The 72089-nt window shown below is 38.6% G+C and overlaps 1 long non-coding RNA gene across 1 annotated transcript; it reads left to right on the forward strand.

Annotated features, from left to right (window-relative positions):
- Positions 1–16648: 16648 nt before the first annotated feature.
- Positions 16649–26102, forward strand: LOC126500668 (uncharacterized). Its single transcript, XR_007591396.1, has 4 exons — positions 16649–16745; positions 20804–21343; positions 22498–22530; positions 23815–26102. It is a non-coding gene; the product is annotated as an uncharacterized lncRNA (long non-coding RNA).
- The last annotated feature ends 45987 nt before the right edge of the window (positions 26103–72089 follow it).

Genomic DNA, 72089 nt, shown 5'->3' on the forward strand with positions numbered 1-72089 from the left:
TACTCTTACACAGCAAACTAATCCCCAGGCTAAAATGTGTTATAAGTATATGCCAGCATCTCCCAGTTCTACCAATCCCTATATGGCATTTCTTACTTGTTAACCACTGTTCCAGGACAGTAACAGCTTATGTGGGGACCAGTGGTTTGAAGGTTGTTTCTGTAATCAAGTGTGTGTGTGTGTGTGTGTGTGTGTGCGCGCGCGCGCGCGCGCGCTAAAAGCCTGAACCCTACTATGACAACATTAAGGGGTAGGGAGACCTTTGAGATACAGAGCTTCTTTGAAAGATGTTGCAGTTATTGTCCTTGGAATAAGTTAAGGTAGCTCTCATTGACCTCAGAGGTAGTTATTATGAGAGCAAGTTGTACAGTAGAACAAGCCCAGTCCTCACTGGTCCCTGCCTGCCCGAATCTCCATTCAAACTCTTGACACACAAAATTAACTCTTGGGTAACAGTCATGCTTTCATTGTCTTTTAAATTTTCAGTCCTTAAAACAAAAAGGCAAATAATATTTCTTTTCTTTATAAAGACTCAGTCATGGATATTTCATCAGAATCATGAGAAATAGGCTAATGTAGGCAGGTATCTTGAGATTCAACTAGACGACTTCTAGTTGATGATGACTTCTTCATGTCAAAAACCTAAGCACCTTTCATTCTCCATCTCTATCCACCAGAGAAACCTTGTCTTCCAATTGTTATTCAAAGCTTCATGGCTGATAGCTGCTTAGGCCTGGGTTTCCTGTTTTGCCTACAGTATACCCATTGCTCACGAGTTCCCAATCTGCTTTGACAAGGATTTTAGGGTGGCTCATAAATAAATGATCATAAATTGGACTTTTTATAATAAAATTATAACTGGGACTTATTAGATACCTATCTCACTATCTAACCTGATGCATTGTTAATTTGTTGTGGAGACTCAATTTAGCAACACCAGAAGGAAATTAAGACATTTATGATCAAAATCAGAAGATTCCATGCCATATTCTACATTTTCAAGAGACAACACATGCACACACACACACAACCACCACCACCACCACCACCACCACCACACCCTAATTGTAACGGCTGTCAAACCTTAGTAGGTGCCTCAGACCTTAGCACAACTGAAATCATAATGGAAGTACCATTCAGGCCTTGAAATCCAGCGCATAGGCAGTAACACCTACCAAAACTTGAACTATGACCTAACCCATCAATGTCCATAGTTCTGGGAAAGTTGCTAAATGTACTAACCTTGCTTTTTTGGATGCAGTATGACTTCTGGATAGGTATTACTAACTAAGGTGTGTCAACACAGAATATGGTTTTACTTTGTGCTCAAAAACTCACCCTGAGAAAGGTTTAGGACTGCACTCACATCCTGAACACCCAGTGTAATCATTAGCCAGCTAAAAAAAGCTTTCTATTGTTTCAACCCATGTCTGGGTGTTTTTATCTGGTAGAACAACAACAACAAAAGCATACCTAAAGAAACAAAACAATGTTTTAAAATTTTTATTTATTTGTGTGTGTGTGTGAATATGGGCATGTTTGCTATACAGCTATAGAAGCATGCATAGGTCATCAGATGATGTTGGAACTTGTGCTGGGAAACTGAGGGCAGGAAGTACACTGAGCCATCTCTTCAGTCCCATGACTGCTATTTTGGACATTATCTGTCAGCTAATTTATTTTTAACTTTTCTTTAAGCACAAGCCTCACAGTTGCTAAAAATTAAATTTATTCAGAACCACAAATGACCCTTTGGTTAGACAGAGAGGCAAATTAGACTTGTAGATGTCAGGGGGAGGACAGCTGACAGGTCACTTTATAGGAAGCTCGTGGTTGCCTGCTCTCACAACTGCCTACAGCACATTCCTGTGGTTTTGCTAATGACTTTCCCTGCTAACCCACTCTGATGGGAGGCAGCTCAAAGCTTTTCCAGACAGTCCCAGAACATTCAGGTGAGCCTGAGGTTGGAGACTCCAGAGCTTTCATAAGGAAACTGTGACTCTTTGCTTTTTTTTTTTTTTCTTTTTTAATTGACTGTCTCTTTGTCCCCTGATGTGATGCAGGGGCTGTGCTGCAGAGAGTAGGAATACAGCTTCAGGAGATATACCAATACAAAAAAAAAATTAAAATGATTGAAGGTAGCTATAGGGTTTGTGAGGTAAATACTTCTCTTTTTCTCCTACTTTGAAGTATGGTTTGTGGCAAAAAAAAAAAAAATAAGCTTACCAAATATCTTTCTGACTCCCCACAGGAAGTCCTGGACTAGAGGGGGCAGTGCGCGAATTCTGTGGCAGTGTTCTTTGAAAATGTCTTGCAAATTGTTGTTTGACTATGAGCTCATGTTGCTTACTTCTTCTGTGAAACCAAAGACAGCTTAGAAAACATCTTTGCAAACTGTGTTGCTTCTCCATGCATCCTTTAACAGCCTCTCTCAGGAGAGATCTTTGATTTGCTACCTATTGAACCTCCGATGGTGAGCCAAAAGTTTGGGTTTCATCCAGAATAACTGAGAAAGCCCAGAACCAAACTGACTGAAAATAGCACTGACAGAGAAGAAGAAATACATTTCTTTGTCATTTTTTTTCCTTTTCTCTAATTTTTTGTCCCAACTGGATGAATTCAAAGACTGCTTACAAGGAAAAATGGTACATTCTTCAGGATGTTTACAGTGGGAGGTAAGAGGAAGAGGTATTCATTGGTACACACATTTGAAGTTCCATGGTGCTCCTGGGAAGAAAGGGGTCTGTCTTTCTAGGAATTAGCCTTATGGGCAGAGCACTAAGATAGACAAAAGATCAATCGAAAATATATAACTACTTTAATGCAGCACTGTCCTGTTTAAACAGTGCTTGACATGCTATTGATAGCACTTTTCACAACCAGGAGGGATGCCAAGATGTTAGTAGGTAGTAATTGTAACAATACAAAAAATATATTCCCACAACATAATTGGGATGGTGGGAGAAGGGAGAAAGAATGAACACCTTGGCTTACTCTAGCGCCCAGCTTCTTATGTGAGTTGCAACACCATATGGGGTTACATAATGGATGAAAAGTTTGAGTATAGTCAAAACATTTCTGAATACACAATAGATAAAAATAAAAATGAAATGGAAGATGAGCCTGATTTTTCTGGTAGCACTCACCCATGTAAAATCATGCTACTGTGACTTGGCTGCATCCTTGGATCTGAGCATATAACATGCCACTTTACACTGTGTTATAAAATCATATCATGCAATGGTTATTGCTACTGGAACATTTCTGTTCAGATTTGACACTATTACAAGTTACAAACTTCTGAGATCTCTTTTACTTTACACAGTTTTGTGCTCTTATGGAATAAAATTTAACTGTGAAGCCAAAGACAGCTTACTTAGTGTGTCTTTAGATTGGATTATGCTATAATGTTTGATTTAAAATTTTGTTATTTGGGGCTGGCTCAGCTGATAAGACCACTTGTCCTTGTAGAGGATCCAGATTCAAATCCCAAACCCCACATGATTCCTCCCAACTGCATGTAATTCAGGATCTAGGGGATCTGACACACCTTTCTGACTTCCACAGGCATTATATGTACATTTTGCACATAAACTTATACACATAAATAAATAAACCAAACAAATGCCTGTTTGAGTTGGTGATTTACCTTTCTAAAAGGAAAGAAAGGAGGGAAGGAAGGAAGGAAAGAAGGAAGGGAGGGAGGGAGGGAGGGAGGGAGGAAGGAAGGAAGGAAGGAAGGAAGGAAGGAAGGAAGGAAGGAAGGAAGGAAGGAAGGAAAGAAGGAAGGAAGAAAAAGAAGGTGTTGAGAGTTTCTGGTTTATAAGGAGGACAGAATTTCCAAGAACTTCTTAACTGACCTAAAAACATACTTCTGTCATTTTATACTAGACTTTTGTCAAAAACTGTATTCTCAGTGTTAACAATCATGAAATAGAAATTTTAGTGAACCCTGAGGAATGTTGAGAATGTTCTATAATATCCAGTATTAGTCAAGACATACAAAATAAATAAGTACGTTTTTCTTAATAAAGCACACATTTTCTTTCTTTTCTAACAAATGGTAAAGTTGAACGTATGCCAAGTAATCATTTTAATTGAAAAATCAAAGTATATTATACAGAGTATAATTTGAACATCAAGTTTGGCTCTGATGATACTAGACTTGTGCTTAAAATTTGTTACATAGTTGGAGTCCTTCTGGTCTCTTCAGTACTTCCACAGTGAGACTCAAGAGTCCAAAACATGGGTAAGTCTGACTTTATGCTCCCTTTTAAATAACATTTATTTTTACATCTATATTTGTGTTTGTGTGTGTATTTGTGTGCATCTGTGTGTGTGTATCCATGCATGCACATTCTACGCACCATGGCATTTGTGTGGAGGTCAGAGAACAATTCGTGAAGTTCTCACCTTTCATCATATATGTGTCAAGAACTGAACTCAGTGTCTCTCACTTGATGGTAAGCACATTTACCATCTGAGTCATCTCACTGGCCTCTTTTTTGGAACAATAACCTAAATCATACAGTAGTGCCAAAAGATCAGGACTCAAGCGGCCTTGGAAAATCACTCTCCTACTGAATGAGTTCTTTTTTCAGGTGTACCATACGCACTACTAAGGAAATGCCACCATTAAGGGTTTGCTCTTGAATCTTGACATCTCTATTTGTCTTTCCTGTAGATTTTGAGCACTGATACATTGGATTTTACTGCTTTAAGGATCACAGGTTAACGATTAGAAAATATCCAACGTGGAATAGGTCCGTAGAATCTAAATACTTGATGGGGGATTTCCCTGTATGTACTGCGATTACCATTAATGAATAAAGGAACTGCTTTGGACATATAGCAGGGCAGAACTTGGGTAGGCAGGGAAAACTAAACTGAATGCTGGGAGAAAGGAAGTGCAGTCAGAGAGAAACCATGGAGCAACAGCCAGAGACAGATGACAGACCTTGCCTGTAAGTCACAACAATGTGGCACTATACAGATTAATGGAAATGGGTTAAATTAAGATGTAAGAGTAAACAAATAAGAAGCTAGAGCTAATGGGCCAAGCAGTGATTTAAATAATATGGTTTCTGTGTAATTATTTTGGGGCTGAGTGGCTGAGCAGTCAGAAACCAATAGGCAGCCTCCTTACTACAAACTGACACGCACGTGGCCAACTAAAATTCATTTAAAACCTGAGAGAGTTTGGAAAGGAATTCTAGACACAAAAATTCAGAGTTTAACACAGCTTCCTGCTGTTTGCTGATGGCATGGTGCAGCTCCTTTAGGAGAGGTTTTCCTGATTCAGCAGTAGCAGAAAAGCCACAGTTTTGAAATACTGACTTTCTGGGTCATGCTGTCAATGCAACCCCTGGCTCTTTCAGGAGACCGAGCATCTGAATGGAGTTTGTGGGCAATGTGCTACAGCTTGCTTGTTGACAATATGGACTGGCTGTGTGCCTAGAGATGTGGCATTGTGCATGTCTCTCGGGGTAGCCAGAAGCTCCACCATGCTGGACTGTGCAGAGCAAGCAAAAAGTATTGTATAACCCCTAGCAATGACACAGATCAAGTTTTATCGAGCGTTCTTGGACAATAAAGAATTCCAGGTACACATAGGACAGATTGAGACATAAAAGACCTCTAAATGGGTCACAGTGTGTTTAAAAATGTACATAGACTTCGGATAGAGAAGAAAAAGAATATAGAGTGTTATAAAAGAAGTAAATGTTTATAAAAATGAAAATGTCCTTAAAGAGACAGAGTACAGAGAGAGTCATAGATTAAAAGAATAAAGATAATAAAATAAATAGTAAAAAGTGATAAATTTAAAACAAATAAGCCATGTGAAGATGGAAAATACACAGAGAGTATGGATTGTGTATATTAATGTTTTTTTTTTTAATTTTTTTGACTGTGAAGGAGCTAAATACAGAGAGACATTTCATTGTATGGGCTGCTAAGCTAACCCAATATATATGTTTTAAAGAATGTTTCTTAAATTAAAAATTTGAGTCTAAGGATATGTTGCTTTAGAAAAGCGGCACTTCTTTTGTTTCTACAGAGGATGAGAACCTGTGGATTTTTTTCAAACTAACATGGTTGCAATATACCTTGAAAGGTCACTGTGAACACCCCCCAAAATTTATTTTGCTCAGCTGCTGACTGAGATGAACCTAACACACGGGATACACCATGAAAGACCTGATCAGCAATGCTCCCAAGTTTTCCAGAGAACTATACCCATGTTCCCAAATATTGTTTATAAACATTTTAAATGCCATATTTTGTAGTCTTTGGAAAGTTTGAAGAATAACTCTCTATCTGGAATACATCTCTATACATCTAGAAAATCTAGCTAAATGACTACAAGCTTGACTACTATAGATGACTATTTATTAACCTATATTTCTTAATTATACATTACATTTTTTAAATGAGCTGGACAAACACAATACCTTAATCAAGACCAGAAATACATATACACAGTATAATCACTGTGATTACCCTGCCTATGTCTCCTGTGTGCTGGGATTAAAGGTTTGTGCCACCACTACCCAACAATGATATACATTTATAAAATGAGAGAAAAGTTTTCAGTTAAAAACTAGGGGCTGGGGAGATGACTCTTTTGCTACTGTGTTTGAGGAACTGAATTTGATTTCTGGCCTCTATGGAACACCCAGACATAGCCCTGTAAGCCTGTAATTTCCATTGTTGGTAAGACAGCAACAGGAAAATTCCTGGAGTTTCTTGGCCATCTAATATATATATATATATATATATATATATATATATATATATATATTTCTTGCCTAAATTTTCCAGGAGAGAACTCCACAGACAAATACAAAGTCATTGACCAATTAAAATGTCAATGATTGTAGGGGGTTTGCGTGTTACAGGTTATGAGCCAACTCACCTTAGGATATTTTAGCCCCACAAATAACCCTTGATTGGTACTTCCGTGTGTAACATAACGTTCATGTGTAAGTACTTTTGGAATCTATTAACATATTCTGAGCTTCCACCAATTCTAAGGCTAACAATGTCATCAAATAGTAGCTGAGACCAATAGCTAAGAATTCCATATATTGTTATAACCTGCCTATCTGATGTTCCCACAAATACATTAAATGTTCCTTGACTTATGGTTTTCTTTGTTCTGCTACAATGCTTCATAAAATATGTGGTATTTTAGGTAACCTAAATCTCTGTTCCTATGCTACAGTCAGTCATATATGCTGGCTTCACAATAAACTATTTCTATTCCCTTTGAAGTGAGAAATGACTTTTATTTGTTTGCTCTGTCTTGGCTTTTTTCTTCCTCAATGATGTACTCACTGGTTAAAAAAAAAAAAAGTATTTGAACATTGCCAGTACATAGATCTTGTTTAAAAAAAAAATAGTTTGCTAGAAATCATGTTAGATCCCTGCCCATCAAATAAAATGGCTACCTACTACAGTATCAGACAACTTTCAGTCAAAACTGCTGGTACTGATTTCTACTGCAGGTCTTCTGTGTGCACCGGTGAATCAAGAGTGTTCATGTTTGCCTTCATTTTGCCAGGAATGTTTGCCAGAATTCAGGAGCCACTACTTTTCCCTCAAATTAGTGCCTAATTAGAGATGATATTAGGCTGCTTCTTAAAATGCAAAAGAAAAAAAATGTGTCATAGTTGTAAGGTTTTTGTTTGCCATTCAGAGGCTTTCTGGTCTGAAAGGATGATAAAATCATGAGGGCATTCCCTGAAGACAGTGACTGGTGCTCTCTTTGTAGCCTATTGTGCTGTTGGTAAATCCTCGGTTTTGCTTCTATGCACGTAAGTCAGAATAGGAAAGATTTGCTTCAGGTTTGATCAATATTTCTCCTGGAAGAGAGAAGGGAACTCCAGGGAGTTGTTAATCCAAACTGCTAGGTATATGTGGTTTCTAAAACAACCGCCAGAAGTTGTGGGACTTGATGATATATAGACTTCATCTGCTCTGAAACCAAAGCTGATAATAAAGTTTACAGATTATAAAACTCAGGCTTAAATATTTATGTTGCTCCATAGGTGAACTGGGTCTGTGTTTTCTGCCCTGCATGAACTCACACTATACAGAAGGCCATGCATTTTTTCAGAAAGAGAAAAACTTTAGAGTTCTAAAAAGCTGTTCAGTGAATTTGAAGCCACAACTACTGGAAATGGAAAAGCTACTACAGTTCTCCCTGCAAATTCCACAGCCTGTTGTACTCGCCTTCTAGAATTTTCTAAAAGTTCAGACACATCCACACATACTGGTTCTTCAGGTAGGTATGATTAGTGACTGATTCTCCATTTTTTTTAACTGTTTCCTTTCTAGTCTGTAGGGCCCAGGGGCCTACCCCTCCTCCCGGAGTTCATCTAGAGGACAGTTTCTGGCCAAACATCTTGTTGCAATTTCTGGCTAAACATCCTGTTTGTTTCTGTGCTCCCTATGCTCCCACTGGTAGTTAGTTTAGGGATTTTGTTCACTCTGGGGCCTGGTAAGTGCAGCAGCTAGGTATATAAGGTTTTTCCTAAGCCTGAATAAACGGCATTCTTCATTCTCTCCTCAAAGATGACCCATGTCTCTTGTCTCTTGTGTGTTCCTTTAATCTCCAGGCCCTTGCATGGCTTGCAAATGGTACAATAGCACAAACTGTACTATAAAGAGTAACAAGGGCATTACACTAGTCCTTATTTTGTTATCTTCCAGGATCCATGTAGTCTCTCATTTATATCATAGAGACCTATTCTTATTATTATTCTTGGGTCCCTGCCCTAGCCACGCCCATTCCCATAACCTCTGACCCGCCCATCGCCATCTTGGGACTCTCTCTCTTTCTGCTTCCTTGGCGTGCGCACACGTTTTCTCTGTCTCTCTCTTCTCTTATCTCTCCTCTCTCCTTTTATCTCTTTTCTCTGTCTTTCTTTCTCCCCCTTCCTTAATAAATACTTATGGCTATTTCCTGTGTTTACGTGTCTGTTACCTACAACCACCGTGGGCCAAGAAAGCGTGCCCTCCTGTAGCCGCCCTCATGGCGGGCTCCCTCCGCCAGCCCGCCTGGGGACTGTTTGTAGCCTCTCTCTCATCGTTTTTTAAGAATAACATTGGAGCCGCGTGACTCCCGAACCGGGTTCTTTTCCACTTCGCCAGCCTACGACCAATGTGTTCCCTGGATGCAGCTCCTCCAAACAACAGATCAACTAATCGTGAGTGTCCCCATCTCGGCCAGCTTAACCATCTCTTCTAACTCAAGGGTTTGACCGTTGAGCTCCCGGCAACCCTTCACGGTTTTTAGGGATGGGGGAACCTTCAGGGCCTCGGTTCCCTTCGCTGACATTCAATTCGGCTTGTCTCCTGTGTTAAGCCTCAGCTCACCCGCGCCTGGAGGCCCAGGGTCTCCAGTTCTCTCTTTTTATTTTTTCCTTACTTTTCTTCCTTCCTTCTTTCGTCGTAACTGCTGCTATGGTGCAGCACGCTGCTACGGTGCAGCACGCCGCTACAGTGCGGCCTGACCTTGGCTGAATCCCTCCTGCCCGGGAATCGCTCTCCCGTCCTCCCGTCGGAGGCTCGAGTCGATTCAGCCAGGTTATAACACCCCCCCCATGGAATCGGATGCCTTTCCATAAGGCCAGCAGATGTTCGTGCCATCTGCATCTCACCTTAACGGGGAGCCGTTCTCGTTGTAGGCTTGAGGTGCCACGGTTTTTGCGGGTGTTTGCACGGCCTTGACCACAGGAGACAATCCATCCAGACCTATCACTCTGGCCTTATCTTTTAATGCCTCACATTTATCAGTTTTTGTCCAAAATGGCCCCATTAAACTATACACGGCCGTTTTTCGGTTCCAGCCTTTTGCCCCTCCCCTCTGCGGCTTTTGTTGTGGCTTGGCGGGCTTTCCAACTGAGCAGACTACACATGGCGGTCGCCATCTTGGCTGGAGGCCAGATGGGTCAGGTGACCTTTTCCGCCGCCATCTTGGCTGAGAGCCAGGTCATGTGACCACACTCTCCCGGTTTTACCCTGCCTTCTCACCAGGTTTTCACCAAACTCCTTATGCTAACTCTGTTAAATGTGTTTTGAGCAATGGTCAAATGCCTTTGATAGGGCCCATCAGAGGCATCCACGTTGCCCAATTCCTGTTCACTCTCTATGTACAATAATTGTTTACTACATCTCATTTCAGACTACATGAGTCTTGTATTTTAAACTGGTATGTACCTTTAAGTCTCTTAAGCTGTTCTTTACCATTGTCAGTTTTGCCGCTAACCTTATATTTCAAGCAGTTTTTCCCTCTATCTTTTTACAAATGTAAATCTTACCTGTTAAGAGCCAATTTGGTCAAGCTCAGACCCAACTTTCCAAACAAATTCTATACTATAGTTATACCTGATAAACAGCCCTCAACTGCTCAGAGATCTGGGGAATGTGATATTTAAGTGTTTGATTATTTAAAAAAAAAACTTTTAACAACGACAAAAGAGACAGGTTGGCTCCTAGCAGCAGCTTTCTGCTCCCTCCAAAGAAGACAGTCACGCGCAGAACAACGTCCTTCTGCATCTCGCTTCGACTGCAGAGCGCTGACCATTGGGAAAACCTGCCTTTCATCTAAACTAAAGATCTCTAGACGTGGACGGAATCACCGGAATCGACAGCCTAGCTGCTCAGGTCAAGGTAGGCCTGTCTTCCTACAGATTTCTTAGCCCACAGGATCTTCTGGAGCCTGGCAGGCCCTGCGCTAAACAGCAAAGCTCAAGTGCAACCTTCAGCGACCATGGAGGACCCAAAAAAGAGTAGCTCTGGGTGCCAACCAAGTAAGTTCTCTGTCATTTTTTAATCAGTTACTCAAGTAAAATCTTATCCTTCTCAAAGATCTCTGACAGTCTGACAGCTGAGAGGTTTCGCCAGGTTGAGGTTTTACAAGGTGACCTCACCAAATTTCAAACCAAATTTATCTCTTATGCTACAGTCATTATATGTCTAAAACTTCTGTTTTCACAAACCCAAGGAGTTCTCATGAGTTCCAGGGAGCCAAATCAAGAAATCCATCTTAAACAGGTCAGATACCCCCTCGATTCCCTGGTCCTAAATTTTTTTCTTTTAACCTTAATTTGACTTTGTTCTTTGTTCTGCCAATAACTTAGGGACTCCAGACATTCCCATGCCACAGACATCGGTCAGAAGCAAAGAGACCAGCTATGCCAGGATGTTCCCAGCACCCCAGCCTTCTCTCGCCCCCCCCCAAGACGACGCCCACAATCAGCCGGAAGCAGTCTTGAGAATTCGCCGCCCCAATTCCTTCAAACTGAAGTGTCTAATTTGCTTTTTATCAAAAGCAAGATGTGGGAATGTTATTCTTGGGTCCCTGCCCTAGCCACGCCCACTCCCATAACCTCTGACCCGCCCATCGCCATCTTGGGACCCTCTCTCTCTTTCTGCTTCCTTGGCGTGCGCACGCGTTTTCTCTGTCTCTCTCTTCTTTTATCTCTCCTCTCTCCTTTTATCTCTTTTCTCTGTCTTTCTTTCTCCCCCTTCCTTAATAAATACTTATGGCTATTTCCTGTGTTTACGTGTCTGTTACCTGCCGCCACCGTGGGCCAAGGAAGCGTGCCCTCCTGTAGCCGCCCTCATGGCGGGCTCCCTCCGCCAGCCTGCCTGGGGACCGTTTGTAGCCTCTCTCTCATCGTTTTTTAAGAATAACACTTATATTTCTGTAAAATTTTGTTTTGCTCATTTTGATTTGTTTTTGTGTGACAGTATCTCATTATGTAACCCTGTCTGGATTGGCACTCAGTTTGTAACCCAGGCTGACCATGAACTTGTAATAAACAACTTGCATCAGTCAACTGATGTAGAAGGAGCAGCGGGCTACATTCCTGCCACTTGGCTCCCGGCCGCCTGGCTAGCTTATGCCCCAAAATAATAACACAGAAACTGTATTCTTTGAAACACTGCCTGGCCCATTATATCTAGCCTCTTCTTGGCTAACTCTCATATCTTGACTAACCCATTTCTAATAATCTGTGTAGCACCACAAGGTGGTATCTTACCGGGAAAGATTCAGCATGTCTGACCTGGTGGCTGGATCCATGGCATCTGCCCAGGAGAGGAGAGGCATGGCGTCTGGCTCACTTCCCTTCTTCCCACAATTCTGTTCTGTCTACTCCACCTACCTAATTCTCTGACCTATCAGGGCCAAGGCAGTTTCTTTATTAACCAATAGAGAGATGACCCTCCTCTATCAAACTGAGGGCTGAGACACTAGGTCTATGTTCCATACATGACTCCGGTGCTATAATTCATGTACACATCTCTGGCTTACTGAGTGAACCCAAGCTGATGTATCCTAGAGCCCATGGGGTCCTTTTATGAGTAATGTGTAGTCAATTAGTCAATTTAAAGCTTTTTCACAGATCCAATTCTTAAACTGAATGAAAAAATGTTTATCATTTAATTCCTATACATCATTATGAAACATTTGTTATTAAAAGGACCAATTCACAAACAGGGAAAGTGTCTAAGAATATGATCTGATTGATTACCTTAATATAATGTGGTCATAATTAAATTCCAGCATATCTCTTTTGAATATAATGCATACATAATCACACTGTAGCTCTGAGTATATCTGGGTATTTGGAAAGTATGGGTTTATATTAAATACTTTCCTAAAAAGATTGCACAGTTTACAATGCTTTAATAATGGAGTCAATAAATACAATTTTATTAAAAGTCACTGCATGACACCGTGTTATCTTAATAGTCATTGGTTATGTGTGGATGCTTATATGGTAATCAATTTATATTTAGTAAAATTGAAAATTAATTTTCTTTCTCATGATAGTTACATTTCAAATATTAAGGAACCTGACCTGACCAGTTGACTACTGGCCAGCACAAACAGCCAATATATTTCCATCATTCTATGAATTTATATTCAATAATAATAGCATCTGTCAGAGCTGTCACAGTAATGCCTGCTACCAATTTCTGTCTTCGTTATTTTTCACTTGCTTTGTAGATACCATGACCGAGACAGCTTATAGAAGGAAGAGTTGATTAGGATTTACAGCTTTTGAGGGTGAGTCCATGATCAACATGGCAGAGAGAATAGCAGCAGGCAGATAGGCATGATGTGGGAGAAGTAACTGGGGGCTACATGCTGATTGATAAGCATGAGGCAGAAAAGAGAGGGACATCTAGATGGGGACAGTGGGCTTTTGTAACCTTTTGTCCATCTCCACTGACACATGTACTATAACAAGGAAATACCGACTAATGCTTTATAAACAGAGGATAGGTGCTATAGAACATGTAAGGGCAGTTCAGCTTTTCATTCAAATATAGTGGTGACTCAAGGTGAGCCAGCCAGAGGATCACCATGGAGCACAGAGGGAGTTCAGTCTCATTTCCTCATAAGCTCTTCTATGTCTCTGAGGCTCCATGGTCTTTGACTAAAATTATGATATATCTGTATAAAATCGAATTAGTATCACCTTAGTGGCAAGCAGGCCTGATGGGATGCATAGTATTCACATTTACCTTCATGCCAGTGAAGATAAATTGCTCACCACTCTTCATGCAGCCAACTTACAGAAATAATGACATGTAAGTAAATGAAATACAATTGAATTTTTTATGTAATGGATTCATTTGTTCTTATAAGCTGTCAAGTTATAAATAGCAGCCAACATGCTGGATTTTCCTAAGGCTGTGTTCTTTCCTCTTATCAAGTGTATATATGATTTATGAAGGCAGGTTGAAAGATGATAAAGAAAATGATATTTGCTCACAAAAAATCCAGAGATAAGCATGAGTTTTAAAATGTACTCAATCAGGAGTTATACTGTAAAATGTATCTGTTCTCTTCCTTCCCAAAATAGCAAAATTGGCATGTTGTAATATATCATAGGTAAAAGTTATTACCCAAACCTTATCAAGGTGATATTACAACATTACAACTCTTACTTGTCCAAAAGTTAAAAAAAAAAAAACTTTGAAGTTAGAGTAAATATTCGCATTTGCTCAAATGGTATAGGCAGCAGCGATGATAGGATCAACTTGCCTATAAATAAAGACAATTGTAAAGCTATCTGAAAACATACCAAAAAGCCTTAGTCTGAAATACAACTTATAACATTCTCAAAGCTCTATGATTCCTTTCTACAGAAATTTTGATTTTAAAAAGGAGCATAAAAAAATTACAATGAAATTAACTAAAGAAAGGAAATCAGGCTAGCTAAAGTCCCTCAGCAGCACATTCCACTATGGGAGCACACGAGTACTCCTCATCAAGTTTTCACCAACAAACAAAATGCTCTCTGTCTCCATGGAGACTGCTGAGCAGGCAGGTTGATGCCCCCCATCACTGCATTCATTTCTTTTGTCCGTGCGTCCTCAGAAAGAGCATCTAGCAATTATTTGTCTTTGTTCAAACAGGACCTAATTTTTAGAGATAGACCTGCATTTCTAATTAACTTGTCAGCATCTGACCTTGACTCCGTTTTGGACAGAACAAACTTGGAGTGGTCTTGCCTAGCATGATTATTAGTCTGCCTTTACCACAAATCCACATTTTCCTTTAGACTTTTGAATTGTTCTAGCCCTCACTACCCAATAAAACAAACTTGAAATATAAAGCACAACACTGCAGAAAATAGTTGTACAGTGCAGTGCATTTGACTTTAACTTTTCAATAACTCATAGCTGTGCCAATATTAGTTAACAGTATTGCTTTAGTGACAAAATATCTGGCAATAGCAGCTTATGAAAGGGGGAAAAGAGTTCTTCTGGCTTATTGTTCCAGAATGACAGGAGCAGGCAGCAACTTGTCAGTGTGTCCAGAGTGATGAATACTTGTCTCAGCTACTTTTCTCTTTTATTCAGTTGAGGACACCGGCCCATAGTTTGGTACCTTCTATGTTCGGGTTAGCTCTTCTCACCTCAATTGACCTATTTCAAGTAATTGCTCACATAAAAGCGCAGAAATTTGTCTCCTAGGTGGTTCTTGAACATTCTAAGATGATAGTTGATACTAACCATCACAGTACCATAGGTTCCTCACATGTAAATGGGTATATAATGTTATGTGACTATAGGATATATAGTACAGTCTGAGATTCTAATGCGGATAAGTTCTACTAATGTTACTGAATTCAGATTCAGGAAATTCTTCTGATGCAATCCACTATGTGCCCCACACACTTTTTGTCCTTGTATAAAAAATTTTAATTTCTAATATCATGTCTTTTTTGAATGAGCTAACCTGTGCTGTGTCTACAAACTACTCCATCTATTTCCAGTCTTCCACATTAACATTTGTAATATGCCATGTACTCTATTGGGCTATCATGGACACACAATTTTTAAAAAGCAAATATGGCATTGTAGGCTGTTTCTTAGCTACAGAGAATAGATAATATGCTAGCTAGATTTTGTGGGGGTCCACCAATGTTAGCCTGTTTCAACTTGACTAAAGATCTGAGAGTTTGAGCTTACTTTTTCTCTTTCAATGTGGTTGACAATAGGTGTGGCTACAAATAAGAGATTCTGAGCTAGAGTGTGGTTAACTAGTATTTTGTCCCCCTGGACAAAAGGTGGGAGAATTCAAATACATTCCTTATATCATGTTAATGAAGTCTGTTGTCTTTCCCCTCCCCTTTTAGAGTGAGATATATAAGCATGTGGAAAATAAACATGTGGGTTCAGTATTCACTGAATTGCCCTCCTGATGCTTTTCTGTGTTTCTACCTCTTATTTCTCTGATATCTCTATTCCTCCTGCATAATAATTTTACTCTTTATGCTCCTACTCTGGAACATACAAATTTCATCAAGGCTGGACCCTAATAGATGGTGCCCAAATGTGTGGTTTACAACAGAAATCCCTCAAAGTAGGACATAGGGCAGATAATGCATGGATGTGAGGCCAGAAGTACAGGAGAAAAGGAAAACATGAAGAATCTGGGAAGTGAATATTACACTGCAGGTGTAGAGGTGAAAATTGACCACTCAGAAATAGACAATAATAGATAACAAAGGAAGAGAAATGGGGTATGAAATATTGGGAGTAAAATTGCATATGACTGTAAATATGGAACTAGGAAATAGTATTCAACTGTCTGTACATTTGCTTAGATGTATTTTGATAGCCAGAGGAACTGGGGTGGAGTAGAAATAAGCATAGAGATTTTTAGAATTTATAGATAGTGTAAGCCTTCTGCTCCCTCAACCAAAATGGTGGCATAGACACCAATGATTCCAGACAGCTCTGGGATATGGAGAGGTCAAGGTGTGGCCCTGGCTGCTCTTCAGTCAAGCTGACCTGTAGTGCTGCAGTTATGGAGCCACAGTAGCTGCTGTGCATGTAAGAGAGAAGGAAAGTGGGGCACATGCCCTGATAATGGCTGCAGACAGTCGCCACCAAGATTGTGGCCATCTGTGGGCACAAGCTGTAGCCAGCTGCATCTGTCCCACACTGCACTGTGCAGCCAAGAAAGTCAGGAGACATGGAAAATTTGCTGGGCCCCGGAGCCATTCAGCAGGATATAGCTAGAGGCTACATGGCCCATTAGCCAATAAGTCTGTAGGGCTAAATCAATAGTTTTTAATGGAAGAAAGTGCTTGCATCAGGTTTCCTGAGTGTTAATGATTCCCTGAGTGGCTCTAGGCCACAAAGGCCAGTGAGTCCCAGACAGGGAGCTGTACAGTAGATGAGAGACAGAGATGCACCATGCAGAGAAAGTGAGTATTTATTTAGTGGGTTATGGAGGGGAAAGGGAAAGGGGAAAATGGGAGAAGGGGAAGGGGGAAGAGCAGAAAAAGAGAGAAAGGGAAACAGAGGGGGGGGGGTAGTGGGGAGAAGGGAGCGAGGCAGAAGTTGCCTTTTCTGGAGAGAGTCAGAAAGGAAAGCCAGGCTGGAAGCAGAAGAAATATCTGCTTACCTCAGTGGAGGGGAGGGGGGGGCTGAGGGAGTAGGTGGGGCTTGTCCCTTAAAGGGACAGGACAGACCATTATATTCCCATCTCTTTTTTATAGTAAAAAGACAGGGGTTTAGGCACAACAAGTTAAAAGAATTGGGACAGCAGATTCTCAAGACAGATTCCTGCTTGTTTGTGGATATCATCTTGGAGGGACAACTTGAGAAAATGGGGTGCTGGTCACATCCTTGTAAAGCTTGTCTCTTTGCTCCTATCTGGTGTTTTGTGGTATGGAAATGTCTGTTGTCTCTTATACCTGTTTAGGTAAATATATTAGCAGAACAGAGAAAAAAGTTAGTTAAGTTTAGGAAAATAAATTTAGGACCAAGGAACTGAGGGGGTGTATCTGACTTGTTTAAAGTGGACCCTTCAATTTGGTGCCATGGAACTCACAAGAATTGTTTGGGTTTGTGAAAACATAAGTTTTAACATATTTGTGTCAGAATGAGTTTGTCTGAGTTTTTTTGCATAATGAAAATATTTTTAAGACTATGGAAGGCAGTGTGAGAGAAATTTGATAACTTGTATTTGTCCTTACATCTTTATAATTTGCAGGTACATACCTTAATAATTTGTATTTGTGTTTTACTGACATTTGTGTGGTGAGGTTGTCCTTTTAAACTGACAAAACCTCTCAGCTCTCAAACTGCATCAGAGATCTTTGAGAAGAACGAAATTTTACTTGAGTTATTGATTATAGAGAACTTACTTGGTTGACACCTAGAGCACCTCATGGTCCTCCATGGCTGCTGAGGGTCATTTTGCCTTTTGCTATTTAGTGCAGGACCTGCCAGGCTCCAGAAGATCCTGTGGGCTAAGACATCTGTAGGAAGACAAGCTTAACTTGACCTGAGCAGCTAGGCTGTTGATTCCAGTGATTATGTCCACTGTCTAGAGATCTTTAGTTAAGAAGAAAGGTAGTTTTGCCCAGTGATCAGCACTTAGCAGTTGAAACGAATGGCAGATGGATGTTGTTTTGTGCCCATTTGTCTTCTGTCTCCTTTGCAGGAAATAGAGTACTGCTGCTAGGAGCCAACCTGTCTCTTTTTGTTGTGAAAAGCTTTTTAATAATTAAATATTCTGATGTCATATTCCCCAGATCTCTGAGCAGTTGATGGTTGTTTACCAAGTATAGATTAGTTATAACTACAGTATAGAATCTGCCTGGAGAGCTAGGTCTGAGCTTGACTGTACTGGCGCTTTCCTTAATAGGTAAGATTTACACTTGTAAAAAGACAGAGAGGAGAAAAAAACTGCTTGCCATAGAGAGTTAATGACAGAACTGACAATAGTAGAGAACAACTTAATATATTTTAAATCAGGGTTGGATTATATAGATAGTATTTTTGTAAGTACATACCAATTTAAAACATAAGACTTAATGTTTTTGTAGTCTGGAATGAGATACAATGAATAGACAATTATAACATTTAATAGTAAACATAGGTGCATTTAAGTTACATATATGCACACACACACACACTTAACAGGAATTGAGTGAAGTAGGTGGTGGGCCCTACAAAAGGCATTCGACTGCACAAAACACACACGTAACAGAGTCAGTAAGGGGAATTTAGAGACAAATGCATAATTAAGCCTGAGGACCAGGCAGGGAATATCTCAGTAAAGATGGGGAGATTTGGTCACCTGACCAGGCCATCAGTTAAGATGGCAATAAGGTTATCTGACCTCAGTCAAAAACAGCAGTCTTATATTGTATGGAAAAGCCACCATTTTTGAGCTGAGAAAGTTTTAAACATAATAACAAGAAAGATCTAGAGGTATGATTTGCCCTGTTGCTGAGCCACTGCACCACAAGCTATGGCGGGGAGCAAAGGCTGGAATTAAAAACAGCTGGCTTGTGGATCCAATTAATCTTGTCAGTTTCCTCAGTAACAGCAGAAGTGGTGGCAGGGATAGTTTGAGGAAAAGCCGAGCCTGTGGGATACTGCCGGAGCATTCACAGATGGGTGGCTGATAGTTTGAGGGTTTATACCATAGCTGAAAACATGAAAACCTGTTAAAACTGCAAATGAACATGGCAGGGCCTATAGGAGGACCTCTTCTCTCTACTGGCAGGGTGTTGAAGTCTGACTGGCTCCAGGCTGGGTGACTTGGAAGTCAGAGGCTAGAGGCTACTCTGAGAGGTCTCTCATGGCAGGGACCACTTACGAGTAATCCAAAAGAAAAGAAAAGAAAAAGAAAGGAGAAAGAAACATCCACAGCACCCTGGGCACCAAATCAAATGCACCACACACCATGAGCAGTGTTAGCATGGGAGGACTGACCCTGGGTAGTCTGATTATGTTTTTAGCTATAGGTAGCAACCAGAGAAGAATGTCAGCAAAGGGCTCAAAAATAGCTGTGAAGGCTGTGGTTGGTGACTGAAAGGTGAAAACTCACCACTGAAGTTGCTGGTGTGTTTAGCGGCCATTGATCAGGCAGACAGAAAGCAGAACTGTTGTAAAGCAATGTGGTTCCAGAGCTTGGGGTTCCATGTGTCCCCAGCCAGCCCACCTGCAGGCAGGAGGGAATATTGAGAGAGTCTGGCTGAGTCATGAGCACCAAAGTTATAGTAAACAAAACAAAACAAAACAAAACAGTCCAGTTCCCAAAGTGGCCCATGGGCCACAAGGGGCAGCGGATTCCAGATAGGGAGCCACATGGTGGGTGAGAGAACACGGTGTGGCTGCAGTCACAGTGGGTAAGAGACAGACAGATAGGCACGCCATGCAGAGTGAGGTTGGACATTTATTAGAGGGTTATAGAAGGGAAGGAGAGAGGGAGGGAGAAGGGAAACAAGGAAAGAAACACACACAGAGAGTGAGTGAGTGAGAGAGAGAGAGACAGAGACAGACAGACACACAGACAGACAGACAGAGAGGGAGGGAGGAAGAGGGGAGAGGAGAGGAACCACAGCAGCAGCTACCTCTTTGGGAGAGAAATGAAAAGAAAGGGGATTCAGGCTGCAAGGTGAAGGAAGATCTGCTTGCCTCAATGGATGGGGGGAGGAAGTGGATGGGGCTTTTCTCTTAAATGAACAGGACAGACCATTACAGAGGGGGTTCAAGAATTCCCCTAATTTTGTGATTACATGATTTAAAATAAGAAAGCAGGGCTAGTATAATCAGCGTGGTTATACCTACCTAAACTTGTGGTAGTGGCAGTCTCAGAAATGCTCAAAAGTGGGCATCTGGGAGCCTGCCTGTACTAGCACTAACCTCTGGCTGGATGACTGTATGTGGAAAGGGTGGCCTGTGCCCTGACCAGACAGAACAGACTATGAAGGACCAGCACTTCCTGGTCCCAAGTCCCTGGCAACACAGTCAAGTGGTGGAGAGCACCCTTGTGCCAAACCCTGCTCCCAGATTCAGTTGTGAGCCCCCATTGGTTCTCAGCCTCACAGCCAATCTGCAAAACAGTAGCCTCAAGAAGTCAAATTTCTATTGAAACGCAAATGCACCTTGAGCCAGGTGTCTGTGAAAACCAGTCAGCTAGGGAGATTTGCAACTTAAAATAGAAAGACAGTTTATGAACTTTAAATAAAATAACCAATGGCTTTGGTCCTGCTTATTGTTGTTTACAGGATATCTTGAACCCCTCAGTGAGATTATTAAGGGGAATAATGATTCTGCTTCCCCAGGAAGCTCACAGAAACTGCTAAGCCAATTACTGGCTCTAAATAAGCATGCAATTAATGTGCCCAGAGAGCTTTGAAAAGAAAAAAAAAAAAATGGAAGAGTTATACCCTCACTCAGTGTTGAAAAGGACCTGATCCTGTGCTATTATGGGATTGAGAGTATGTTTGTGCTTTTTTCACAGGAAGAGTGCCTGTAAAACAGAAGAGTATCGGTGCTGATGACATTTAAGCCATTAGTGTCCCAACAGAGGTTCTTAAATCTGTGTTCCTGACTTTCTTACACCACCATGCTGCAGGCTGAGAAGGGAAGGACGATTGTGGTGATGATCGATCATTCCCAGTTTCTTGGTGGACCTATTGCACAAACTTCCAGACCTTAATGAGCCCTGTTGACTTTGGAGCTGGTCCATGAATCCTGACTGAATGTTGGACAGCTTGTCCATACTTTATCTTGGGACACAGAACACATTTTTGCCAGTACGGTTTTCAATCTGCTGTTGAAATAAAGGACCTGAGAATTGAGACCTCAATTTTCCTGTCTGGGAAAAAAGGACTCATTACAGTGGGTAACTGAATGCCGCGGGAGGTCCTTCCGCTCCTCCAACCAATAGCTGCTGAGATACCAGCCCATTGGGGCACCGCTCTCTCTTCACTTCCTGCTCCACTGGAGACTAGACTCCCTTCCTGGTTGCACAGGGGGCTGTTGTCTGGGACGGTGATCTGTAAGTTTTTTCCTCTTTAAATAAATACCACCCTATTAATCATAATTCCAAACTGGCGTGGCATTGTTTGTGACTTACGCCTTCAACTGAAGACCTTCCTCAGAGATGATGGGGAATGGCATAAAAGATTCTGCTGCCACTCAGACACAGGGACAGTTTGATCTTAACTTTAAAACTTAGAAACATCAATGTAGGTTGACTATAGGAGAGAAAAAGATTCATGGCTCGCCTATCACAGAAACTTTTTCTTGTATTTTGATTAGAATGGATTTAAGAAAACTGTGATTTGAAAAACTGCATGTTTATTTCTACACTAGAATATTGGTATTGACCTGTTAATGTTTGTAACTACTTTGGTTCATTATGAAGATATTACTGATTAGAAAAAGGTTAGAGCTTGTCTGAGAGAATTTTGTCATTGCCAATGAGTTCTTAAATTTTATATGTTTAAAAGGACAAATTTGGATTTTGATTGTATCTAAAAATTGTTAAAGATATCCTAGATCAATTTAAAAAAGACAATCCCATCCCTGGTCATCCTCCACTCCTTTATTAGGAGATAGAGTAATCATAGGAGTATATGTATCACAAAGCATTACCTGCTTACATACAGTTATCTAGTTGTTGGTGAATACTTTTGGTAGAAAATTGCCTGAAAGGTACACAGAGCTCAGAGAAGCATTCTTCCTTAACCCTTTGTTTACAGAGGTTGTTAGTCAATGATGGGTAACATCTTTTCCACTCCCACCACCCCACCGCTGGCAACTTAGGACAGTGCATACATGATTGAACATATGTATCAATGATGGGCAAGTCAGGAAAATGGGGGAAAGGCCCCCAAGACAAGCACACTGGGCTGTCCTGTAGCAAAAGCACAAACTTTATTAAATAAAATGAAAAGGGAGGAATATGTGGGGACCCACAGGTATGAGCCTGTTCTGACAAAGGGTCAGAGAGTTAGACCTTATTTTTTTTTCTCTTTCGAAGCCATTGACAACAGGTGTGTTTACAAACAAGAGATCCTGATCTAGGGTGTGATTAATTAGTATTTTGATTATAGAGGTGGTTCTGCTCCACTTGGACCTGGTGAGAGAATTCAAGTCTATTCTTTACATCATGTTAACAAAATCTATTGCCTCCCCCTTCCTTTTTAGAATGAAGTATGTAAGCATGTGGAAAATAAACAGGTGGGTTCAGTATTCTCTAAATGTTCCTCCCAATGTTGTTCTTTGCTTCTGTCTTTTATGTCTCTCATTTCTCTGTTCCTTTTGCTTAATAATTCTATTTACATTCCCACCCTGGAATGTACTGACTGCTCCCTGACAAGTTTTATGAAAACTTCACATAGGTTAGCCCATCAGACAGAATAACGTCATTTGAGTAAAAACTTCCATGAGGTCAAGCTGTAGACAGTTCCATAGGGCATTTCCTTTATTAATGATCAATGGGAGAGGACAAAGCTTATTCTGGGTGGTGCCACTCCAGCCCAATGGTCTTGGGTTTTATAAGACAGAAAAACATGCAAATCATTGGGAGCAAGTCAGTAAGCAGTACCCCTTCATGGCCTCTGCATCAGTTCTTACCTCCAGGTTTCAGCCCTGTTTGAGTTCTTATCCTGAATTCTTTCAATGATGGACTAAGATTTGGAATACACCCTGTCTTTGCCAATTTTCTTTTTGTCATGGTGTTTCATCACAGCAGTAGTAATACTAATTAGGATACATATTTTGCAAACTGTGGGAGGGTTTTAAAAGAGATTTCTGGAGTTGGACATCACTCACTACAGGAGATGTAGTTCCCCTATGTTTCCAGCTTAATATCATATTAAATCTTTGTTGTTTATTCCATCAACCAAGAAAATTATATGGAAGATGAAACAGAATTTTCTATAATTTCTGCCTTCCCACTCTCCCAGATATAATACTAAATCTCTGTAGATGAACAGGCTTCCCAGAGATATCAACCAAACATGGCATAACAAAACACAATAAGATTAGGAAAAAAATCTTCATATCAAAACCTGGTGAGGCAATCCAGCATGAGGAAAAGGGTCCCAAGAACAGACATAAGAGTCAGAGACACCCTCACTCCTCTGTTAGGAGTCTCATGAAAACAGCAATCCAACAAATGTGTCATATATGCAGAGGGCCTACTGCAGACTCACACAGGTTCCATGATTGCCACTTCAGTATCTGAGAGCCTCAAAGAAACATACATAGTTGATGAGGCTTATATTCTCCTGGTGTCTTTATTTTGATTCCTCTGGTTCATATAGTTCTTCCCTTTGAACTTTTAAAAGTAGAAATTATTTTACCTAAATGTTGTGATATTTAGTTTCCTTTTACTATTACAAAACATCTGTGATTTAAAAAAGATGTATAGTGTTTAGACTGATATTGAGGTCTTTAATCCATTTGGACTTGAGTTTTGTGCTTGGTGATAGATATGGGTCTATTTTCATTCTTCTACAGGTTGACATCCAGTTCAACCACTTTGGAAATCAGTGTGGCAGTTTCTCAGAAAATTCGGGATCAACCTACCCCTGGGCCCAGCAATACCACTCTTGGGAATATACCCAAGAAAGGCCTTATCATACAACAAAAATATATGCTCTACTATGTTCATAGCAGCATTGTTTGTAATTGTCAGAACCTGGAAACAACCTAGATGCCCTTCAATGGAAGAATGGATGAAGAAAGTATGGAATATATACATATTAGAGTACTACTCAGCAGTAAAAAACAAGGACTTCTTGAATTTTGCCTACAAATGGATGGAAATAGAAAACACTATACTGAGTGAGGTAAGCCAGACCCAAAAAGAGGAACATGGGATGTACTCACTCATATTTGGTTTCTAGCCATAAACAAAGGACATTGAGCCTATAATTAGTGATCCTAGAGAAGCTAAATAAGGAGAACCCAAAGAAAAACATATAGGCATCTTCCGGAATATTAACCTTCATCAGGCGATGAAAGGAGACAGAGACAGAGACCCACATTAGAGCACCAAACTGAAATCTAAAGGTCCAAATCAGGAGCAGAAGGAGAGAGAGCACGAGCAAGGAACTCAGGACCCTGAGGGGTGCACCCACACACTGAGACAATGGGGATGTTCTATCGGGAACTCACCAAGGCCAGCTGGCCTGGATCTGAAAAAGCCTGGGATAAAACCGGACTCGCTGAACATAGTGGACAATGAGGACTACTGAGAACTCAAGAACAATGGCAATGGGTTTTTGTTCCTACTGCACGAACTGGCTTTGTGGGAGCCTAGGCAGTTTGGATGCTCACCTTACTAGGCCTGGATGGAGGTGGGTGGTCCTTGGACTTCCCACAGGGCAGGAAACTTGATTGCTCTTTGGGCTAACAAGGGAGGGGGACTTGATTTGGGGAGGGGGAGGGAAATGGGAGGCAGTGGAGGGGAAGAATCAGAAATCTTTAATAAATAAATAAAAATTTAAAAAAAGATGTATAAAGAAGAAAGGAACATTTGTTTTTTGTTTTGGAAGATACAGCTCCTGAACAATTCACCCTATTACTTTTGGGTGAGTGGCAATGAACGACTCATGATAGAATCTGGTGATAAAGCAAAATGTTTTCTCATGGTTCCTGCTAGCACGAGAAAGCAAAAGGAAGGGAACAGAGTCTCACCATGCTCTTCAAGGGCATACGGCTAATAAATAGATAATTTCCTACTAGTACTCATCTAGGATCCATAATCTCTTAATGAGACCAGGGACTGGGGATCAAACCTTTATTGCATGTTCTTTTGAAAGACTCTTATTCTAACCATTGCCAGTCTCTAATAGCACATTTATAAGGACAAGTTTGCTGCAGTACCCTGGCAAATTGCTTATGTGCAGAAGCTGCAGCTGAATCAGGGTAGATGCCATGTTCAGCTAACAGTTATGTGTTGGTGACATCTACACAGTGGACAGCTGTGTGTTGCCAGCATCCACACAATGACTTCTTTAAGGTTCTTTTACATGATATAACACAAATCTTACTTTTGAGACTATTCTCTTCATGTTTCTATATAACCTCAAACAAAAATCCCAAGATAGAGTGGTCATCAGGACTAAAACTCAGATTTTTTGAAATTGTGTCTCTATGTTCCATATTTTTTCCTGATTATCCCAGCATTTTTGAGAAATCATAGAAGTCAAATATTCATCTGGCACCTATGTTCAAATGGAAATAGAAACTTATTGCCATGAGCTTTTCCAAAAATATGAAGATGTAGTAAAATAATGAGATTTTTGAAAATGAAAGAATGAGAGAGAGTAAAGAACCACCCTCAGAGAAAACAACATAGGTCAGCATTCAGTTTCTTTTTTAGAGGTCCAAAGTAGAATAAATGGTGATAAGGAATATTAAGGAAGGTATGAAAGATATGTTGGGAAACAGTAGGATCACAGCTCAGTGTTAAATGAGATTTGGGAGTAGGAAAACTTTTGACTCTGGTAGGAGTTTGGAATTGTATTTAGGAGAGTTTTTTTAGCCTTGATTAGTATCAAGGAGTTTTGTGGTTAGACTATCCCTGTTGTCTGTAGGCTGGATTTTGATCTATCCCCATGCCTTGCTGAATATGATTCTGAACCATGAGAAACAAGACTATGGTCCCACCCAAGGTGGTACCAATCCATGGAAAAGCTTTTTGCCCTCCTGCTCATTATCATCCTGAAGCAATAAAACAAATTCAAAAAAGTTGACTTCTCACAGGGCAGGGAACCCTGATTGCTCTTTGGGTTGAAGAGGGGGGGGACTTGATTGGGGGAGGGGGAGGGAAAGGGGGAGGCGGAGGTGGGGAAGAGACAGAAATACTTAATTAATTAATTAATTAATAAAGAAATAAATAAATTAAAAATAAAATAAAATTTTAAAAAAAGTTGGCTCTCTGATCTTCAATCTCAGTTCCCATGGATTCTTCCTAAGAAATATATTGGGCATTTGGTAAGAACCTTGGACTTTCTGAGTTCTAAGCCACAATCTTATATTTACTAGCTCCAAAACATTAGGAAAAGTCACACTGCTTTGGAGATTTGGATTATGTTAGATAATTATAGATATATAAAATAGTATAATATAGTTAGAACTTTTTAAGCTGTAATATATATATATATGTCTATAACAGTATAGGAAGAAAATCATATATCTAAAATATTCTTTCTCTTACCAACGTCTCAGTAAATTTGTTATATTAAACCAGGTGCTGTGGGAGTTTACTGCTTGCTTATGCACAGAAGGTACATCACACACACACAGAGAGAGAGAGAGAGAGAGAGAGAGAGAGAGAGAGAGAGAGAGAGAGAGAGGTAAATGTGTTCTGCCCAGACAGACTGCTTGCCCTCCAAAGAAACCACCAGGATACAAAAGCAAGGTTTATTCCAAAGTACAAGCCTATGCAAGGAATTTGTCCAGAACACTCACTGCAGTGGGGGTGGGGAAGAGCTGCCTTGCAGAGATTACAGGACTATTTACAGACAATCTCCCACCCAGTACTCCCAGTTTTCACCAATTTTCATATTTGGACCTAATTGAGGAGAGAAAATTCAAAATGCATGACATCATTATGTAAATGAAGTATGGACATAAGTATGTTCTAAGTTAGCCCATTCCTATTTGTCCCCAAGGACTGGTGGTCCTTTGTTTAAACCCCACAATTTTTATATTCAAAGGTTACAGATTGGGGTAAAAAGTGAGCTGAGGGTGTTTTTAATACTGTGACTTAAATATTCTTTTCTATTCATTTTATAAATCATTTCTACATTATGAGTATAAAAAGGTGGGGTTTAAACACTTTTTAAATTATCAATTGTTACATTTCAATCTGAAATTCTAACATATCTTATTCAGCTAGCAAGAGCCCCATTTACTTGAATGAAAGGACATCAAATTACATAGTAACTACTCAGGGTTAAACAAAGGCAGGGGATTTATCAGTCTTCAAATCTAGAGCAGTCTGTGTCTGGTTCTCATTTGACCTGTGCAGCATTTGTTTTGACCACAGCCGTGACCATCCAGTGCTCTGTACAGAGAACTTGAGTGTGTAATGTTTTAAGTCACTTGCCTAGAGTCTAGAATTCAGAAGCAGGAGAAAGTTACTTTAAATTTTTCTTTCTGTTATTATAAACTGCCAATACATGGAAACTAAAAATAGAAGAAGATTGTTTTTGCAGCACGAACTATTAAATCCATTGCTCTCTTATAAGTAAGTGTCCTCTGACATCATACTACAGCACTGACCACGCAGAATATTTTTCACAGTATCAATTGAGGTGTTCTTAGGGTTATTCTTGCCACATCCAGGATCTAGAAGACAATTCACTTCATCCCTCTCAGCAGCTGAGAGTAGCCAGCATTCCTTGGCTTGTTCCTGCTTTCTCCAACAGTTCTCGCTGTCTTGGTCACATCGTTCTCTCTTCCTTTCTATGTCCTTGTGTAAAATCTCTCTCTTTTATTTTGCAATAATACATGAAGTTGCATTAAAATCAAATGAAAAATTCAAACTAATCTCTGCATAAAAGATCCCATTTATGATAATGTTTTATTCCTGGTTCCAGGAAGTAGATTATTGGTGATGCAAGGAATATTTTTATCTCTACTGCAAGCATCTTCTTGATAAATAAAAAGCTCACAAGCATCAATGTACCAAGCTCATAACTAGAGCCCAGAGTCAGACAGAAGGGTATAGGAGTGGGACTTCTAATTGTACAAACTGTTTCCTTCCTTGTAAGAACCCAAAAATGTGAGCCTATTCCACATTGTCTGAAAGTCAGAGAGGTTTAGCTTATTTATGCTCTTTCAAAGATTTGACAACAGCTGTGGCTACACAACAAGACATTCTGACCTAAGGTGTGGATACTTGGTGTTGTGGACCTTAAAATGTCTCTTAGAGGTGGATCTGTTCCACCCTAATCAAAGGTCAGAAAATTCAAGCATACTTCCGCTCCTTCTTTTGGAACAGGTTTGACTTAGGAAGTGACTGCCTTCAGGATACTTGATCTAGCACACATTCACTGTCCCAGATATCAAATGCTTTTTCTGGGGAATTAATGGCTTGATGTGTCAAGTATTGAAACAAGTAATTGTTCTGGTTGTCTTTTGTGTCATGTTAAAGCAGTCTTTTGCCTTCTTCTCCCTTTTGTATTAGGATGTAAAAGTATTCAAAAAATTAAACACAGGCAAACTCAGTAGGGAGGAGGCACAGAGTTGCCTTCCCAGTACTATCCTATGTCACTGTGTTTTTCTTATCTCTGTTCTTTCCACCTGACATTTCTTATCTTCATGCCCCTACTTTGGAAAGTCCGAACTTTCCACAACTAGGATTTCAACAGAAGTCACTCCAAAGATTTGGTTCCCAACACTGCTTTCTTCTTCCTCAGTAGAATTATTTACAGGTGATAGAAACTCCTCTCCCCAACCTTGTCAATGAATGAATGATAGAATGGAGGGAGAGGAACAAAGACCAGCACTCCTGACTACATAAGAGTATTTTAAAGTGTAGTATTCAAACTGAGGCAAGATTCTCACACAGAAACACAAGTGCAGAGCTAGTATACCCCATCGCTATACCACATTTGTTCCTGAACTGAAACTCTACACACAAACATTCCAAATGCTACCAACTGCAGAGCTGCAATCCTCCCAATCTTCTTTGTTGCCTTTGTCACCACCGTGCTTTCCTAATTTATTTCACATTTTTTCTCTAAATATAAAGCTATGTAACCTCACAATGATAATAGTTTGCCCCTAAACAAGTAGAAACAATTTCACTCAGTTGCATACAGATGTCTGAACAAACGTGTAATTAATTTTGCTAGTGTGAAAACCCAGTGTATGCTGGAAATAGTTCAGATGAACTTCTATGTATAAACTTAAAGCTTCAGTGAAAAAATGATAAAGACACACTGAGGATTTCTGAGTAGAATCTTAAGGTTGGCTTTGTTGCTGCTTTTGAGTGTCACAAAATGATCTTCAAGGTCACCACCGAGAACAGAAAGCTTTTCCCAAAACTACTCCCATCCTTGTATTTTCTCAACTAACTAATTGGGACAAATAATGTTGCCTTAGTAATTACTGACCTGAATGAGAGCTGAAACATGAATTATACTTTTCTTTCTTTTTGGTTTTTTGAGACAAGGTTTCATTGTGTAGCCCTGACTATCTTGGAACACGTTCTGTAGACCAGGTTGGCCTTGAACTAACAGAGATCTGCTTACCTCTGTCTTCTGAATGTTGAGATTAAAGGCAGGCTCCACCACAGCCTAGCTTTTTAAAAATTATTTTTAATTAAAATTCTATGAAAACAAATTTGATCTGTTGTCAAGAATAAGTTAAAACCAAATTAAAGGTGTTGATTTTTATACTATATACAGCATTATTTTTTATAAAAGGTCTTTAGCTTTCAAAAACATATTAACACTTCAGTGGAAAGCTTCACAGGCTTTCAAGCAATGTAATCATTGTTTGAGAGCATCTGGAGAGATGGATGTTTGGAGAACAGCATTTCAGAACACAGCTGTAATGGAACTCCATCCAGTGTATATATAATACACCATAGATTTCTAGTACCATTTCTCCTTCACAATTTAGTGCAAATTTTTGTTATTATGGAAAGGAAAAGAGAGAGATAGCAAAGAGACAGAAATGGAGCCAGAGGGAAAGACAAAAAAAACTACTGGAAACAAGGAAACAAAATAATTGCAATGTCCCTACCATGTCTTCCTGTCAAAAAGGATTAGTTACAATGGACTTGTCAGTAAATTCCAGTTAAAAAGTTACTTAGAAGTATCCCATATCTTATCTCACTAAAGGTCAATCAGCTATATGGCCAAATTTTCTTTGATTACAAAATGAAAATACATACAAGGTGTAGGCCCTACATCTAGTAGGAAATGAATAGCATTGTTATCAGCTGAACTAAAAAGTAAACAAAAACATTGCATTTTCTTGGGTGAAAAGACTGAATACTGAAAGTGGATTTTTTTATGTCAGAAATCACTTTATATAAGCTGTCATCTTATTAAAAATGAGAAACTTTCTGACAATTGACAAAATTATTACTTTGAAAAATTTTAGTAAACTATTTTGAAAAGATTGGGAATTCTTTGCCACTCTTAAGGACGTGTGTGTGCATCTGTGTGTGTGATGTAATTTTAGAAGTAGAAAAACTATTGAAGAGCATGGAGTTACGAGGGGGAATGTTCCAGACTAGAGACGGTATAAGTGTATTTTGTATGAAACATGATCTGTGACATGATGTAATAATCAAAAAGCAAGAGAGAAACAGAGACAGTCCTAAATGCCTGGATCCCCAGTTGCTGTAAACTCTAACCAGCAGATCAACATTTATGTCTTAGCATAGTCAAGCTAACTAATTTATCTGGCAAGTTATATATAATGTTTCCTTCTCCATTCATCTTACTGTATCATAACTATTATGAATAAAACCGTGATATATTCAAGAATATAGATATGCCTTTATATTGTAGAATGTGGTTCTCTGAGTAAAACTGCCACCATCTTCATTCGAGGAGTTGTGCCTGCTTGTAAGGGTCAATCATTACTGGGCCTGTGGAGTTTTGGCATCCTCTGTTAGAAGATGGGAGTTAGGATTTTCATTGGTCTATCACTTGAGTTTGTAGAAAGATACTCCCCACCATTTGGGTACAATTTGACACTAACTGCGGATGCAGAAGTATTGTTTCAGCCTAATTGAAAGGGGAACCACCTATGCAGATGAGAAACCTCTATCTATGGTGAGTGAAGATTTTCTAATGTTGCCACTGTGGAGCCACCTGTGTTCCTACCAGTCGCTCTTGAATGTGCCTGATAAATTTACTGATTCCTTGGGGTAAACATTGTTTGTAGAATTAATCATATTTTGGTTTGCCTTGGGAGATTGTATGGAGGGGTTAAGTAATGTCTACACCTCTCCAAGGAAGGGACTCCTGAAACACCTCTACATATGGTTTACATTTCCTGTAGCTATAAAGCAGGAAGCACTACTGAGCCATATCAATGCACAAACATTATTCTTTTAGAATCCTCTATGCTGTTTCACTTAGTGGCTGTACCAATTTGTGTTCTATATGGATTCATGATATTGAAATCCTCCCTCAGTTGGAGTTTCTGCTTGTAACCCTTCTCTCCTCTCTCTATCAGCTCCTTCTTGTAGATTATTTGAACTTTTCCTCTAACAGAATTCTTCTTTTGGGCTTTTCCCTTCTTGTCTATATTTGAATCCTCCCTTGGGTGGTGTTACTGTTAGCCATCCTTTCCTTTCATCCCTCTAGAAGCTGCCCACTTTGTATTTTCCATCTGCCCTCCTAGGCCCCTATAGTATTGGACCCCTTCCGTGGGTGGAACATGTGTTTATGACTATTGTCCCTCATATTGACATTCTTCCCTTCTGTCTCTCAGTTCCCTCTTGGAGCCTATTGGAACCCTCCATCTGGTAGATTTCCTATCTGTTTCCCCTTTTGCTTTCCTCCTAGCACTCAAGGATTTTATTAAAGCCTCACTGTCTTACTCAAACTGCCCTAGTAGAGCTCAAAGGCCAAAGATGTCACTCATGATTTTCACATGCTCGGAGATTGTAACAACTACTGTCAACACACAAGCAAATGATGCCAAATGTTTTATCTCTAAGCTTTTTCTAATTCCCACTCATGAAAATATTTTAGTGCTATGATTTTTTTGCTCTTCTCTTTCAAAGAAAATCTATTAAGAATTTTTTGTGATTATAAATTGTTTATCTCAGGATTTATAAGTTCATTGGGTATAGTATAAAAATCTGTAACAAGAATTACCTTAAAACGTATAACAAAGCTTGGTAGTTAAAAATGTATGCGTAAGTAATCTTAATCTGCTGCAGATACTATATATGTGGTTCAATCCTTTTTAACAAAATTATATATACTACAGCATACTGTATATGTAACTTGAATTCAACTCTTGTTTATGAAATTAGATATTTTAAAACAGGAAGTCTGAAGATCTCCTGAGTAAATTGGGAGCATGGGGATCTTGGGGTAAGGTTGAAGGGGGAATGGGAGAGGCAGGAAAGGGAGCAGAGAAAAATGTAGAGTTCAATAAAAATCAATTTAAAAGTAAGCTAAAAAAAAAGCAGCAAGTCTGTGGCTCACCTCCATCTCTGCAGATGACCTTATCAAGATGGAAGAAACCATGTGACTGGGAGCCATATTTACTAAAGTTAAAGGGTACATGCCATGAAACTTCACCATTATCTAGGTTAAGATAAGCATATAGTATAAGGCCAAAGAGGCAGCACTCATAAAACTTCTTATTCCTACTGCTTCTCCTGCTTATCACTGTGTCTCCCTTTTAGACTATGGAGGTAGCAACAGGTCGCCAAGATACTTTATTGGGATGTAGTTTTGTATTATGGTAAATAATTAAGGTTTTAAATATATATTCAGTTTAACAGAAACAAATGTAGAAATGCATGTCTAACTACTACTCGTCTTTGCTATCTGTTCAACAAATACACCATGCTGACAGAGAATGAATGGGGAATTTATTGAGGGAATGGGGGAGGAACTAGAGAATGGGAGAGAGACAGAGAGAGAAAGTGAAAAATAGAGAGATGCAGAGAAAAAAAAGGAAAGAGAAAGAAGAGAGAGAGACAGAAAGCTAACTGCTTAGAGAATTAACAAAGAGGAGAGATGGGAGTAAGTGGGTCTTGTCTCTTAAAGGAACAGAGTACTGTCTGCCATAAGAGGAGAGTGACACACTGTGCCAGTTTCCCAGGTGCAGGGCCAAAGTGTGTCTGGATGCTAACAAAGCAAGAAATGTTTGATAAAAAGGTTTATAACTTCCTAAGTTCTACAAAGGCCAAGAGTACCTGACTTGAAAATATATGTATAACTTCTTTGTCTTTGCTAACTTGGTTAACAATTAGGTATTTGGATAAACAGAGTCATACAAGAAACTGTGACAATGTAAAAAAAAAAGGTCAGGAAAATAAGGTTTCTAATTCCTGTGTGGACTGTATTTATGGCCTTGTAAAGTTCTCAATCTCCCTACATGCATTTATGGTTTAAAATTTTATTACGATGCTAAAGGTTATTCAATTAAATCTTCAACTCAAACTTTTAAGGAACAAACTTAGCAGGAATAAAAGTATAAAGTTCTAATTTTATAAAAGCTACTAGCTTGTTGCAAACTGTTAAAGATAATTAGGACATGCAAGTTAATGGTCAATTACCATATAATTCATCAAATTCTTCAATGTGCTAATAACTATGCTCAAAGTCATGCTACTTAAAATATAATTCATTTACAGAAACAAGCTTTATTTAGCCTCCTGAATATGTTTTCAAAAGTAAGCCTAGAACAAGTAACTAAAAACAAGTTAAACTTGTTTAAAGTCAGGTGTACTTAATATATGCTCTTCAAACTTCTAAGAAATATTCTGAATATTGCCTTTAAGTTGTTTATTGAAAAGGGTTCATAGGAAAAACACCAGTCTGAGAAGTGACCTCGAAGTCTTCCAAGAAAAGGATGAGTCACAGACGATCCCACTTACATTGTGATGATGATAAGCACTTGGTAAAGAACTGCCAAATGCCTCACCCATGGCCAGGGCCTTCCCACAACTATGGACACTGTTATGCTGACTGCCCCGTTCTGCCTCGTCACCGTAGGGCAGGTTTCCCAAGTTCTTCCTGCCAGGAAAATCTCTCATACCTTCCAGGTCTGGAAGCCAAAGCAATAAAATATCCTGTGACATCTGAAGAGCTTATGGTCTCCTGTGTGACAGCCCAAGACCTAAGACATTTGGCCGAAACAAAGCCCTTTAGATCACAGAATCCTAGGATAACCAGCTAGATAGCTGGTAACCTATCATTTTAATTATAACCATGACCATTTGTGTTCCACTTCCTACTGTAACTTATCTTTTTTATATTTCTGATGGTATAGATGACTAACTATAACCTTGACAGTTGGGCAGTTACAAGAAAACCAGCTCCTGCCCCTACCCCTCCATGATTGCAGTTGCCTGGTCAATTCATTTCGTATGTAACATCAGCCCTCACTTTTCTAGAGCTGCTAGGTTCCCTGCTGACAAAGGCAGAAGGAGAAGTTTTCCTTACTGATGAATTTCACAGTGAAAGAAATAAACTCACAAAACATGTTTCAAAGCTACTTTTTAAGAATCATTTCTTTATTTAAAGGATCCTGCTTTGCAGTAATTAATCACTTTTAGCTCATAGTAAATGACTGGACAAAAAGAAAAGGTTTGAAGTTTATGTATGTTGTGAAGGTCTAAGAGGTAACTTCAGAGGATGTAAAAACTCAAGTTGCCCGGGTCTAAGACAGTAAGGTGTGTAAATGCAAATCAAATATTAAATAAGTTGCGAGGGTCTAAGAAAGTGAATTAAGGTGTGTAAATGCAAGCTGTAAAGGTCTGAGGTGTGATTTAAGGTATATGTGGAAAATAAGTTTTCTGATATCTTTCCCTCTCCATGCTACTATTATAGTAAGACTTCAAAAGTTTAGAGTTTTCCCATTAACCAGTGGAGCTCTTAATCTAGCTCTATTATCATACTCATAAGTGCAGAAATGTTACATTTCCTTTTGTTGTTTTCTAAGCACAGACTAAGAGTGCTTCTCATTGTGCCAAAGATGTTTCTGTCCAATCTGGATATCAGCCCTCTAGAGAGTGTTCACGGATTTCAGCCCCAAGCTTTTCCTATGACTCAAAGAAATGAGGCTACTGCTTTCTCTATAATGTGGATTTAAGGACAGATTACAAACACTGGCTATGCAATACATCTAAAACTTCTTTGGCTTTTTGGAAACTTAAGAAGAAATCATGTAAGCTTTAGTGAGTCATGACTTGGGTTCACAGCTCACTGGTCAAAGGACTCCAGATGAGTGCTCCTGCTAATGAGTTACCTTAGCTTTCCTGCCCAGAATATCAGGACCACCTGTGGGCTCTTTCTCCTTGCCTTGGGCCAACTTCCATATCCCTGAGTATAAGGATCACAGACCTAGAAATTTCAAGTGTATAGCCAAGATAACAACTCCCTCAAGCTCCTTAGCATTAGCTTCTGTCCCTAGGGTGTTGTGGGAGCTGTGGACTGTGTTCCTGCTGCCCCAGCCTCTGGTTGCCTGGCTAGCTTATGCCCCCGAAATAACAACACACAAACTGTATTCTTTTAAACACTGCTTGGCCCATTATATCTAGCCTCTTCTCAGTTAACTCTTGCACCTGGACTAGCCCATTTCTAATAATGTGTGTAGCACCCCAAGGTGTGTTTACCGGGAAAGATTCAGCATGTCTGACCTGGTGGCTGTCTGCATGGCGTCTGGCCCGGAGAGGGGAGCATGGCCTCTGAGCTCACTTCCTCTTTCTCCTAGCATTCTGTTCTGTTTACTCCACCCACCTATGTTTTAACCTATGAGGGCCAAGCAGTTTCTTTATTATAATTAACCAATGACCTTCCTCCATCACTAGGGTATATCTGTTCCAGCAGATTTCCAAACAATTGCAGACTGCAAACTTCCTGCTCCATGCCAGTCCCAGGTGGTCCCTTGGAATCTTCACTGCAGACATCTTCAAAGTGGTTTGGCCTTCACTAGCCCTAAGTGGTCCTGCAGACCCTGGGCAGTGGGTGAAACAGACATCCCCCAGACTTTACTCCTTTCTTCCTTCTAGACCTTTAATAAACATTCCTGTCTTCCTGGGCCTGGATAATGATACCCAAAGAGGCCTGGTCAGTCATCCTCATCAACTTAGAACTTGAAGCCTAATATAGACAAGTTCAACAGAACTACCACATACAGACTGACCATGTGTGCTTCAGCATTACCAGGGCATAATTTTTTTGTTTTAAAAAAAAATCAGGTAAGAATCAGTTACAGAAGAGATTATTTTGCCCCTGATTATCAACATAAAGACTGAAATGCCAGATGCTAAAGAAACCTGGAAGCAATGGCAAATTGAGGTGACTGTTTAATAATATGGCAAAGCTGGCCTCTAGGCTTTGTGATCTGAGCTATATATTTATTTTGGTAATAATACAAACATGTCTGTGGTCATGTAAGGGAATTTGGAAATTCAAATATAGAAAAGTTTCCTAGCTATTATATTATATATCCTGTCATTGATCTAGAAGCACATTTTAGAACTAGAGAAATGGTTCAGAGGCTAAGTAAAATCTCTTTGACTATTTTTCCAGAGTCCCCAAGGTTGGTGCCAACATCAGAAACTCACTTTCTTTACTCCCAGCTCCAGGGATTCCAACTCCCTCTTCTGCTCTCTCTCTCTCTCTCTCTCTCTCTCCCCCTCTCTCTCTCTCTCTCTCTCTCTCTCTCTCTCTCTCTCTCTCTCTCTCTCACACACACACACACACACACACACACACACACACACAAAGACAAAGACACACACACACTGACACACACACACTTACAAAATTCGGTCTTTCTAAGTCAGATCAAATCTCAATACAGAGAGCCTATCTGGACACACAATCCCACTCTAACCATAGAGAAAATGTTAATTGTTAGCTCCAAAGGGAGAGAAAAGACACTTTATCTGAAAAGTGTGTCCCTTGTAAGATGATCACACCACCATGGAAAACATCACACATGCAAGAATATTTGGGCAGAAAAAAATTGTGCTTGATGGTATATGTATATTGACTTGGGAGGAGTTAGAGTTGGGATTGAAGATGATCATGTATAAAACCCGAATCTCTCAAACAACTAATTTAAAAGTTGATATGTTGTTATTAACAAGAGTGTAACAGATGCCTATAATAAAGTTAATCTGATTACAAAAAAATAAAAGTTAATAATAACAAATAGAGTGATGTGTGTGATATGCTTAGCATTAAGCCAATCATATAGTGATTTGTCAGTGATATTATGGATTAAAGTGTATTCCTTAAGACATCTTAACAAATCATATCTTCACCATGAAATAAAGGAAAACAAAAAAAATGCATCATTAGTAAATACTATAAAATCCATTTAATAAGTGAAACAAAAACTTCACTACAAATAAAAGCTGATTTAATAAGTAAAATCAAATCAACTTATTTTTAAGGTTCTATCCAAAGAGTGTTCTGGATTTAGGACTGAATCATTTTCTCAGAGAGTCAGTGTCCTGAGAATTTTTTTCATAAAAAGAAGTTTTTACTTTTGTCAATCTAAATTTAAATGGTCATCTTCTTCAGGTTACCTACAAATATGGCATTATACCCTGTTACATTTGGTACTCATCCACTGAACCCTGATTGACAAGTATGATTGATGTTTTTGTACCATTTTCATTCCAAACTGGCTTGAAGTGCCTCTGTTCATACTTTAGCAATTACCTTTGTCCTCTGAATCCGAGAGACACTTCCTGGATAGAGCATTAGTTCCTAGGGAAAGAGAAAAGTAAGAACTTGACAAAATCTACCATGCATGCTATTGCAAGAACTCACCCTATCTTTACCAGATCCTTAATGACCAAAGTCATTTGTTCTATGATTACTCTTTATTTTTTTAACTTCAGTTTGTAATGTCGCACTCCATTAGAATCCAGTATCTGGCAATCCCTGTAGAGGGGATTTCTTTCTTCCAGGTCCACTCTCTATGCAGTTATAGGTCTCTAGACACTATAGTCTGAAACACATCCTGGCAGTCCCGTGTTTATGAGGTGGCTAACATCCCTTAAGAGAAGAAAAGTATCATTTTCCATGAAAGGGGAGTTAAGTCAATGATACACCCTCTTCTATAGTAAAAAAAAAAACTAATTTGTTATTAAAAACACATTCTTTTATTTTAAATGTTTTCATTTGATGGTTCTAACCATATTTCCCTTAATTGTTCAAACTTTTAACATTCCAAATTTAGACAGAATACATGTTCACTGTACCATAAATGTAATTGCTAATGGAAGGTTCTTTTGCTCCTTGTTTTAAAACCTGGAAGCTGTGTGTTCTTTTCTCTGATACACTAGGAGCCACTCTTGTAGGAAGGGTCTTTCAAACAGCTCCCAACCTCTCCTCTCTTTTCTGCTTTAAAATCCTACCGTTTTTAGCAGCATCTTAAAGCCTCTGTACCCCAAGATGTCCCCACAATAAGATAGTTTCATGTTTTAAAAATTGCATACATAAAGTTAAAAAAGCAGAAGAAAAACCAGACAAAATACACATCTGATGTTGGGCATGCCCTTTTGAAAAATTCTTTAATAGTTTTTTCCCTTTTTCTTTTTTTTTTTTCTTTTTATTATTTTTTTATTTTTTATTTTTTTCCATTTTTCTTTCTGTTAATGAGAGTAAAGTAATTAATTTCTATGACTAACAAGTACACATATTAATCAGTAGATATATTAACACATAAATGTAACTGAATAAAAGCTTGTTCATCTGTTCAGTTTAGTTCTCGGCTCAGAGGTGGAACTTATGAGACCCAGTAAGGAACTTAAGTTGTTAGAACTCTGTCCCTGTTTACTTGAAGCTAATGATATTGCCTTGGATTTTTTTCTAAAGAAGAGATGAAAAGAAGTACAAAGATTCATCTTTTCAGCACGTGGTGACATTGCTTAGACTCCATGAGTAGTAATCATCATCTAGATTCTGCACACTGCAGCATTAAGTCCCCTCCAGAGATTACAAACAGTTTGTATTATGGGCAGAAATACTTGCCTTAATAGTTTGTTTCCTCTTATATAATTTCTGTCACCAAACTTTTCACCACAAAACCTAAGGTACCAGTCTAATTTTTTCTAATAATCCACCCTCTCCTGCTTCATTTTGTCAGATCATAGGTCTTATCATCCCATCGGGCATTTACTAAACTTAATGCTTAAGTCTTCACTCTTCTGTAAACCTGAGTTTTGGGGTGTTTGCTTCATTCTTATTACCCATGTCTCTGTTCCTTTTTTCCCTTCTTTTTATAGTGTTTTGAGTTATTATAAAAAGCAGCTATGCTAGCAAATTCCTAATCAATTACCTTTTATGTAAATGGACGTTTTGCCTCTCTATATGTCTGTGAACTTAAATGCATGCCTGCTACCCCCAGAGGTGAAAAGAGGCAGTTGGGTTTTCTGGAATCAAAGTTAAAGATGTTTGAGACCCACCATGTGTTTGCTGGGAGTCAAAACCAGCGTCTCCAGAAGAACAGCCAATACTCTTAAACACTGAGTATTTCCACAGCCCCTTGAGCATTTATACTTAGCCATGAACACAACACATTTAAGGCACAGCTATTGAATGTTTGCACCTTCTACTGTTCTATGTCTTTCTTGAGACCAAATACTGGTTTGGGTGTCAATTTTCTTCAAGGTAAAGAAATTCTTGATTGGCCAACAAATATATCTCATTCCTAATAGCCGTTTGGGTGCACAATAGATACTAACTAATATTAGCTTAATAACTGAATATATTGACCTTTGCATTCTAGAAACCGTAAATGATGACCACAGACTGAAATACCACAGAAAGAGGGAAAAGTAAAGTAGGCAGGATAGAGGAGAGGAGAGATATTTCCTTTCCCTGGGTTACTCCACAGAGTACTCCTATTTTTAAAAATAATCTTCAATATTTTTGTAGTTGAAGACATAACTTATAGCATAATTTAAAATGAAGTGAGCAATAAACAAACATGTTTATATCACACACTTCCTCATGGGCAAGGAGGGCAATACATTTTTTTGATATCAGTTACAAAACAAATTTCTCATTTAAATATACCATAAGAGCTATTTTGAAGTCTTAAAACTCCAGTATATACTTTCAGGGAGAAAAATTAAAGTATCCAATAGTTTTATAGAGCAGGAACTTGTTACATGTCAAAATACATTAATGCCCTGAATTTTAATTTGAGGTGACTTTGGGACCATAGATACTTTTCTAGATATATAGTTATACTTTGTATAGCTAGTTATTGTGTTGAGAGTGTGAATATTTATTGGTGAGAACCAAGAACAGACAGTTTCACAACTATCTAGATAGCTCATGAATGCTAGAATAAAACTTTGTGTAAATCTATTAGGATTCTTTCAAATGTTTTAAAAGGCTCCACTAAATGTTTCCAGAAGTGTCATTATTATGGGAGGGTTTCTTTCTATTAGCTCCATGTTGGTGGTCCTAAGATGTGTCCAGCCAAGGGGCACTGAGGCAGCTCAGTCAAGGATTTCATTATGTATAAGAGCCAATGTATTAAGTGTTCTAAACTAGAAGCATTTGCAACAAAAATTTCTTTACTTGACCAAACTCATTTCTTTGAAAAAAAAAAAAAAAAAAGATACCTTTACTCAAACAGTCATGCAAAGTTTGAAATTGTGATTGTTAAAAAGAAAAAGTAGATTGTCCTCTGGAATGGTTATCTAATTATCCGTACTGAAGGCTACAGAGGTAAATGTTCTTTTTTTTATCAGACAATCACTTAAATCCATCTTCCTGATTTCTAATTAATGTGTTCAAGATCTGAATCCAATTTTCTACATTACAAATAAAATTCCTTCATTTAATCTAATGTCCTCTCAGACAGGAGCACTCTTACAATTCTGTAAGTGCAATCTTTTATTAACCTTCAAATCTAGATTCCACTGTTATTGCTATTTATGGAAGCCATTTAGGAAGTGTCTATTTAAATAGAGAAAGTAAAATTGTACAGATAAAGAAGAAACCATGCTGTCTCTGTGAAATGGAATACATTCCGCCTCTGGGGGCAGCACAAGGTTCAAATGATTGCTACTCTGGAAAGCAAACTCTAAAATGGAGTTCAGCTTTCAAAAGCATGTCAACAGAAGCTTTGACAGTTGACTTTTGAGAGGAAAGGAGGAGGCAGGCTTGGGGAGTGTCACCCCTGGAACTTGAGTACAGCCTATCGTGGTGATAGATGACCTTGCATGAAGCTTCAAAACTAAGACTCACCTTTGAAGTTTTCCAACTTGGTGATAGGGCCAAGCAGGATTTTGGATGTTTGATCCATTATTAGCTATGGGTTGTTGCCATGCTGGATGTGACTGTGTATAAGGCAATGCCCAAGACAGTACTTTGTAGGGATTGTAAACTGATATTAAAGATGCTGAGTGGTTAAATCTTTCGTTCTTAAATAGTTAGCCAGCCAGTCAGAGCATCCACCACAGGTTGCAAATTCTAGTGTCTTTTGAAAATGTGATAAAGCTTGACATTCAAGCTAATAACAGTGATGAAAGAACTTCTGTTAAGTGATATAGGGATGTGTCTATCCATGAAAAACTAGAGCCTTGGACAACATACGCTACTTCTTTCCTCACTTGGAAAGCCCAAGCCATTCGACATGTCTCATGTTCTTAGTAGAAATGTCACTGAGATCTTCACTTGCCCAAATGATTCCTTTCTCCTCACTGGTCTCAGGCATTGAGGGGGAAGTGAAAGCATCTAGAAATGTGGGACTCTAGGCAGAGGATGTCCAGAGGGTAGTCACTATCTCAAGTAGGCTTGACTAACAACTTGTTGCTGAAATAAATGCTCAAAAGCTATCTATGCTATATTTTCCACTATGTATCCACTGGGCCCTCCAGCTACCTACTGGAATCTTCCTTAGAATATTAATCAATAAAGCAATAAATTTTCTTTTCTCTAAAGCAGTCTACCTAAAAGACATATCACCTGCCAGTGGAGCTCTGCAAATTCCAGGAAGCCTTTATTTTATCATGCTCCTACTAATTTCTCTTCTGTGGAGGGATTAGAAACATTCACTGCAGTCCTACTCTTGTTCAAACTTAACTCATTGGAAATTCTTAACTCATTGGTACATGACAGTCTGGGCAAGTAAAAGTCAACCCATGCAACTTGTGCCTTGTTAGGACCAGACAGACAGTTCAGCATTCAACAGCATTGCTTGCTACTGTTATGGAAGACCAGAGTTCAAAACGAAGCACCCATGTTGGGCTAGAACACAGTGCCTGTAAATTTAACACCCCTTCTGGTCCCCGTGGGCATACATGCAGCTTATCCTCACAAGGACACATATGAATAAAAATCAGTCCTCAAAGAGATCATGCCATTTTAAAGTCTCTAACACTGCATGGTATTATCAAAATGTTAATTATAAATAAAAAGAAATTAAAGAAATTTATCTGAAAATTCTAAGTACATACAGAAATCCATTAGCAACACAAAGCAAATACAAATGAACCCCTTGTGGAATATAAGTATTGTGTCATTCAAACTGTGCCATGAGTGACCCTGAGCATAATAAAAATTCACTTTATAATCTGGATTCTATTAACAATAAATGCTCAGTTACACTATTCCACTTTTTCTAATCCATTAAGCTGATGTCTTAAAATTAGCTATACTAAAATGTTCATATGAGATATAACAAAATGCCAGACTGTCACTGTAAAAGGTTGAATTTTAATTACTAGCCTTATAAAATATGAATTAACATGATGGCAATTCACTTGAAATCTAATTAGCTTGCCTTGGTTATCGTTATCAATGTCTGCAATCCTTAAACAATTTTTACAAAGCTAACACATTAATAAGTGTATGATTATGTCTTTCCCCAATTTAATATCTATTTAATTATATCATTAAGTTGGTTTGTCTTCCTGCAAAGTATCAATTTTGTGCAGACTATCTGTAACAGTCACTTGATTTTTGCTCTTAAAAACAACTCAGCGAGCCAACCGTTAAATGTGTCTGTGCTTAATGTCCAAGTATCCGTTCTTTGCCACTCTATGTCCATTTTTCTGTTTCAGAATTCCTCTGAAGTATACATGAAATCACAACTGTCCCATGCCCTGGGCATCTGACCAGAAATAGACTACACTAGGAAACTGAAAGAACAGAAGCAAGGGAAACACACTACAGGGTGGCATGGGGAGCTGAAAAGTCCTGGATAAATAAGGGCCCATTATAAAGCTTCATATTTCATAGATTTTTCAAGCACCTGTGATAGGCTGAGCTATAGTCATTGCTTGTTACTCATATGACCAAACTCAGATTGTTTTTGGTCGAAGAAAGAAAAACGTGTGGTTGGTAGAGAGATGGAAACAGTTGTTCTGTTGACTGTGCCTGTTCTAATGGGGTGCATGTGCATTGGTGGATCCTGAGGCCACTGTTCAGCACGTGGTGGGGAGTTTATCATCATCCTTGGGAGACAGCATGAACTACAAGAGTGATGAATAGCTCGTGCTACATTCTAGTGCAAGATTTTTATAAGCTTGCAAATTTTGCTTTTTCTCAGTCTTCTCCGGAAATAGTCAATCACTCAGTGTTGAGATCAAATGAGAGGTGTAAACGTGGCAATGAAATCTTTCCCTAAGGGGTCTACTCATACCACACTTGTTCTTTTACCTGCGAAATTTCTGATTCTGCCTTGTATAGATGAAATAACTCCTTGCTCTTCGTGATCTTCAAAGTCCACAGTAAAGCTGTGGATACCCTATGGAAACTTCCATTGTCTCCAATAGTTTATAATTGCAGGGAAAGCAGGTAACAAGTCCAATGTATGAAGATGCCTACTCCACTGGCAAAGGAGTGAACAAGAAATGCAAATAGTAATTTGCTGCCCTGAAAGCCATCAAGATATTTCGTAGATGTTAAGAGATGCCAGATTAACTTTTATTTTTATAAAATTCTCAGGATTTAATCAGTAAATTGATTGAATATTAATTTTAAGATTCTCTAATTTTTTTTTCTCATTGGACAGGGTCACTACATGGAAGATAGCTTATAAAGAATAAAAGAAAACAAATCTCAGAAAGATGATCTCAACTCTTCAAAGGAAATCAGAAGAGATATAGGTCAAATGACCCATGGAAGTTCAGGGGAGAATAACAATGTTTTAAGTTCAAAACAAAACTTAGTCTTCATTATTGTTATTATCATGTTGCTTTTTGAGAAAATGTCTTATGTAACCTACATTGTCCTAAAATGTACTGGGTAATTAACATAATATTGACAACCTGATTCTCTTACCTCTACCTCTCAAGCGCTGAGAAAGCAAGCTTTAACCACCACGTCTGGTACTTCACACTGCAGAGACTCAGACCCGTGGTGTCATCTATTCTAAGCAAGAACTCTTCTCCCTGAGTTGTATATCCAGGCACTCTTAAGTTTTCTCATAAATATACTGGCATTAAGCATTAAGTCTTGGATGTTAAGATGCTGAACCAAGTTGGATGTCACCAAGCTTAATAATGTAAATTCAATCTCTAGAAAACTTATGGTGGAAAGAGAACCCCAACTCCTTCAGGCTGCCCTCTAATCACTAGGCATGTGCACACAACCCACACCACTTATGCGCAATGTCATGCGGCATCACTCAGACCCATTACTATTTCATACACAAGGGAATAGATACTGAATAGATGGAGTTTGTTTAGGTTTCTGTAGCTACAACATGTTGCTTAAGGATGGTGAACTCCCTGGAAATGAATTTAGGGGAAACACAACCTGTTGCTTCCTCTGTTGATCCTTCTTCTGGTAAGAGATGCTTTACTAAATCTTTGTGAGCTTCAATTTTGGGGCTCAACATTTTTAGGATATTTTTGCTTTTCCAAAAACAAAGTACATTTGTCCCTTTTCACAGATTTGGGTTCTTTCCAGAATAAAATGGGTTGTGGTGGCTGCTTGTTTGGGACCAGGCTGACAGGCCTAAAGGCCCTGAAATCTGGAAACTAGCAGAGAGCACCAATTATCAAAAAATTAAGGTGAACAAATGTGCACCCATGGGGAGACAGGAGTAAGGCATACCACAGAAACTTTGATTATTTGCTTGTTTGCTTGATTTTTTACCTCAATTCTTGCTTTCCCATTAAAAACTCTGGGATTTGAGTGCTAGGATATAAGCCCAGAAATGTATTAGAGCATCAGCAACAATGGTGATAAGAATTGTATACCATATTCTTAGCTCTGATGCCTCTAGAATAGGTCACAGGAGGTCTAATCTCATGGATCAAATCACAGGTTATGTTCTCCTCAGCTATAATGGGAATGTGGAAAATGTGGTTAAGGTACATGGCATTTAATAGCTAATGAGAAAAATGATTTATTTTCTATCTATATACTATCTATCTATTTGTCTGTCTATCATCTATCTATCTTTATCTATTCATAATCTATCATTGTCTATCCATCATCTATCTATACATGCTGTATAAATTCTAGATTCTATGTCAGGTTTCTACTATTTCCTTATGCTAAATGTAGGTCATGATTTTTAATGCACGAATGATATCATTGTCAAAGGGATGAAGATTTATTCTTGAGACCAAAAAAAAGCCATTTCATTTAAAAATATTTTCTTTTATTTTTGGATTATGTATATGTGCATATCTGTGTGTAGTTATGGGAACAGGAATGAAGGTACTCTTTGGGGTCAAAGGTAAGAGATCCCCTTTGTCTGGGGCTACAGTTATGGGAGCTGCAAGTACCATGTCAATGACTGGGAACTTAACTCAGCAAGTGGTCTTTTTGATTGAGCCATCTCTTCAATCCCACAAAGAACCTTTATCATTTTATGGATAAAGCTCAACTATTTGTATGGCGCATAAATTGGCATCTCATTTAGCTGTGGTACTATTTCATCTCAGGCCATTTAAGGAACAAATGTGTAGTTAGACACTTTTAAACAAACAATAGAGATGAAAAGTAATGCAGCTAAACAATTTTAAAAATTAGAGACAGATTGAATTTCAAATGTGTAAATGGTTAGGTCACCACCCTCCCAGCCCTCCATCATTTTGTTTCTCTTGTTATGGATTCAACAGTTTTCTTATTCTTGTTCTCTAAACTCTCTTTTGATACAAATTTGACTAGGTCTCTTGCAACAAAACTAGGCGTTAAAAGTCTGGAAATATCCTTTCTATGTTTCATACAATGGTCTCGAGGCTACACCGTATTTCTTAATCCCTTCACAGTAATCTTGTACCAAATGACAAGTATTGGAGCTGCTGAGTCTGGAGCAGAGATAACAAGTCTTCCTGGTAGGGCACAACATTCATCCACTCTCAGCAACACTCTGGCTTCTCCCCGTTGGCTGCAGAAAAATATCTGCTTCAGATGAGACAGAGCCCCGCTGCAGCCTGGATCCCTGGGAAGCACTTCAGAGAGCTACCCTGCCTACCTGAGTTATAAGTATGGTTCTGAAGTAACCAGCCCAGCAAAAATAAATACACTCTAAATGGATGCATTGGTTATCAGTGTGTTAAGGAAAATGGAATTTCCCAAACCATCTCATGCTGGGAGAGGAAAAGTATGGTTCAATCTAAGCAGAAATGTCTAGAAATGTTCTCAGTGTGAAAAAGACTTACAAGATCACCATGGTGACTAGGACTGCGCCTTTCTCTGGAATGCTTAGATGTATACATCACAGTCACTTTATAAATATTTTAAGGACTCCAAAGACCCACTGAAGCTATTTGTTTATCTTTCTATATGGCCAAACTAAATCAATCTTCATATTTTTCCTAACAGTTTGGTTGTTTTAATTGGTTTAGTGAGGACAAGCGTAGTTAATATTGGTCTCTTGGAGGTAGAAACCATGATTCCAAATATCAGAAACACTGGTAAGAAGCTCGCTGACTGAAAGCTGTCATTAGAACTCTGGCTTTATATGTTATGATCTTATTGCTGACCTTTTCCTTAAAAAAAAAAAAAAAACTGTGGGGGTTTCTAGTCTGAAGATGTGTGGGAAGGTATTAGAGGTTCCAAATTTATTAATTCTTGTGGAAGTTTAAAGCGTCCATAAAATATACTGTTACGTGAAGCTCCAGTATGCACCATATGTCAGTGTTTTGTGGGCTTCCTAAATAGAAAACCCACAGGTCTGCCCAGAAGCAATGTGCTGTTGCTAGTATCACTTAAAGAATTCATAGCCCACAATACTGAATCTTAATAATGGAGTCAGCTCTTGGGGGGGGGGGGGGGAGCAACTGCTGTATAAAGCAAATATTGCCAATGCTTTAAGAATCTATTTTCATTTTATTAAATTATGCTTGCCTCTGGCATGCCTTTTAAAGTTGCTCTCATTTCTTTTAAATGCGAGGCCAGGGGTCCTGTGCTAATTTGCATGCTAAACACCAGCTGAAGGCATTTTATGTCAATTCGAGTTCTTTAATTAATGAACTTTTAGCTCAGAGGAGAATGGCTTCACTTACTTCACTGTTAACCACTGAACTGCATACTTTATGTCCATTGTCTCGGACCTTGGGTTGTTTTCACAGGAGTAGGAAATTTAGTAGCTGTGTTTGTATGCGACGCACCTCCTGGATGCTTGTGTACTTAGCAAACGCTCAAAGCCCAGTGAGTATGCAACTGGCAGGAAATGGACAACAGGGAGGCCCACAGAGGAAGCTGATTCTGACAGTTAGCACTCACTTCTCCTTCTCAGCCTAGAGGTCTATTATTTTATGTCATCTGTGATGCTCTAGACTCTAAGGTTTCCAGGAGTACTGGGGTTGAGGACTGACATTTGCAATACTGTCTCAACTGTTTCCTGATCATATTCTGTCATCTCACCATATGTCCTTTTTTACTGTAATGTCAGAGATATAAAGTTATTGATGTGTGCAAACAGAGAAACCTAGTTTTGTTTGCATAAGTGCTTTTCTCAGATGGAGTTTAGAGCTGTTTGTGGGACGAGAAATAGTTGGTTTTTGCTAGGTGACTAGCAATCTCAGAGGGTTCAATAGTTTTAAGTCTAAATAACTCATTCTTTGCTTCAGCAATTCAGTAGCCACATCTCCCTTTAGATTTAAGGCAACTTTCTAGTAAATCGCTTCTTGTTTTGATCAGCAGGGTACTTGGAACTGAAAGAGACCAGACAGTAATAAGCATTAGACCTGCTTAGCCAAGCTCCACGGGTCACTGTGTTGTGAGGAGTTATGACTCTTTTATTTGCTGTTCTAGATTGGCCACACAAATCAGCAACTGGCAGAGTGAATAGTTAAAGAATATTTTTGAGTGAATTAGTAAACGAACAGTTTCTCCATCAAAAAGTCCCAATCAGAGAAACAGCACTACTGACCCATTCTCTCGTGTGCTAACAAAGCTCTGACATGAGCAGGTGTACTGAATGTGGTCTGCAGACTGCTGTAATCGTTAATGCAATCAGCCTGACACAATCTAGAATCATTCGTAGATGAGCCCGTGGACAAGTCTATGGGCATTATTTCAATTATGTTGAGTTGGAAAGACTGACCCATATTTTGCTATTGCAACTAACTTCTTATATTTCTCAATCCTAAAAAAAAATACAATGAAATTTGCTCATTTACTTTTTTCCTTCTTTCTCTGCTTCTTTTTTTTTAAATTTATTCTTTGTCATTTATTTTAAACTAATATTCTATTAAACTAACTAGTATCATACCAGTCCACTCCTTATTTCAGGAGAAATGTCACGAGATTCAGTTTTAGAGGAAGAAGACAGATTTTAAGATATGTCTGTGAATTATAAATCATCTCTCTGTTTCCATAAGAACTGCAGGAGCATTTATGATGCCTACTAAAATAACGGTTATTAGAGCCATGTGAATGGAAGTTTATAGTTTATTTATAACTGACCTAGAGAAGAATGCATTTGGTGCACAGTTAATCAGAACTGCTGCTGGAGACCTTCTTCAGAGGGGGTCTAGGTTCCAAAGTGGATGTGTGGAGCTGGGGTTGGATTAGGGGGCATAATGGATGGACTTGATCTGAGGGTGAATCAGAATGACTGCCAGTACCATTTATTGAGAAAAAGCTATACCTTTTAATTCACTAGTCCAGTCACAGGCAAAATGGAAAGCAGATTCAATGATCCTGGGACAAAAGCTCATTATTAACTTCACAATAGTTTTTCCTGAGATACAACTGTTAAGTTTGGCAAATGCCTCTTGTTCTCTAAGGTTCAGTATCTCCATCAGTAGCCCTCTTGCATCTATAGAAGGGCCACAAGTTCCTCCTGCCAGAGATAAGGATAATGACTACTTTTAGTAAGCAGGAACTTTCCTCAATCATCTGAAGGAATAGAAGAACTTGTTTTGGGGACAGTCACTCCACTACAATTTAAAAACATCTTTTATTCCTCAAAGGGCACAATGCAGTGTTTGTGCTGAGCTGTTCCCTAGTTGTGTCCCTTTATGTTTTAGTCTTACTCTATGGGCTCTTCTCCTGTATATAAGTATATATCCCTAAAGGGAAGGCCCTGATATCCTACTCTTTTTCCATCATACACTGCCGTTCTGATTTCTCTGTACTTAATAACTGAACACTTGCCTTGAATAGTTTCAGGCTCTGGACCTATATTGTCGGTGGTTCTTCCTTGGAGGGCAGGGATGTGCTCAATAAATCTTGAGCTTTTCTGTTCTACATGTAATTAGGAGCACACAATGGGATTCTTGCCTGTAGAGTCATTAGGCTATTAGGTTTCACATGGCAGGATTTTTTTTCTAAGTATTATTTGAGGCTGACGTTTTATATATTTTATACATTCTATACATTTTATACATTTTCATCCTTTATAGCCTGCATAAAATCTCCCAAAGGGCAAGGCATAAGGGAACTCTGATAACCCATAGCGAGAATCATTAAAAATAAAAGTACAAGAGTGCTAGAGGTTGCCTTCCACAAAGTGGAAATGCTGAAAATTTGTCAGTTATGGTTGCTATGTAGTCCATGCTTGGTAACCTTTCTGCTAGTCTCTTTCAGCCACCAGTGTTCTCTCCCTCTCTGAAGAAGGCCTGTGACAAATTGTGAGTCACTGGATGACAGTGAAGGGATGGGGCTCTCAATAGAATCCAGTAGCTAAAATTTTCTGTTTCCTTTTTCTATGTCCTTTGTTGGATTTCATCATATTCTTACACCAATAAACATTGTTACAAGAGAATGGTAGGCTAAGAAGGATTGAGAAAGGCATGCCTGCTGTTGGTCTTAGCTTGGTTGTTCATGACACAACCCTCAAGCAAAAGTACACAACCTGTGCTTCAGTAGTAGCTATGATAAAGGAAGCTATTCAGTTCTGTGCTCAGAGTGCTACCCTGGCAAACCCTAACAGTCATTCAATGTTTCTGAAAAAAAAAATTTAATTCGTTGACCCTATTCAATTACTGTAGGGTTGAGCCTGGGTTCTGATACTGTTTCTCAAACTCCTCAGATGCTTATAATGAGAAGCCTTAAAGGAAGCACTTATAGAGATACAAGAGCATTGATTTGAATAAGGATAGTTCTTTCACTAACTGTCTGATCTGAGATGTGTCACCACTTCTTGTTAAATGAGCATAATCTAAGGCCAGAACATCATGGCTCAGAACAGATTGATGGAGGACATAAATATCCTCAGAAGCTTCAGAAATCTATATAATTATCATCCATGTTTACACCTGAATCTTAAGTGGTAACATAGTGTTAAACTGTTTGAATTAGAAAAATATCACCACCCTCATGATTATCACCATTTTATCATCTTCACCATCACCACCAGCATCGCCATTATCATCATCACCATTGTCAACATCATCGCCATTTCTGTCAAACCCAGGATGTCTTAGGAACTCTTACCTCCATTGTGTGGCACAGTGAAATGCTAAACTCATGCAGTTGTTTCTCTTTAATGCTCTATAAATTGCTTTCCCGAGGCATCAGCTGACAAAACTCAATTTTATTTTAAATTTATACTTCTCTGGTTAACACTTATTCCTGTGTGTTCTTTCTTAAGCCCATTTTCTTCAGAGTCATTCAGAATAGAGTTCTAAAATGCTGTGAGTCCTCAGAGAGGGACTGCTTGTTTATAAAGCTGGATTACAGCATGGAGTCCCCAGGATGTGCTAATTCTCACTGATAACCTGCCAGGACATGAGAAGAGAGAAGAGTTACCTGAAAGCAGGGAGCATAGGGAGTAGGGAATACTGGAAGGAAATACCAAAGCAAGATCCTTGAGCAGATTGCTAGGCAGAAGACAGTATGCTGGAAAATAGGGAGGCAGTGAGAACTGACCACAGGGATGAAGAATGACTTGGAATGTCTCCATGAAGCGCTGAGTTGTGAGTGCTCACTGTCCAAATCAGTGACCTCAGTCATCTAGATGCCAGCCCACAAATCATCTGTACTCCATGGTGCAATTTATTTATATACACCCAGCTTTCTGCATTCAAGTCAGGGCCCAAAGGTATGGGGATACAGTTAGGATCTAGGCACTTTGAATTCTTGCCACAACAGACTGAACATGAAGAATTCTTACACAGATTTCTGCCGCAGACACATAGTGGAAGACTGCCAATACTAACACCATAGGTTCCTGTTTGCCTCTCTTTGAGGTTTAACGATGTCCTTCATACATTCATCCTTCCCTATGAAGCTCTGGCTGGGAGGGTGTGCATCGTGTAACTTCAGGTTTAAGTGAAAATCGGAAAACTACGTTTGGTCCTTTTGGTAACTTCCTGTTAAAGACATTTGTAATTCCTAGAATAATCTCAGCATGTCTAACGGTGACATTGCGAGCTTTTCAGTGGCTCCTCTGCTCTTTTTTTGCTTGACTGTAAAGCTAATTTAAGATATATATTTATGGATGAATAATTCTGGAATATGTGCACGTGGTCTTGAAACTATGTATGCAATAAATAGCGGCTGTGAATGACTCATCTCGAGAAATAGAGTGAAATTTCTATTCCAGGACATGGCTGATCTGCATTTGTTTCCAGCCACATAATTCAACATTGCTGACACCTAGAAACTCGACAAGCAAGCTGCGGCGCTCCCATGGCCTCATCTCACTCTCTTGGCCTCAGATCTAAGGCATCTGTATTCCACATGTTCCACAGGTTCTCTTGATTATCTTGTGGTCGGATGCCCATACTTGGTGTCAGAGAAAGCATGCCATAAAACTCCAAGGGGAGGCCAGCACTAGAAAATTTTGCAACAAGGATGTGACTCCCTGTCAAGGTTTGCAGAGTTGACATCCTCTCGGCAAAGATGATGAAAAGCAGACCGTTCTGTGACCGTTGGCGTTTTTCCAGTGCCAGCCACATGCTCCTCAGAACCAGGCCTTTAGCACAAGCTTTGTCAAGGAATTTCAAAGAGAAACATGAGAAATGGTACTTTGGAAGGTACTTTGAAAATGACACTCTTGGAGGAGAGTCATTTTAACAAGACCCTCATGATGTTCAGAGAGTGTGCATGCCATGTGCGCCCTAAATTAATAAAGTGATGGGAACAAGACAGAGTTGATTTTATAATCTCATGTGCTGAAGTAAACACAGGATGCTAACCCTCCAGTTATCGTAGAAAACAGAGAGAGTATTGGTGATTACATTTTGTTATGGAATTAGATAGAACAAAGGCTAAAAATGGCTGCCATTCTGTTTTCTGCTGCTAGAAAAAAAGTTCCTGATCCTGGATTGTGTATAAAGTAAAGAAGCTTATTTGGCTTATGATTCTCACGAGTCGAAGGGCTCATGGCATCAGCATTCTGCCAATAGCCCATGGCAACATAACAATGTGACGGAAAGAAAAAGAGAACCAGATCCGCTGTGAGCAGATGATTCATGGAAAGTACCAGGCTCCTTATAGCCACCCATTTATATGAGAATTAGCCTAAGCCCAAAGGAACTCCATTAATCACTCCTGAAGATGATGCTTCTATGATCTAAATATCTCCCACTAGGTTCCATGTCTTTTGGAGAATGGTAAGAAAAGTGCTTATTTCAGCCTCCATCACTGAGGGAGGCCAAGGTAGCAACTCAAGGGAGGGACTGAAGCAGAGATTATGGAAGGAAACTGCTTATCAGCTTTGGTTCCCTGCCTTGCTCAGATAATTTTTTTTCTTATTTTTAAATCTTCTTTTTCTTTTTCCATTGTAAACTTTTTTCTCTTTTCTCTTGCAGTATATCCTGACTATAGTTTTTTCTCTCTTTACACATCCCAGTTCATTCCAACCTCCCCTACTATCAAGATCAACTCCCTTTCCATCTCTCATTAGAAAAGAGAAGACTTGTAAGAGATAATAACAAAACATAACAAAATAAAATTCAATAAAAAGAAACAAAAATTCCGCATTAATGTTTGACAAGGAAAACCAACAGAAATTCAGAACAAGAACTCAAACATGGCAGGAACCTGGAGGCCAGATCTGATGCAGAGGTCATGGAGGGATGTTACTTACTGACTTTCACCCTATGGTTTGCTCAGTCTGCTTTCTTATAAAACCCAGGACCACAATCCCAGGGATCACCCTACCCACAAAGGACTAAGTTCTCTCCACATCAATCACTAATTAAGAAAATGCTCCAGAAGCTTGACTACAGCCCGATTATGGAGACATTTTCTCAACTTGGATTCCTTCCTTTCTGATGATGCTAGCCTGTGTCAAGTTGACATAAGATTAACCAGTACATCAGCAGCACAGCCTTGTTTTTTCCTTCAGATTCTTTTCTTTTTTTGTTCAGAACATTTAGGATGAATAGAATTATTTCCCATCTTAGATGTTCCTTTCTCTCACCCACTGGTTCTCAAAACAGTCCATAGAAATATTTCTGGCATATACATTATCATGCTCAATGGAGGCTGGCTGAATCAGAAACTGTGAATATGAGGCTAACAGCCTACATTATATCAGGTATTTCTGACATAGCTACCTGAAGAACAATTGCTTCTGAGCACTCCTTTCTACCTCATGAAGATCCTGCCACACTTCTAACCTGCAGAACTTTAAGATAAACCATTTGCTTTTCTGTCTTGTGTTTGTATAATTTGTCAAGGCAGCAAGAGGAGTAGTATCTAGTACACCAAACAATTGAGATTCTTGGATAAGTGTTATTTAATTACACCATGTGACAGCTGCCTTATGTATCTTGGGTTTTCCAAGTGCTTCGTCCTTTAGACCATTTCAAAGTTTCTCTTGGTTAACAGAGTTGAACTCTGCCTACACAAAACTGCCTCCTAGGCTCTTTTGAGTTATACTTCTTCACTTAGACAATTAAGGAGGAACTAATGGCCCTTGCATTAATGCCAGAAGAAAAGGACTTCAGCAATCCATAAAATGGATAAGTAACTACTGAATGATTAATTGCAATTTAGAACTTCTTATCTAAGAGAGAGATATAATATATCGCAGAATGTCCAATGCTTTACAGAAAAGTGTTCTGCTTCAAAATTATCCTGAGAAGCAAGTATTAAAGAATACACACACACACGTGCACGTGCACAAACATAAACATACACACACAGGCACTGAAACCTTACACTAAAGTTCTGTGAGATTCATGAAATGTAAAATACTGCTGAGAATGAATGCCATTATAATTACCACATTCATTATGAAAAAAGGTTGTCAGTAGTTCAAATGACAAAGCAAAGAGAAAAATTAGGGGTAAGTTTACATAGAGAAACTAAATTTTAACTATTCTTTTTTAAAAGGATGAGAAATATTATATTGATGTTGAGCACATATGACTCTAGGATTGTCAGTTTTCCATGAGACTAAGTTAGTTTCTTATTTTGTTTTCGGTAATATCCATGAGACTAAGTTAAAAGTGAAAGAAAAAAAATATATGATTGCTCTACTTTGTTATTAAAATACATTTTTTCTACCCCACTCAAAATAATATAATAATAAATATAACTAGGGGCTAACATATACAAAATTTTAGGAATTTGACTAGTGTAATCTCCAATATTAGGATTTCATTTACTGTTTTCTATATCACTGCTCAACTTTATATGTGTGCAGTTTATGCTTTTTAAAGTTTTTTACATTTTAAAATAAACTTTAATAAGATATTTGCTAACTTAAGTTCAAATAAGGAAATAATATCTACAACCAAAGTAGTCTCTGTTAATGTGTTCTGTTAACTCAGACAGCAGCAGCCTTCTTCACAATAGGTAGGCTTGATCTTGCTCAGTGGGTATACACTGCGTGTGTTCTTGTTTTAGAATACAGAAAATTGCTGTGTGCATGGTATATGGAGTGAAACCAGAGTTGAGAAAACATATAGCATAGATACGACATGTTGCCTCTTGCCTTTGTGTGACACTCAGACTTACTCAGCACATCTGAGTGCCCATATTTTGTAATTATAGCAGCTAATTTCTTGTGACAGCAAATAAAATTATCAGCAATACTGAGTTTGCAATATCTTCACTTCTTAAAACCCATTCTGGGAGACCAATTCTTGGTGGACATAAGAGGTAAGACAACAGTGGCCCTGGGACCCTGGACCCCCCAATCCCTAAAACCACCACGTGGGAGAAAGGCCAGGGGCCCCCCTCCCCAGGTGCCTTTGGCATTCCTAGCAGCCAGCAAAGAGCTGGTCTGCTAGACAGCCATATACCCTGACCCCCCCAAAAAACGAATATGGTATGTACTCACTTATAAGTGGATACTAGTGGGCAACGAGCCTATACTTCGGGATCCTAGAGAAACTAAGTAATAAGGTGAACCCAAAGAAAAACATATATAGACCCACCTGGAAATTAGAATCAGACAAAAAATTGGAAGCAGGGGGACAAGGGGTAGAAAGAAGGGAAGAAGGGGGTTGAGGAGAACTTGAGGGAATGGGATAGTTGAGATGGAGGTAGGACAGATAGATATAAGAGTAAGGAAAGAGATATCTTGATTGAGGAAGCCATTATGGAGTTAGCAAGAAATGTGGCTCTAGAATTCCTTTCTAAGCAATAGAGGAGAGAGTGTCTGAACCGACCTTACCCTATAGTCAGACTGATGATTATCTTAAATATCATAAAATCTTTGTCCAACAACAGATGGGAACAGAGGCAATGACCCACATTGGAGCACTGTACAGAGCTCCCAAGATCCAGTTGAAAAGTGGAAGGAATGAGAGTATGAGCAAGGAATTCAAGACCATCCTCCTACCCCTCCAGTTTTAAGAAAGAGCAAGGCACTCTGTCCTGTGGGAAATCCAAGGCCCTCCCCACTATATCCAGGTTGAGCAAGGTACACATCCAAAGAGAATAGGATCCCCAAAAGCAAGTACATGCAGTACTTTTTTTGTGTTTTGGCCATGGAATATCTTGTTTTCTCCATCGATGGTGAAAGAAAATTTTGCTGGGTATAGTTGTCTAGGTTTGCATCAATGGTCTCAGTGTCAGCAGCACATCTATTTAAGACCTTCTGGTTTTCATGGTTTCCATTGAGAAGTCAGGTGTAATTCTGATAGGTTTACCTTTATATGTTACTTGACCTTTTTCCTTTTCAGTTCTTAATATTCATTCTTTATTCTGTATGTTTTGTGTTTTAATTATTATATGGTGAGGGAATTTTTTTATCCAGTCTATTTGGTGTTCTGCAAGCTTCTTGTACCTTCATAAGGATATTATTCTTTAGGTTGGGAAAGTTTTCTTTTATAATTTTGTTGAATATATTTTCTGGGCCTTTGATCTGGAGTTCTCCTTTTACCCCAATTATTCTTAAGTTTGGTCATTGTGTCCCAGATTTCCTAGATGTTTGTGACCAATGAATCTATTTCCTCTATAGTATCTTCAGTGTCTGAGAATCTTTCTTCTATCTCTTGCATTCTGTTGGTTATACTTGTCTCTGTAGTTCCTGTCCACTTACCCAGATTTTCCATATCTAGCCTTCCCTTAGTTTGTGTTTTCTTTATTACCTCCATTTAGTCTTCAAGTCTTGAACTGTTTCCTTCACCTGTTTCATTTTTTTCTTGTTTTCTTGGATATGTTTGAGGGATTTATTAATTTATTCTAACTTTTTGTTTGTCCTCTCTTCCATTTCTTTAAGGGAGTTTTTCACTTACTCGTTAAAGATATCCATCATTTTCATAAAGTTTCGTTTAAAGTAGTTTTCTTCTACTTCTTCTGGGTTAGGATGATCAATTCTTCCTGTTAGTGTCCACTGGCTTCTGGTGTTACCATGTTGCTTCTTAGGATGTTGGAGGAATTCTTGCATTGGCACCTACCCACCTCTTCCTTCAAATAAGGCCAGAAATGTCTTGGCATCTTGGTCCAATCTTTACTGTGACTGTCTGAGTACTTAAAAGTTTTTATTTTTAGTATGCCCTCTTTTAGGTCCCCTCAGCACTGAAGCAGGCTGTGTTGCAGGGTTCCAAGGACCTCTCAAGCGAAAAGGTAGGCTTGGGGACAGGGTGGGTTGGGAGAAAGCTAAAATTTTTGTCTTATTCGTTGATAAATTCAAATTTTATAAAAGCTATGTCATTATTTATAGAAAATAGAGAGATTACTTTGATAACATTTAGTTGATTTAAGGATGGTTTCTTTTCAAGAAATATCTTAGAAGTGATGTGCTTGGTAGTGAGTTAAAGTGCATATTTAATATTGAAGGTATGCTAAATTGTTCAGCAAAATCTGTATCCTCTTAACATTTTAATTTTGGGTGCTAAAGCTTCAACATACAGTGAGTGGTAGTTATTTGACATCTAAATTAAGGCAGCGAACACTCATATACACATACATTTCCTATATTTAAAACAATATGACCCAGTCAACATGTATCATAGGGTACGGACAATTCTACTTATAGATAAAATACATAAAAATGTAAGAGAGTTCTAATAAAAACCGAACTTGAAACAAGTCCCAGAGATTCCACACATTTCTTATTTAGATATTTCTCAAAAATGACTCCAGGAGCTGTAAGAAATACAAGTGAAGCCAGATGTTATAGAATGCACCTATAATCCCAAGTACTCTGGAGACTGGAAGAGGTTTCAGGATCCCAACCAAAGTGCAACACCAAAAAATAAAAATAAAAATAAAGGTGTTCTGTAAGCAAGTCCAAGCCCAAGCGGACTGATTGTCTCATTCAAAACCTTTGGAATCTATGTGACTGGCTGCCAGATAATTACATGACTAAATGAATAATGCATCTATTGTGGATAAATCACTGTCCTCGTTATCTTTCACTGTCAACTTGACAGAGCTGCAAATCACCTCAATTGAAAGTCTGTGGTAAGTAATGGTCTTTATTGGGTTGGTGGGGGAGCATGTCTGTGAGCAAGCGCCTTGATGAACTGATGTTCTTGTGAACTGTCTTGACTTGTGAGCTGATGTACGAAGGCCCAGCCCACTGTGGTCAGCACCCTTCTCTAGGAAGGTGATCATAGGCTGTATAAGAAAACTAGCTCAGCATGAGCCCGAGAGTGACCCAGCAAGCAGTTTTTATTCAGGGTTCCCTCAGATTCCTGCTTGAATTCCTGTCCGATTTCCTTCAATGATGGTGGCCACTTGGAAGGGTAATGCAAATAGCTCTCTCCTTCAAGTTTTTTGTTTGTTTGTTTGTTTGTTTGGCCAGAGTGTTTTATCACAGCAGCATAATGACTCTAGGACAACCACCATGCACAGATGTTTTGCAGAAAGAATTCTTCTCATCTACCTGATACTTCCTGTTACTAACCTGTACCTATCTGATTTATTTATCTTCTTTAAAGCCTATTTTAATTTAATAAAGTTTGAAGCTCTATGTTGCTTGGTGTGTATGTTGAGGATGGAAGTAATTTCAGTTTATAGTCAAGGACACCATATTGAGTCTCTTTTATTAATATTTATTAAATTTTGTGCATGCTAAGTCATGGTGATTACCTAAAATTCATTGGCAAAAGAATAATAAATAAAATAAAATTACCTACAAAATAAGAACAGATCTAGATTTCACAGAGAAGTGAAAGTCTTTTTATATTATTATGTGCTTCAACTGCATCAGGAAGCTCATGGAAGTGTGGAATCTTTGACCTCAAAATCATTTATATACACAATGAACAGGTGTTGAGTGCCTGCTATGGTATCTGGGAATTTTGTTAGGAAGAAGAAGTAAGGGAAAATAAAATACATACTTAGTATTGAAAAAAAAATCCATTCACCTAAGCTGATGGGACACTTTACAGCAAGGCAACTAGCTAAAATCCTCAGCCTTTAGAATGGTGAATGATAAACTCAAGGTCAAGGAAAGGAAGCATGGAAGAGAGAGTAAAACTTCCTTTTCTACAAGTACAAAAGCATGTGTATCCAGCCTTACCTACTAATGGGGAGGTAATGACAAGAAAAAGTACAGACTCTTACCCTAATAAAGTATGCAAACTCATGCCCCCCTAAGAAAACAAAAAGCCTTAAATAATTAGTAAGTAAAGGATATATGTTAGAAAGTGTGAAGTTCTACAAGAAATGGGTGAATGGAAAAAAATAATGTGAAGAGTGCCTGGGTTTAAGACACAGTCATGCTGCAGTATAAAATACAGAGGTCAATAATTTATTATTTTAAGGATTTACTTTTATGTGCTAGGTGGGTTTCTTCCCTGTTTGTAAGTGTACCATATGCATGCCTGCTGCCTTCAGAGGCCAAAATGACTCTGGATCCTCTGAAGTGGAGTTGGAGGGGTTGTGAGTAGCCACATTGGTGGTGGGAAGAGAAGGTGGAAACAGGCAGCTTGTGCTTATAAGTACTGAGCCATCTCCTCTGCTTCTCGGTGGAATTCTCTTGAAAAGCATGCCAGGAAGTAGAGTTGAGGTAGAAGGAAAAGGAGATTGGATGTCAATATACTGGGCTCTCTGGTGTGGAAAAAAAAAAAATGGAGCTTCTAATTTGCTAGAACATCAGAGGCCCAGTTGGTGTGGGTGGGGTGGGGACAGGAAGGAGCATAGCACCATGGTAAGAGTTAAGAGTTACACATCAGAGCACACACCATGGTGAGACTGTTTGCTTTACTCAAAGATAAAATAGAAGCCTTGGCAGAAACTTAACAGAGAAACTACGGAATTGGATACATTTTAAACAGTTCATTTGTTTGGCCTGTGAATAGACTCTGGTGAGGTCCAGACAAGAGGGAGTGTACACCCGTGGCTCTCACAGAAATGTGATAGAAATTGTGAGGGGTCAGAAGAAGGTAATACCTGGGGGTGTCAGGATGAAACTGCATTTTGTGACTGTTGGTACAGCTTGTCAAACAATAGTTAAGAAAAAAGGAGCAAAGGACAGCAAATTCAAAGTGGTACCATATATAGACATTTGTTCTAAATGGTAGTCAAACTGGGCAAAGTCACTGATTTTTTCTGGATATTTAAGTACCTCTCACACACAATATTATCCTGGTATTCTTAGCACAATAGCAGTTCAAAACTTTGTTTCTGAAGAGAATGTTTTTTTGTGATTGTTTTTTTTTGGGGGGGGGGGCAGAAGATGCCCACTTAGCCCTTTAGGAAGCCAGAAAGACATGAAAGCAGAGCTTTCCCTCTTACTGTCACCGCTGTGGTGCTCCTCCAAAATGTCACAGCTTGTGACACTGATTTTCCACATGACTACAGCCAATTTTTAGTACATAAAAGGAAACAAAGACACAATGAAGGATTAAGCCAAGCTTGAATGTGTAATTGTGTATTACTATTAAAAAGTCGGATAAGCGAAAACAGATTGAAATCACACCAGAAGCACAGATGCCGTAATCAGCACATGAACTCCTTTCCATTAAAGACATATTTTCCCATGTGTTTAACCACTGAGCTGCCCTTTCCAGTGTGAGAGGTATGTGCAGCTGTCTTCAGAGATCCGGATAGGCAAATAGCTTAAACTGAACACATTACAAGTGTGAAGCACACTGTGTTTCAAGTACTTAAAATAAAAGGATGTGAACTATCATATTAATACTATATGCTGAAATAGTAATATAATGACTGTTAATTTTCATAAATTATGTTAGTAATGTGAACTTAATCTATTTCCCTTCGTATTTAATATAGCTACCAGATAATTTGAAATCAAATGTGTGGTTTACATACTAGCTACCTCTAAGCTATAAAGCAAGATAGAAAAGATTTTGAATATCTCTTTTTATGTCCCAATTTTAAAGGTTTGCCTGACATAAAAGGGAAGAAAAGCTCACTGTTTGTGTAATAGAAAGGGATCGATAGAATACAAGAAAACAAGTAAAATAGTTTAAAATTTTAAAAATTCCATTTTTATTATTTTGCATACAATTGGTGGAGTTGGCACATGCCAACAGTGTGTGTGTAGGTCAGGGAAATTTGGAGGAGTCAGTTGTTGTCTTCCACCTAGTAGATGTTGGGAAAGGAACTCAGGGAGTTAGGCTTGGTAGCAAGCACTGTTCACCACTGATTTGTCTCATTGGCTCCCTTTTTGAGCAAGTATTTTTGTTATGTGTTTTTAAGGCTGCAAACCCCTCATTTTCTTTTTTTCTGAAATGATCTCAAATGATAATTAGAATTTGAAATCTTGGCTAACATCGGTGTGAGAGGTTCTAACTCAGGTGAAACATCTGTAGACTTAAGACAACAGTGATTTTGTTTTAATATACTAACCTTTTTCACTGAAATAAGGAAAATTAAAAAAACACTGTTCATGCTCAAACTAGTTGTTGTGACTGCTAGTTATAACCTCTGTGCGTGTGAATGCCAGTGAGGGCGTGTTGGTATCTGAGTATGTGTACTGTTTAATTGAAGATGCTGTACCAAGAGTAATTGCCCTAGTAGGTTAAACAGCTGAAAATTTAAAATGAATTATGAGTTTTTCCATCTTTTATAACTCAAAATGAATCTACGTCAGCATTGTGCATCTATACAGTCAAGCTACTGTTTTGCTGAATTGCTCTTTTATAATGTCTCTATCTCAATTCATTACATAGTCCTTTGGGATAGTTATCCCTAGTCCCCATTATCCTAGCTAAAAATGCAATTGAAAATGCTCAAAGTTGAAAATTGCCTGAAAGAGTAGTGTTTGGTTAAGTGTTTGTATTTCAAAAATATTGAGACAAGTAACTTGTTATGTTAGTGCATGTTAATTATCTTGAATTGAAAATTCTTCAATATAATAAGGACTTCATAAAACAAAATGGACATTGTTCCTTGAAAATATAGATATCTGTCCGTTTCTATGGGAATCTTTGAAAATACGCTCTTGATTAATTTTAGTTTCCTTCCTCTGAAGCATAAGATCTAAGTCACATTTTTATATCTCATTTTTATTATCTATCTAATTGAGACAGAGTGCCATTACGCTTGCTCTGCAGTGCAGGAGAGTTTCAAACTTTTAACTCTCCTGACACCCCTCGGTACTTGTTCATTGCTTCTTGATAGATTTTCCTTTCTACGTATCCTTGCCATTTTGAAGTCAGTGTCTTCCACGTCAAGCTACTCCATATGTTGGATAGAGAAATGGACACGTGTGGCCCATCTCCTGACAACATGCATCACCTGAAGAGAGCTGCTTAGTTATTCCTCCTGGGTACTTATTACCATAAGGAGGTTCATCTTACCGTGAATCACTGAGATTCTGGGCCAGGTATCTCATCCACCTGTGCTGCAGGAGGTCCCGCATTATCAGCACCAACTATGTTGACATGCACATACCAAGACAGTTAGAATTCCGGTCATAAAGAGGAAGCCATTCTGCATTGTTTAGCAGGTCACTCATTCACCCTGGTGGCACTGGATTTAGTTTCTCAAAGCAGCTAACAGAAACAAGAACAAAGTTGGGTAAGATGAAGTTTATGGTGTGTTTTAGTGTAAGAGGACTTGAGGCAGGTCATCTATGTCCTGTGGCATTACAAGCAGAAAATTGTAGTAGAGTATTATAGAAAGGAAGGATGTCGATGTGTAGGCTTCATTGGGGCATTCCCTCACTTTTGACTACCCTCACTTCTGAAACCAGACCATGTTGACTTACCAGATCCCTGAGTGAGTTTGTGAAGCTGAAGTTAAGTCCTAAGAATGGCTCCATTTAGTCAAAAGGAAGCAGAAGCTCTTCAAATCATCAAATTTTTCTTTATTCATTTTTCTCCATCCGTTTTTTTTTCTGTTTTCCCTTTACACTTCCAATTAAGAGGCCCAAAAGAACAAGAATGTGGAGAAAGAAATACCAGTATCCATAGGATATCATTAAATGGACCGAACAAGCCAGATTCCCCTATTTTATTATAACTTATGAAAGCAACAGATATGGGAAGAGGAAGCAGAAGATCAGACAGACATTTGTTCCTTCCTGAAACACATGTCATTTTTCATTCATGAAAAGTGTGTCATTCATTCACTCATAGACTATGTATCTGTCACTTACTACAGGGCAAGGTTTATGCTAGACCTTGTAACAAAAAACATAGAAACTTTTCTTGCAACTAAATTCCTGTGTAGAGCAAACAATAATGAATCAAAGAACAGGAATATCATATGAGTTTTAGCAAAAATATTTATGGAAGATATTTATATATTCTTCTGTATTTAGGTGTTCAGGGAAGTGAAATTTTACTGAGGTGGTAGTATGCAAATGAAGTCTTGATTAAATAATGGCTTAAGAAAAGAGGGATAAAGACATACTAGAATCAGGAAAGTGAAGAAGAAATGGTCGCATCAATATTCTGAAGTGATAATAGCAAGGTATAACCTATAACAGTAACAGAACATAAAAAGAGACAAATAGATACAGCAAACACAATTGCTATAGAGTTAGATCTCCTTCTACTGGTTATAAGGAAGTTGATCTTCCTGGCTTGCTTTTAATATCGGCAACACTTTCTTGAGTAGCAACAAATCCCCCCCCTAGCCTTCCCCTCTTGTCTTGCAACATCAGAGAATGAGACAGGAGAAAGAAACTTGTGTTTTCCTTGATCCAGTCACATCAATAGTCCATACAAATAAATCACTGCCAGTTTGACTGTCTATTTTGAATTTGATAGGTGACGACCAAAAAGTCTCTGAAGAGTTTAAAAATGAAAAACAAGGAAAGATCAGGGAATGGATTTTGAAAGTGGATATTATCAAAGGAGTGACACTTATTCTTCTATGTATACATGTTATGTCCACCAGGAGACATGTCTAGAATCTCTAATCAGCTCAATAGTTTGAGATCCACCTCTTCAGGTTGTGTTCACTTAATTGGTTAGACATTTTGAATGTTTGCCCTTGCATATTATGTGAAGATAATCACAGTGTTGTTAAAAGGGTTAGACCTTTCCAAATTTACACTCATCTCTGTATAACAAACAGATTGCAGATGTATGGCCTCCCAGAGGGTGTCTGGGCTTTAGTGTTGTTTGCATCCTTCGCTGCTTCCTAGATCTAGGTAGATTCTTAAGGATAGATATTAAAATAGGTTAATCATGGAATTGTTTAATTATTGAAACAACTGAGAAATAAGGCAAAATGATCAGAGATCCACTTATTCATATATACCTTAGTATGCTATGAATTTAAGGTTAAACAAAACCTCAGAAGCAAAATATCTATAACCTTCATCTTCCACGCATTAATTTTCAGGCTTGTAGTGAGGCACAAAAGAGAGACTTTCTCTCCCACGAAACAGAACTATGAAAATCAGAATGCCCTCACCTCAAAGCAAACCATGAAGCATAAAGAACCATCAGAAACTTTTCCCTTCCATCTCTGAAGACCCTCACATGGCAGCTGTATATTTTGTGACACATGTGGAGAAATAGAAGTACTATTTGGGATAAAATGACCCAAACAGGTAGGCTTTGTGGGAATTCTGCTGTTCATTGTGAGCTTTTGTTCACTCCTGTTTTTCCAGTGCTCTCCAAGACTGGGCATTTCTCAACAGCATACAGTCAGTTTCCACCTCTTTTCTGACCTTCTACTTGAAGGCTCTGTATCATGTAAAACATTAAATCAAACTGTCATGTTTTTTTTTTCTCTCTTGTTAACCAATGTTTTGTCATGGAAGTTTCAGCCTGAGGTGGTGAGGAAGCACTTCCCACTAACATAGTGAGACCACAATGCTGTTCATCCCTGCAACTTGCTTAGTAAAACAATTCATGAAGAAAATCCTTCCAGTCATCTAATACATTTAGAAAATGATTTATGTTATAATCATTTCACTCTTGGGCAGTTAAAAACAATATGAACGTATTAAAAGGATGATGAAAAGATGGGTGTGGGGCATACACAAAATCCTCATAATCAAGGCAGAGGCAGGAGGCAGAAGGCAGGTACAGCTCTCTAAGTCATAAAGAAGAATAAAAGAATGACAAAAAGCTATGAAAAATCCCCTCAAAAATTACAAATAATAACTGCTTACCTTTGTTGATTTACCATCCCTCATATCCCACATTTCCATATCTCGGAAACATTTATTCAATACTGTTATTAGCTCAACATAGAGCTAATTCTAGATACATAACCAACTATGATGAGAAGAATAGCTGCTTGGCTTTCTCTTTCCCTTTCCCCTCTTAGGAAGTTTGTAATAGTATTAAAGTACCTTCTGTTTCTTCATAAGATATTTTACTTCACCATGTCTCCAGGACAGAATTTACAGGAATGATAACTCAATGCTAATCTAGTTGGGAAACCTTAGAAAGAGAGATTGAGAATTCAAAATCACTAGTAATTTGTAGCTATCTACAAATTTTCCTCATGAGAGGAAAATTTAAGTTTTTTTCTTATTACATATATCTTACTAGATTAGAATGTATTTTTTTTACCATTTTTTTTAGTAGACCATAACTTCTCCGAGGGTGATGACATTTTTTATTTCATTCACTATAGTATACCAGAATAAAATCAATTGAATACATATTTGTTGACTGAAGACAGCCAGTGATAAAACAACTGGTAAATGACTTAAAGACAAAAATTCATTATTAAAGCTTTCTATTAAAAACCAGGAGAGCAGTTGTCCTGGGTTTGGGAGTACAGCCTTAGTGACTGGAAGGTATGGGTACTTGTGGCTTTCTCACGGAGTCTGCTTCCAGCCTCTAGTGTTGGCTGTAAGCCCACACTCAATGTGTGACTGTTCATAATTGCTGAGTCTTTCTGTATCCACATACTCAGCAGCAGTCAGAGAAAACTTAAGGCTCCAAAGTATCATTCACCCTTTCTATTTCTATCAGTGCACTATGAATACATCAGTGCTAAAAGCTGGGTGGGGAAGCACTCTGCATACATTAGCACTGGTTAAGGTCTTATGTGGGTGAGCCATACTTTAGACATATATTGAAATGTAGAAGAAGAAGTTCGTATCATTGCCAATGGATGGACCTTTACATCCCATTTCAAAAAGATATTGGCTATGATTCCACGAGCACTGAAAATAAAATAAAACAAAAATTCAAAAGGAGGCTGCAGTAATGAAAGACAGTGGTCCATGCAGGATGTGAACAAAACTCTGTAATTTGCTTCTAGGACTTAGTTTAGTCCATCTAGAAGCTGTCTCTCATGGAAAGCCATCATAGTACTTTTTTTTTTTTTAAATTGTAGTTATATTTAGTGTATATTAGTTGAGCAGAACAATGAAATTTTGAATTAGGTATTCCTCTCCTTGCTTTAGACATGGCGATGCTGAATCCAAAAGGGGTAAAGCCATCACATAAAACAAGTTGGGTGTTTGAGGCTTCCAGCCCTGAAACCTGAACATGAGCTAACTACAAGGGTGACCTGCAATTTATGATTTAACGGGAGATGTTTTAACTAGAATTATAATGGATTTTCAAAACTTGGAAAAGTAAAGAAAATTCTAAAGAAGAGACTACTCATTTAAATTGTCTTTTAGTTAGCTTGATAACATGGACCAGGAAGCTGAAAATACTTGATGTAAATCTCATCTTTTCTTGAAATAATACATATGTGAATATTTATATTGCAAACATATATACATACATTATTTGTCGGGATGTCCATATACCTATCTGTCTATCTTTATATCTATCATCTATTTATAAATCTATACATTTGGATACTGCCCAATATCACAAAACATAGGAGAAATCAGTCAAGTCCAAAAGGCTTATTTAGTCTCTGACGACACTTCTTACACTCGCAGTAAATTCTGCAAACAGAGAGCCAGCATTGATTAGCATGTGCCATTAATCTCTTAATCTCTTTCAGAAAGGGTCTCTTAATTTCAATGGACAGAAATACAGTGACAGATAAAGGTGAAGTCAATGGGTAATGATTTTTTTGTGCTTATCTCCTAGAATAAGTTGGATACAAGAAAAAAAGAAACAGATATGATTTCAGAGACTTTCCTTTAGGGTGATTAAAGTTATTTATTCCTTTTAGCATATGATCATATCATTTGTTGATTGCTTTTCAATTATTTATTTTTACTAGATCAGGTTTCATGATTGAAGGGGGCCTATTTAGTTTTGCTGTCACTATACTCAAACACTGACCAAAAGCAGCTTGTGCTGGAAGGGGTTTAGTTCATATTACAGATTACCTTTACTCTTTTTTTTTTTTTAATCATCAAGTGAAGTTAAGGCAGAAACTTGAAGCAGAAACCATGGGGGAGCATTGCTCGCTGGGAGGTTTTCTCCGACCTGCTTCTCACTACTATTCTTTTCCATATATATCCTAAGTCCATCTTCATAGTGATGGCACCACCTCAATAGACTAAGCACTTCTACAAATTTAAAAAAACAGGAAGATGCCCCAAAGACATGCCCATTGTCCAGTCTGTTGAGTCAGTTCCTCAACTGAGCATCCCTCTTCCTAGTTGGGTCTAGCCATCACAGTTTATGCAGTTGAGGTGCCTTGTAAGTGTTCAGCCACACAGGGATAATTGGCTGCTGCCAGAGAGGATCACCCAGAACACAGAACAGTTGGAGGAAATTCAAGTTTAGGGCTGGTCATGCAGAGACAGAGGATGTAGAGATATAGAACAGGTGGTTATTAAGCAATTGTGGGGCTCCATCACAAAAACATAAAATATTAAATGGGGAATAAAAATAAAAAAATAAATATTAACTAGCTACCAGGAATTAGTTACCAAGGAGACTTGTAAGGGATACAAACACTTGGATTAGACAAGTCAAGATCTCAAATGTTCAGACAGACTACTCAAGAGCAGCTCCCACTCTGAGTGAAGACTTGGACAATGTTTCAGGAGAGCAGACATTTCCTAAAATACATTCTGCTGGAGATGGAATACAGAGACCATTCAGGCAGAGTCTGATGTGAGCCACTGAAAAGTTGCTTTTGAGAGCATCAGTAATTTCACTGAGATCCTTCTTGCACCACAACATGAAAAGCACTATTGAAATTCCCCTACTGGAAATTAGGGGGATGCTGTGATCATCAGGCAAATCTTATCAAGAAGGCAGGGTGCTGGAGTTCACAGATGCCTCAGTTTCCAGTGCTACCTACCAAGAGACCAAATATTGTTCCAGCTCTGAAAGAATATTATCAGAGACCAGATAAGCTCCACAAACTAGGCACAATCGAGTTTGGAGTTGAAAGACATGAAGCAATGACTAGCACCAATTTCAAGAATAAGAATATATTTGGGGCTAGCTCAATGTCTCCATGAATTAAGTGCTTTCTCTGGATTTTAAAGCTATTAAAATTACAAGAATTACAAACTCTGATTCTGCATGGATAAGCAATATCTGCTCAAAATATTAATCTCTTTAGTTACTACTCAGCTAAGCATGTATGTGCATGCATGTGTGCATGCATGTGTTTCTAGCTACTTGAACTATCTGAAAATACTGTTTTTTTCTTTCTGCAGATGAATTCATCACCTATTAAGATGAATCAGATAATAAGCTGTGGATGATTTTTTTTCTCTTTATAATTTTTTTCTTTATTGAAAATAGACTTTTTTTCAAACAATATATTCTAATTAAGGTTTCCCTCCCCCAAATCCTACCAGTTCCTCCCCCACATCCTTTCCTACCAAGATCCACACTCTTTCTGTCTCTTTAGAAAATAAACAGGAATCTAAGGAATAATGATGACAGAAATTAAATCAAATCAAACAAACAGAAAACCAGACTATGACTAAACAGCCAATTAAGAAAGGGAGCCAGAGCAGCACACAAAGTCCATGCAGATGCAGTGACAGACCCATTCCCACACTCATGAATTCTAAAAAAAAACAAAAGCAGAAGCCAAAATATATGTGCAAAGGACTGATATGGTAAAAACAAAGCAAACAAACAAAAACCACCAAAATAGCCACACTACTTAACATCGAGACAAAGACCAAGAATGTCCAAAGAAGACACTGAGTTTTTTTTCTGTTGGTCATCTAATGCTGTGCACAGGGCCTACACTTAACAGTGGTTTGTCTCCCCAGTGAGACTCCTTTGGAGAAAACTAAGTTTTCAATTGAAAGTGTCAATAAATTGAAGAAGGTGTCTGGGTTAAGGATGGAGGGCACGTGCCCACTTTTCCTTTCAACACTAGGACCCAGTCTAGTGCTGATGCTCGTAGGCCCTGCACAAACTACTTCAGTCTCTGCAAGTCTATATCTGTGTCAGATCCATTGTGTCTTGAAGGTCTTGATTCTTGGTGTCTTCCATCCTTCTGGCTCTTAAGTTTGCTGTATATCCACATCTGCCGGGTTCCCTGGACCCTGAAGAGAGGGATTTGCTGGAGATATCTCTTTAAGGACTGAGTTTTCTTAGGTCTCTCACTCTCTGCACAATGTCTGGTTGTAGACATCTGTGTTTGTTCCTATCTGCTACAAGAGAAAGTGTCTCTGATGATAGCAAAGCAAGTCATGAACCTTTAAGTACAGCAGAATGTTATTAGGAGTTGAACCCCTGTCAACTTGACACATAAAAATCACTCTTAGGCCACAACCTTTCCTTTTTTGTTCATCCCCAAGGTCTCACCTTAAAATCATAAATAGTTTTTAAAGTTCACAGGATTTACCATTCAGTCCCTTTTAAATACCCAGTCTGTTTTTTAAAAAATTCCAAATATCTTTTAAATGCTAAAGATCTCTCTACTGAAGGTTACAGTAAAAATCAAAATATAGTTAATGCTTTCTCACTTCGAGAGGGAAGAACAGGGCACAGTCACTATCAAATCAAAGCAAAACTAAACCTCAAAAGTGTAAACAACTCAATATGTCTGGGATTGACTCACAATCTTCTGGGCTCCTCCAATGGGCTCGACTCACTTCTCTCTTCTCTGCAGCACACACTGCTCATCTTCTAAGCCTGGGCAGGTCCACTCACAGCTGCTGTTTTTGGTGGACATTCTATGGTACTGACATCTCCAAAACGCTGAGGTTTTCTGTTGCAAGGGATCTGTACTTTCCCCAATTGTCTGTTGTAGTCTTACTTCATGGTGCTAAGCTTCAACTTCTCGGCATGACCTCTTCCATCCTTCTCCTGTTACAAAGGCTGCACCTTCACCAGTGACCTCTCCTGGAGCCTCAATTACTGTCCATGTCCTCTCATGCCTTCGAAACCAGTACCACCTGGGCAACTTCTGCATTATTTAAAAAAAAAAAAGCTCCCAGTGACTTCCTCAGGGAACTCAGGTTGTCCCACTTCCTTCAAAGATCTCCCTCCATCATTCTGTCCCTGCCAGCCACCATGGATTTCCCTCAGCTCCTGGATCAGGAGTTACCCTTTCCAGCATCGGGTCCTTCCAATAAAATGTTTGCTGTTTATTTCCTTCTCAATGATAGAGATTCCTTCTACACAGCTTTCCGAATTTTGCTGGACATCACTTCAAAGCACTTTTCTGCTTCCTCTCCAAAGTCTGACACAGAGAAGATAAGGTCACTGTTACATGACTCCATGTTCTTTATCACAGCAGTTACTAGAAATATTTTTTAAAAAAGCAAAACTGAAAAGCTAAGTGTGGTGTCACATGCCTATAATCCCTGCACTTGGGAGGATGTGACAGATGTGTGAGACCAATTGGGGATATGTAATGAGACTGTTTTAGAAAACCAAATAGAACAAAAAGCAAAGGAATTATGTACTTCAGTAGTTAATCAGTGTCTATTTTTTTAATGTAAGATCCACAAGGGCAGAGTCTGATTTCCAAAATATCTTTATCCCCTTATGCATAAATTGTTTGAAGATGGTGTTAAATAAATATATGCAGATATATACAGTTAGTTTGATAAGTATGAAATCCTGAGTTTAAAAGTTAAACTACTTTCTTTATTAAATATCTTATGCATAGCTTAAGAAGTAGTAAATAATTACCATGACAGAAGCAGCATATGTATATATACATATATACATATATATGCATATAATATGATTATATGTATTATTTTAAGTATGACATAAAATTTATTTGGAGATTTAACATTTTTCTAGTATTTAAAATATTTTTATGCCAAACAAAATCTGCATAAAATTTGATCCTGGTCTAGGGGATCACAAGTTTTACATTTGAATCAAACTGGTTAATATGTACTATACAGGAGACAGTGAACATTCAAGGAACAAGAATATAAAGCAATGGTGAAAAGAAGGGATTGAGTCATGAGCAGATTTTGCAGTATAATAATATATGCCCGAATAATGGGAAGTAATTTTTTGTGGCCCAGCAGCTGCCTTTGTATACATAACTATGAGGGATCGATACATGTTTATAACTAAATCTACAACAAATTTTCTTCCCTGTCACTTTCATTTTCCTACTTCATTTATGTCCTGGATATATCATACTGTTTACCTAAATCATTTATACCTTTACATGAGCTTTTTCAACGTCAAAACAAGGTTTTTCAGTCAATCCAACATATGTATTCTCTTTTACAGACTCTGGTCAGGAAATACTTAAGGAATTTGAAAAGTTACTCCTTGTTATTACATTAACTTATTTTTCAGAGTTAATCATTTGAGGGACAACTTTTCTATGTTCATAGTCAAATATTTACATAAACTATAACATTGTGACAAAAAGTAATTCTGTATTTCAGTTTCACTTTCTTCTTTTCTTGGTAGCAAAGCAGTTGTTCTATGTCATTTAAGTGAACCAATTCTTCTAGGGGACCTTTCTCCACCAGTCATAATGCTACTTGCTATGGAAAAACACACACACACACACACACACACACACACACCTAAGTAATAACTTCCACCTTTATTAAAATAG

Source organism: Alexandromys fortis, unplaced genomic scaffold (assembly GCF_014885135.2).
Source record: "Alexandromys fortis isolate MF-2015 unplaced genomic scaffold, M_Fortis_MF-2015_v1.1 scaffold_46, whole genome shotgun sequence".
Lineage (NCBI taxonomy): Eukaryota > Metazoa > Chordata > Mammalia > Rodentia > Cricetidae > Alexandromys > Alexandromys fortis.